Genomic DNA, 72,089 nt, shown 5'->3' on the forward strand with positions numbered 1-72,089 from the left:
GTGAGTTGGACAGGACAGGATTCCGGAATCAGTAGACTCGGCGAGTCAGGGGCTGACTCGACGAGTCAAGTCGCGATTGGAAGGACTTTGAGCATAAGAACTCGGCGAGTCAGTAAGTGGACTCGGCGAGTAGGGTTGACCTGGAAGGTTGACTTTGACCAGGACTTTGACCTAGACCACAATTGGCTTGGTAGTCTTTCGGGGGTCAGTTAGACTCAGTGTTGCATTGTTATTGGTAGCTCGGGGAGCGGGTGGAGCCGAAGTTCAGAGAGTTGTCGGGCAGCGGCTAGTGGGATCATCAGCAAGTTCAGCCAGTGCAGGTGAGTTTCCCTTTGTGTGAATGGGTCTACGGCCACAATGTCGGACCATATAGTTATGAGTAGAAGACCCAAGGGTTAGCCCTAGGCACAGTATGCTAGTATGATATTTGGGACGAGGTCCAATGACAAAGGGCGGGTGCCCAAGGAATGGTTTATGTGATAGTTTATACTTGTTGTCTGTGTGATACTTGTATGTGCCAGATAGGGAGGTGAGTGTGGGCGAGGTCCCGTATCTCACGAATAGCAGAGTGTGGATGGTGTTCCATATCTCAGTAGCAGCAGATCAGGGGCAAGGCCCAAGTTAGGGAAGGACTGAGGGTGGGCTCGGGGAAGAGCTCACTAAGCTTCGTGCTTACGGTTTTCAGTTTTGGTTTCTGGTACTTCCGGTAGTGGAGGGAAGAGCTCGGGGTGATCGCATGGCACAGACCATAGTTTAGACAGCCTGGGAATGTTTACTCTGATAACGATCATGTATATTGAAACTAATACTCTGTTTATGTTTTGAAATGATGAATTTGCTTAAAGTAATGTTTTATTAAAAGAAATTTTTAGTCTTGAATTTTGGGACGTTACAGATCTCCTTCTCCAACTCAAGAAGTCAACATTCCAACTCCACCACCATCACCAAAACAATCCCCTCCTAAACCAGAAGATGTTAAAATTCCAACTCCACCCCCTTCACCAAATAAAACACCACCGAAACAGCCAACTCCAACACCGACACCGAAAGTTCCGGTTTCGGTTGTTCCCACTTCTACAACCGAAACTTCTCTACCACCTCCACCAGTATCTTCTGTTTCTATTTCCACAACATCTTTATCTACTCCAATCATTACCCCATTCACAACCACTACAATACCTGAACCATCAGCAAGGGTCAACGTATCTAATACGGGGGCACCTACTGTATCCGACACTCCTATCATCACTATACCTCCCTCGCCAACCCAATCAACCGATTCTAGTGCTACTCTTGGAGGCGACAATGATGAGTACGACTCCACATACTTTAGTCCCTATCGGTTACAATCTAATGAAGATACTGAAGCTCCAATCAACTACCAACACTTAGACAGTATTCATGAAAAGTTGGATAAATTGCTTGCTGATACTCAAGCCTATGGAGGAGTTGTTCTTAAAGCTTTTGTGGAGACAGCTATAGAGCAATATACACAAGCTATGGATAAATCAACCGATGCCATCAAAGAATCGACTTCAGTTTGCCAGAAAGCTTCTGCTGATGTGACTGAAGTTATTCGCACCACACAGATCTTTTTAGATTCTTTGAAAGGGCATGCGAATAGAAATGCTGCTACACTTCGTGAATAGGTTGCCTCTCTTTCTCAGTCTTTAAAGGAAGCACAAAAGAAGTTTGAAGACGTTCGTTCCTCGATGCAAGCTGATAATGCCTCTCTTAATAGTTCAGTTTCCTCCAAACTGGACTCTTTGCATGCAGATATTGCCAATGAGGGTGCTTTAAAAGAAGAAATTGCAAGAAAAGCCTCTACAATCGCCGTCCAGCACGTGCAACTTGCTCAGGCAGAGAAGGAGATTTCATTGTTGAAAACCGAAAGAGCTGTTTTTCGTAGTTGTGCCAACGATGTTAAGGACATGTTGACCAACATACTTGGTGCTCATGATCCGATTTTGACTCTCACCATTCGCAATCATCTCACAACCAAACTACTTCCCGCCCTTGCTATTCTTCATGAAATGAAAGGTGTTGTGGAGCCTTTTGCTACTCCAAAACAAGGGGGAGAGGAATCTCAGAAAGAAGTCATCACAAAAGAACTGAAGGATAATGTAGCTTCAGGTTCTGGCCTGAAAGAAAAGCTGAAACAGATTGTACATGACAGCGATAGTAATACATATGAGACTATTGTTGAGGCTCTGCAAAGAAAGAAAAGGGATAAAGAGCTGGATGATGACAATTTGAAAAGCACAAAAGCGGCTGAGTAAACAGAGCAACGAAACAAAGAAACCAAAGATATCTTACAATGTAAGAAAGCTCTTTTTCCTGAATGGATTCGGGATGTGTTGATCAGTCAAGCAATTGAATCACCAAGTTTCTACTGGTTAGAACCGATTGCTTCGTTTAACTGCGACAATTCGAAGGACTCACAGTTTGATATGCCGATTACAAGGAAGGCATTTTCTTTTCATTCTTTTGATTCAACTGTTGAAGTTCCCTTTCCAAGTCCAAAGGTTGACCGAGAGCTTATCGAATGGTATTTGAAATATGGTCAACCTTAATATATGACATGGAGTGCACAAAAGATTACAACAGTCAAGGTATTGAAGCTGACTCCAGCTCGCAAGTTTGTAAACGTCCATTTCAAAGTTACACGAGGAACTGCAAACTCTGTTTCGTTGATATCGCTTGCTGACCTTCCCAATCTTAATCCACACAATTGGATTTTGCTTGTCAACATTCTGCTCAATAATTCCAAGGAGTATGAACCGATTATAGAACATCTAAAAAGGATGTTGGGATCCTATATCCATGAAGTTGCAACAATGGATCAGGAGATAGCAAGGGTAATGAGCAAGAAACCGACAATCAAGCCTACCCAAAAGCCCGTTGATGCGAACAAGATGAAGATTGGGCAAATTGACTCAACTCACTTAACTGTGATGTTTACGAAGGGTGATGCTCATAAGTTCTTGTTCGCTTTGGTAGATAAACATCTGTTTTCTACTGACTGCTTGGAGCACATCATCAATTTAATACATCGGTGCAAGCAGAACTCGGATGCTGATAAGAAAAATTTTACTGATATGCTTCAGTGGTATATCACCTTTCGGTACCATTTGTTAGCTATTATACCGAGAGTGTTCAAGACGGTGAAAAAGCCCTCGGTTCCTAAATAGAGTTGAAGTCTCGGACCCAAAGACGCAAAGGGGGAGATTGTTGGGACTTATCGTGTTGCGTCTTAGGGCTTTTTGTATATATCCGGATTGAGCCTGTCCAGCTACCCACTACTTGCTACCCGCTTCCAGCTAACAACTATTTTTTCCAAACGCACCCTATATATGGTGTCAGTTTGTTTTTTATTGTTTAAATCTATGTTTTTGGTCTAGGTAAAATCCATATACTTGACAGAATTTCATCAACCACTGGTTAGTAATTAGTGGTTACAAATTAAATTTATCAAGTTAGGTAATTGGTTGGGTTTGGATTTGAACCCAAGACTTTTAACCTAAAAGGCTTCACATTGACAATTTATATTGAATATTAAATAGAAAAGTAAGATGAGTTACAAAAAAGAAGCCATGTTGGCTTTCTTAACAATAACTAATTTATAAAAGTACGAATTGTTCAACGAACTCAAGTAATAAAAGAATGAAAAATGGAATCATACAAGAGTGATATGGTACGATGAAGATATCGAATATCGAATATAAAATTGAAAGGTAATGTGAACATGGAAAAAAGAAACCATATTTTGGCTTTCCTAAGAATAATTAATTCCTAAAAAAATGGAATCATACAAAAGTGATGTGGTACGATGAAGATATCGAATACAAAATAGAAAAGCAATATGAACATAGATGAAAAAAACCCTATTTTGTCTTTCCGAAAAACAATTCATATATATATATATATATATATATATATATATATATATATATATATATATATATATATATATATATATATATATATATATATATATATATATATATATATATATATATATATATATAGGATTAGGTTCATGTGAGACGACCTAATTTTGTGAGACCATGAGAAACATTTTTTTATTTTTTTTATTTATTTTTTACTTTTTAGTTAATTCAAGTTCCGAAAATAATATTTAAAAAAGAATTTTTGGATTGTTATATTTATTTTGCATTTTAAAATTATTTTTTAAAATATGTACAGTGTAATATTCTACTAAAATATTTCACGTATTTAAAAAAAAAAGGAATTTTTATTTTTTATTTTTTATTTACTTTTTTTTAGTTAATTCAAATTCCGAAAATAATATTTAAAAAAAGAATTTTTAGATTTTTCCATTTATTTTGCATTTTAAAATTATTTTTTAGAATATGTACATTGTAATATTTTATTAGAATATTTCACGTATTAAAAAAAATGGGATTTTTTTATTTTTATTTTTTTTAGTTAATTCAAGTTCCGAAAATAATATTTAAAATAAGAATTTTTGGATTTTTCCATTTATTTTGCATTTTAAAATTATTTTAAATTTGGTCTCACTGTCTCACAAAATTAGAATGGTCTCAAATGAAAGTGAACACACACACACACACACACACACACACACACACACATATATATATATATATATATATATATATATATATATATATATATATATATATATATATAGGTTCAGGTTCATTTGAAACCATTCTAATTTTGTGAGACCGTGATACCAAAACTAAAAATAATTTTAAAATGCAAAATAAATGGAAAAATCCAAAAATTCTTATTTTAAATATTATTTTCGGAACTTGAATTAACTAAAAAAATAAAAAATAAAAAATCTTGTTTTTCTTTTGAAAAATACGTGAAATATTCTAATAAAATATTACACTGTACATATTCTAAAAAATAATTTTAAAATGCAAAATAAATGAAAAAATCTAAAAATTCTTTTTTTAAATATTATTTTCGGAACATGAATTAACTAAAAATAATAAAAAAATCCCATTTTTTTTGAAAAATACATGAAATATTCTAATAGAATATTACACTGTACATATTCTAAAAAATAATTTTAAAATGCAAAATAAATGGACAAATCCAAAAATTCTTTTTTTAAATATTATTTTCGGGACTTGAATTAACTAAAAAAAATATAAATAAATAAATAAATGCGTCTCACGGTCTCACAAAATTCGACCATCTCATATGAACCTAACCCTATATATATATATATATATATATATATATATATATATATATATATATATATATATATATATATATATATATATATAAGTTCAATAGAAAACCATTATTATTCAAGGAACCAATCCAAAACATCAGAATTTAAAGCGATTAACGGCAAAAGGAAGGTTTGTAAATTTTTATAACGGACGCACATGTACCGGATTATAACGAAACTCACTTCCTTTTTTCATTTAAAATTTTTTTTAGGCCAAGTTCAATAGAAAACCATTATTACAATATGAATCTGAACAAGTTCACAATGCAAATCTAAACTGAAATATGGTTTTTTTTTTAAATATGAACATGAATCTATGTTTAAAAAGTACAAAAAATATGAATTTTGATATATGTATTAATTTTTTTCTATAAAAAATAGACCTTAACTTTTTTCATTAAAGAAAATGAAGTGGGTTTTTTTCAAAAAAAAAATTGTTTTTTATATATAATCGTGAATCTCTTTGGAAAGAGGACGAAAAATCGTGAACAACGGTATATTCGGTTGTTTTTTTTTTTATAAAAAACATGACCTAAAAAAAATTTTAAATGAAAAAAAAGTGGTGGGTTCTTTTGTAAAGGGTGAATTTTTTGGTATAATCCGATGTGTGTGCGTCTAATGTAAAAGTGTTTATCTATTTTCTTGGCTGATGATCGTTATGATTTCCGATGCTCACGATTGGTTCCTTGATTCCTTGGTTAATTATGGTTTTCTATTGAACCTCACCCTATATATATATATATATATATATATATATATATATATATATATATATATATATATATATATATATATATATATATATATATGGGTTTTATGGAAAACAAAAACCCTAAAAATTAAAAAAATACATAAAAAAAATACTTAGAGATCACAAAACCTTTTTTTGATTTTTTTTTATTTTTATCTTTTAGATTTAGAGTCAAAGAAAGACAAACATTCGGATGGATTCAATTGTCATAAACTTGAATAAAGAACCGTCTACACACACACACACACATATATATATATATATATATATATATATATATATATATATATATATATATATATATATATATATATATATATATATATATATATATATATATATATATATAAGATACATGTGTATAAAAACAATCTGACTAACTTATATATATATATATATATATATATATATATATATATATGTATATATATGTTTTATAAAAAACAAAAAAACCCTAAAAATTAAAAAAACGCATAAAAAAATACTTAGAGGTCACAAAACATTTTTTTGAATTTTTTTATTGTTATCTTTTAGATTGAGAGACAAAGAAAGACAAACATTCAGATGAATTCAGTTGTCATAAACTTGAATAAAGAACCGTTTACACACACACACACACACACACACATATATATATATATATATATATATATATATATATATATATATATATATATATATACAAGACACATGTGTATAAAAACAATCTAACTGACTAACTTATGTACATAATGACCATACTCCCATTTATTGTTAAATTACCGAGAATACCCTTCAGGTAAGTTGACACCCCCCCCCCCCTCCTCAAGTTGGAGGATACAGAAGTAAACCAAGCTTGGAAACTACATTGCGATGTTGAGACCCATTTAAAGCTTTGGTACATACATCCGCTAGTTGATCATGAGTGTTGACATGAGACAAAGAAATGAGTCCAGAATGAAGTTTCTCTCGTACAAAATGACAATCTAGCTCGATGTGTTTAGTTATCTCGTGGAAATCTAGATTGGTAGCTATGTATATCACAACTTGATTATCACATTTTACAAGTATAGGAATAATGTTCGGTTCATAAAATTCGGTAAACAAATGACTTATCCATGCTAATTCGGAACAAATGCGTCTCATTGACCTGTATTCGGCTTCTGCTGATGATAAGGATACGGTTATCTGCTTCTTAGACTTCCAAGAGATTGGAGAACCACCAAACATTACATAATACCCACTGACTGAATGACGGGTTACAGGGCATGCAGCCCAATCTGAATCACAATATGCTTCAAGATATTTTAAGACATGAAGGGTTGCATCATAATGAGTTTGGCAAGGAGTTTGGTTGAATTGACTAAGGTATTGTACAGAGAAAGAAATATCGAGTCCAGTATGTAATAAAAACTTCATTTTACCAAGTAACTGTCTATAAACCATGAGATCAGGCAAAGGATTATCAATAGAAGAAGTTAATGGTAACTTTGGTGGAAGATGAGTGGAAACACAATCGGAATCATTGAGAGAATATGTATTCATTAAGTCTTTAAGATATTTGTGTTGATGTACCACTATTCCACCATCAACTTTGTTAAATTCTAATCCAAGAAAGTAGTTGATGTGTCCCAAATGTTTAATCTCGAATTGTTCATGTAATTCAATCTTTAAACTTGAAACTGCAACATCATCATTTCCGGTTACAAGAATATCATCAACATAAATTGCCACAATGACAATTGACTGTTGAGTTTTTTTGATGAAAAGTGAGTAATCATTTAATGATCGATAATATCCTTTAGTGTGTAAAGTGGCTGATAACTCGGTGTACCATTGTCTAGAAGCCTATTTCAGCCCATATAAGGATTTTTTGAGCTTGCAAACATGGGATGGTGAAGAAAGATGAACACCTGGTGGAATGCACATGTAAACTTCTTCATGAAAATCTCCATGAAGAAAGGCATTCTTCACGTCGAACTGATTTATATTCCAATGATTTTTGACAGCTAAAGAAACAAGAAAACGAACAATGGTGAACTTGAAAACAGGTGAGAAAGTTTCATGATAATCCACCCCTTCTTTTTGGGTAAAACCTTTGGCCACAAGACGAGCTTTCTGCCTTTCAATTGTCCCATCAACACGATATTTTACTTTATATACCCATTGACAAGCTATTGGCTTCCTTGCTTTTGGTAGTTTGATGATATCCCACGTATGATTTTTATTTAAAGCATCAAGTTCCTTTTTCATCACTTCATCCCAAACTGGAATGTCTTTAGCTTCATGATAAAATGCAGGTTCGTGCGACAAGCTTTGAACATTGAAAAGCAAAAGTAGGAGTGTCAACAATGGACTGTTGTATTATAGAATTAGGGACACCAATACAAAAATTGGTAACAATATGATGACACATGAAATTAGAATATGTGTAAAGAGTACTATTGCAAACATAGTCATTTAAATGAGAAGGAGGATTTCGAATGCGTGTGGTTCTTCTTAACGAAGAATCGGAGGAAGATCCATTAGGTATAGAGGATTGTGAAGAGATTGGATTAATCGGATTTGGCAAATCGGAAGAAAAATGTTCCATATTTTGGGAAGAATTTGGATTTGTGGGAAGATACGATTTATGAGGTGAGGCATTTGAAGGTATTGTCACTGAATGCAATGGAAAGAGATCTTCAAAGAACTTCACATCTCGTGATATAAAAATATTGTTTGTGACCAAATCCAACACTTTGTATGCTTTCTGACCAAAAGGATATCCAATGAATATACAAGGGTGAGATCTAGGCGTAAACTTGTCTCTTCTGATTGTAGATTTTGATGCAAAACAAAGACGGCCAAAAGCTTTCAAATATTGTAACAATGACTTTTCTTTGTAGAGAAGCTCAAATAGGGTACAACCATGAGACATTTTAGAAGGCATGCAATTGATTAAGTGAACTGCAGTTTTCACACACTCTCCCCAATAAGAAACACCTATTTCCGATTGAAAATAAAGAGTTCTTGCAACCACCAAGATATGTATGTGTGTACACTCCACTATCCTATTCTGTTGGGGCGTATATGGAGTTGATTTATGGTGAATAATTCCATGATTTTTGAAAAAATTGATGCCATCTTTGCTAGATTCCAGTTCCAAAGCATTGTTTGTTCTAATAACTTTGATTGTAGTTTGAAATTGCGTGTTAATGAGAGACACAAAAGATTTAATCAAAGTTAATGCATAACTTTTGTTATTCAACAGATGAACCCATGTATGTCTGGTATAATCATCAACAATTGTGATAAAATACTTAAAACCATCATAAGTCGGATGTTTATAAGGGCCCCACACATCAATATGAACTAAATCAAAAGCTGCTTTAGATTGAGAAGTGTGTGTAAGAAAGGGTAATCTATGATGCTTTGCTTTAGAACATACAACACAATATTCAACAAAAATGTCACAATTACCAGAAATTAATGAATGATTTTGAAGTTTAGACATTGGTACATGACCTAGACGCTTGTGCCATAAAAGTGAATCAGACTTTAGATTACAAGAGAACACTTAAAAAAACAACATGAAGAGGAATTAAAAACTAGAAGATTGCAAAACAAATTGGTTTTGACATGATTGTGATCAGTCACATAGAGATTGTTAACTCTTTTGCCTAGATTTCCATGTGCAAAGTTACTCTTCAGTGAAGGGTCCTGCAACAGACAAGCTTCATTAGTGAAGATAACGAAGGTTTTGAGATGAGAGGTTAACTTGGGAATTGAAATGAGGCTGTATTTGAAATTTGGGACGTACAAGATACCATGTAATGTAATGGAGGTATGTAACTGTACATCACCAATATAAGAAACACATGTGTGATTGCCATTAGGCAGACCAATGAAATGAGGTTGATTGAGCTTGATCAATGAAGATAAAAAGTCTTTGTTAGAACATATGTGGTCACTAGCACCAGAATCTAAGATCCAATAATTGTGTTTATGAAGATAAACAGAGGATTGATAGACATTGGCTGCAAAGTGCTGAAAAGAATAGAAATTACAATTTGGATCCGTTGCATCATCAGAAATAGAAGCATTGATTTGACTTGTAGAGGATGATGGTTAAAAGGTAGTATAGTTAAACAGTTGAAGTAATTTTTGATATTGTTCTGGAGTGATGCTTAGAGAAGAAAGTGAAGTCACTTGTTGAGAACTTGATTTGGATTCTTCTTTCTTATTCTTTGTAAACTTGAAGTTGGAAAGAAATCCATTTAAACGATAACATTGGGATTTAATATATACGAATTTCTTGCAATGACTGGATGTCAAGGATTTCTTCTGATTAGTGGAAACATGCATAGCAATTGCATCACTTGAGAGGGATAAAGGAATGTTAATATTGCCTTGGCGTTCCTCCTGGATAATCAATGAATAAGTAGTGGACAAACTAGGAAGAGGTTTCATCATTAGAATTTGCCCGTGAATGATTTTGTATGAATCATTTATTCCTATAATGTGACAATAGTCAATTTCGGATCAAGTCAAAGTCAAAAAAAGTCAACAAGTCAAACCGGACGACTCAATTAACCCTTGTATATTAGGATTTACGTTATGTAACTTCTAAACAACTCACTATTTTAATGAGAAAACATCAATTGGAAAATTCGTGTGTTTAATTTTCCTTAGCCGTTATAGTGCTAAACAATGCACCCAAAGCGATAAAACATTATTACACACTCATCGGGAGTGTGTAGGACACTAAAACATGGCTTAATGGGGTTTACAGACCTTGCATTGCAAAGCCGGACACTTAAAATGTCACAAACAAAACCTCTCTTAATCATATTCACTCTATCTCTCTCTATTTTAAATCTCTCTCAAAAGTTCCTGTAACTTTTATAATCACTCGGGTCATCCCGACCCTTAACTGGGTCAAAAACCACTTAAAACGGAGTAAAAATGAGTAAAACAGCCTTAAGGAGCCGAAACTCCTCTTAGGAACCGAACCTCTTAGGAGCCGAAACCCCAAGGACCGAAACCTCCCTTTTGGAATCAAGAAGCAGCCGAAACCAAAACCTTTGAGGATCGAAACTCGCTGAGGACCGAGACTCCCTGGAGAACCGAAACCCGCCTGAGACCGAACCTCGCTTTTGGCTCTCTCCGTCCCACTTTCGATCCGAGAGGCGACCCACGCAGCCGAGACTATACTCTCAGTTCCTCTTCTACTCTCGGTCCCCATGTACAACCGAGCCTCATCTTCGGTTCTAAGCTCCTAAGGAGCCGAACCTTCGCATCATCGTCCAAAATTTCGGAATTTGACAATTTTTGCCCGGTTTTAAATATTTTTAGCATTTTAAGCCCGTTTTTCATCATTTTAAAGCAGGATTTTCACCCAAAACTTTATTTTAACATATTAAGACCCATATGTCTTAATTAATCACGTTTTAATGCAAATCTTATCCAAGATTTAGTGGTTGGAGTAATAAAGGTGGAGTGTTCACTTTCCTTTAGCTTATGACACAAGCAACCACTCACACCCAATCCTTGACCAACCACACTCCTTCTACCATGCCTAGGTCATGTCAATGAACTTTTTTCATCATTTCCAACCATTTCCCCCGTTTTTAGGGCTGGAACATCCCTCCTCACTCCTCACTTCACTCATTTTCTCTCATTTCACCAAAGATCAAACACAACTTTCCTCTCACTTTCTCTCTCTAAAAATTCGAGATTTCAAGGCTGATCATTAAGCTTTCTTACACTCTTGGTAAGTATAATTCATCCTCCTTGTGATTATTACACTCCATTCTACTCAAATCATGGGTTGCTCAGACAAATTTCATCCCTTTGGTGTTAGATTCTTGCAATCTTCAAGGCTACTTCAAGTGTTCTTTAGTTGAACACTTCCCTTTTCCTACATCCATCCACCAAAATCACACAAGGTGAGTTCAAACCCCTACATTTTCATATTTTCTTAAGTTTTAAGGGGGGGGGGGGGGGGGGGGAATACAAGTTAAATCACCAAGAACACAACTAAATGCTTCTAACAGCTTTCATCAGAAAAGTTGGACTCCATTCACGGACTGTTTTGGTCAACTAAAACATTTTTGTTTTCAAAACTGTACAGGGTGCAAGTAGTTCAAGATATTAGATTTAAAATGGCTACTTGCACATTTCCGTACGATGTTTTTGTACAATTTATGGTGATTTTTACTAAACAAACTATCATTTCAAGAACCAATTCGGACCAGTCTGTGTTAATGGACTTTTTCACCTAACTTGGAGGTCACTAAAAATCATGGGAAAATTTATGATCAAAATAGACTCATTTTCCAAACTCCTAGAATTTACGGATTCTGATTTGGACCTGTTATGAACTTTCTATAAATTTTCTAAGAACACTAATAGAAAATGTTAATAACAGAAAAATGCTAACAATTTCGTTTCACCTTGTAACATGTTGAGCAAGGTGTATATCTTTATATGAATATATGTTATTGCAAATAAATGACATTTTGTCTTTGTATATAGACATGCATCAGTTAATAAATGGATTATGATATATATATATATATATATATATATATATATATATATATATATATATATAAGATAACAAATTGTTATAATCAAAGTACATCCATTTCATACAAACATTTCAATAAACTATGTTAAATATAGTTTACATACATTACCACTACTACCCTTGTTTTGATAAACTATAATAGTTATAGTTTATGATACAATACATAACACACTCATACAAAAAGGAGTACATTTATACAAAATGGGATTTTCATTACATTACACAAAAATTCGTTAATGACTTTGTGAGACATTCGCTTCGCATTTACCAATAAGTCTTGTATTGTAACCAGAGTCTCCTGGATGGAGAGCGTGATAGTTGTATATAAATCTATATTGGGTTTGACAAACCCACACCTTAACTGCATGCAACAGTTAGACCGGTAGGTCTGGGGTGACAAATGTCATAACATTTCCGACGCCTGAAGAACGTCGTTTCAGGCCAACTATGTCATAGCATGGTTATAATAACTCATAGAAAGTATTAACAAACATAGGAATTTACGGGAATTTCATTGAAATTAAAAGAGTTTATGCCGATTTAAACTTGCATTGTTTACTATAAGTAAGAAAGGTTACTTATACATTTTGGTCTCTGGATATAAGACTACATTACACATTTTAAGGAAAATATCGGATTTTTCTGGAACAAACATTACAATTACAAGAGAAAGGCTTTTATCAAGTTAAAACAAAAGCTTGTGAACTCACCAACCTTTGTATTGACACTTTTTCAAACAACTTGTATTCTCAGGAAATCACTAAACAGGAAATCAAGTGCATTTTGAGGATGGGACGTTAAGGCGCAAACATTTCACATTTTGTCAACATATTGTAATTGATTTGGAAACATGTAATTCATACAATGATGTAACTCTTTGAATTATATATATGTTGGTTGTGTTTGCTTAACTTACTATTGCAATTGTGGTTATGATACTATACATGAAGTCCTCCACCCCTGGACGTTTCCGCCATCTTTGGTTTGTGGGTGTGATAGATTGGTATCAGAGCACAGTTTATAGTGAATTAAGTATATCAAATCACATAAGATATACAAACTATAAACACAATTAGGACTAAAAATCTCTGATTTGAAACATTTTTTTCAATTGGTTTTACTTTTAGAAAATAAATAGTTTTTCTTGTTTAAAGTATACATACATGCTTGCATAGTGTCATAACTAGGGAGCACATAAAGTAAAAGAAGAGGAGTTGAATGCTACGAGTATGCATGGGTAGGAGTAATCAGTTCTGGGAAGGATATAGCCTGATCAACTATATATGTCCGAGAAGTGACTTACACATACCGGGGGATAGTCGTAGTGGGAAAAAAATCTAATAACCTAACTTCACTCTACAAAGTATGCTCTAAGAACCAAATCTAAACATTTAAAATACTATAAGAGTATTTGTATGTTGCTATAGCACAATGTTATTATTATTATTATTAACCGTTACGTGCTTCTTACACCCCTATTCTCGCGCAGACGACATGGCAGGATTCCACTTACTAGGAGACCCATACTTTCCCAATCAGGGAAATGCCGGCTGGATCGAAGAAGAGCCCGAAGAACTAATCGAAGAGGATCTCGAAAAGGATCCTGAGGAGGACCCGGAGGAGATTGACGAAGAGGAAATGGAGGATGAAGAAGAAGAATCGGAAGAGGAAGTAGAAGAAGAGGAACCAGAGGAGGAAGTCTTCAACCCTCCTTACATCGCTAGGGTGCTTGCGAACCGCTTCGGCCGAAACGGGCATGAGCCTCGTTGGGCAACAATGATCGAGAGGCGGAGCCGACAACAACGCCAACGGTCACCATATGGAGACAAACGTGCTTACTACGACCTCATCCACGGGGGACCGGATGACAAAGCCCTCCCCGTCATGGTCCAGGATATCACGAATTTGGGGAACCAGAGTAGGGAAATGGCAAATCAGGTTCGAAATCTCAGTGTTGTTACGGCAGCCACCGATGCACGCACCAGGGATTTGGAAAAGGGACTTCTATCCAATGGACCAACTTATTGAGGACCTTACCATTGCTCAAGCGGAGGTAAGGGAGTACCAGGACAGGCACGCAGCTCTCGAGGAGAGAGTGATCGCGGCCGAACACCAGATTGCGGAGCTTCAGGGAGCCTCAACCACATCTTAGGGCCACCTGGGACCATATGCCACCCGCCATGAGTAATGTTCTCACAGCTCATGTTTTGTTATAAAACGAGGATTTCGAGTATACGTTGGTGCTACTCTTTCTTGCGAATAGGTTGACCCCGCAATTAATTGATTACACTAGTGAAAGGGATTTTGTGCTGTCAAAGATTATCTTTTATTTTGATGTAATGTGGACCCCTATGAGTTCAAACTTTCCTCAAAACAATATGTACTAAAAATTTATCAATGAATTTGGCCTGCATTTTACTTCATTTGATGTTGACATGAGATTTGACTATGTAGTATTACAAACAAGTTTACAATGATAACTCTAAGATTTTTAAGTGTGCCTCATTGTTATGTGTAATTAAAGAAGTAATCGACCTAGAAATGATGAGTCCGCCTAGGACCTATTCCTTGTTTGGTTGTCGACTTAGGGCAGACTCATTAGTATCAACAACTTATTAAAATTTTAATTACACATAACTGGGGCACATCGATCGAATCTTAGGAGTGGGTCAGACACGGAACTAAACACATGACTCCGTTTGAGTCACCGCTATTTAATTCATAGGTTTAATTGCATAAACTTTTTCCACGAATTACTTGCTAATGCACTAAAGTCGGGATATAATACAATGAGATAAAACAAGTAACACTTAACTCGTTATTACTATTGAAGTCTTACCGACTTCTCATTTTAAAACTTATGACAGAGCTATGCCACCAAGGAAAAGACCAAGACCTTCCGGCAGCACAGCACCACCTCCTCCGCCGCCGCCTCCACAATTTGATCCGACAATGTTCCAAGCTGCAGTAGCAACAGTTATGGCCGCAACTATGTCATAAATCGGCACTAATGGCAATGGTGGATCCGAATCTGGTGCTACACCCTCTAACCAGGGAGACAGTTCGGGGTGCACAAAGGAATGCACCTACAAGGATTTCCAAAATGGAAAACCCGATACCTTCGATGGGAGCGGGGGCGTCATCACACTAATGCAATGGTTCGAAAGAACCGAAGCAGTCTTCGAAATTTGTTCTTGTCCCGAAACGAGCAAGGTTAAGTATGAAGCGTTCACTTTCACCGGTAGGGCTCTCACTTGGTGGAATGGTCGAGTTAAATCACTTACTCCTGCAGTGGCTAACTCCATAAGCTGGGAAGATTTGAAAGCGTTGATGCTAAAGGAGTATTGCTCGAGGGGAAAGATACAAAAACTCGAAGAAGAACTCTGGAACCTCAGAATGTCGGGCACAGATCTTGAAACTTACACTGCCCGGTTCAATGACCTAGCACTCCTCTGTTCAACAACGATCACTCCAGAGGGGAAAAAGGTGGAACGATACCTCTGGGGACTATCATCCCAGATTCAAGAGACTGTACTGGCCTTGAAACCCGCTACCTTTGAAAGTGCCAAGGAATTGGCACAACAACTTATCGATCACAGGGCCAGCCGTGGTGTCGTGATCGCCACCACCGACTAAGCAAAAGGAGGGAACAACAAGAGGAAGTTATCAAACAATAGAAAGAAGCAACCGGCACAGGACCCCGCCAAAAAGCAACAAAATGTGGCTGTCCGTGCTGCCACTACTGCTACCACTCTAGCACCACCGAAGCAATATGATGGAAACCTCCCTAAGTGCAACAAGTGCAACTTCCACCACACTGGTGCTTGTCGGGAAATGCACTGCAAAAATTGTGATAGGAAGGGCATACCGCTCGTTTCTGTAAAGTGCAAGCACGACCGATCAACCAAGTCCCCAATGCAGGGGCAAGCCAAACCTGTTATGGATGTGGTGAAGCAGGGCACTTTAGGAGGAACTGCCCCAAGCCCCTAGTGCTGGAGGTGTCGGGAGAGTCCTGGCGATAGGACATGGGTAAGAAGTCAAGGATCCTACAGTGGTTACCGGTACGTTTCTCCTCAATAACTCTTATGCATACGTACTATTTGATAGTGGAGCGGAGTGGAGTTTCGTGAGCAACCAATTCAAACAATTACTTAAACAAAACCCCCAGTCATTAAAAGATTCATACGTCATAGAAATGGAAAACGGAAAGGTTGAGCGCACTAATGATATATACATAGGGTGTACCCTCACTCTAGATAACCATTCGTTCAAAATCGATCTAATGTCGGTCACCATAAAAAGTTTCGATATCATCAACGGTATGGATTGGTTAAGTTCTCATCATGTCGACGTTCTATGTTACGAAAGGGTCGTTCGCCTTAATCTGCCAAACGGCGAAACCCTTCTCATTTATGGCAATAAACCCAGTGCAAATTTGCAAATCATCTCTTGCGTCAAAGCCCAAAAGTATCTCCAAAAGGAATACCACTCATTCTTAGCCCACGTCGTAGATAAGAAATAGGAGGTAAAGGATATCAAAGACATTCCAGAAGTGTGCAACTTCCCTGACGTATTCCCAGAAGATCTGCCAGGTGTACCACTTGCACGACAAGTCGAATTTCGAATCGAATTGGTTCCCGGTGCTACCCCCGTAGCCAAAGCTCCTTACCGCCTAGCACCAGCTGAAATACGAGAATTGTCCAGCCAGTTGAATTAACTGTTAAGCAAAGGCTTCATCAGACCGAGCTTTTCACCTTGGGGAGCACCAATCCTTTTTGTAAAGAAGAAGGACAGATCCTTTCGCATGTGCATCGACTATCGAGAATTGAACAAACCTACCATCAAGAATCGATATCCCCTACCCCGAATCGACGACCTCTTCGACCAACTTCAGGGAGCAAGCTACTTTTCAAAAATCGACTTGAGGTCGAGTTATCATCAGCTGCGAGTTCAAGAAGAAGATATCCCCAAGACGGCATTCAGAACTCGCTATGGACACTACGAGTTTGTAGTAATGCCATTCGGATTAACAAACGCGCCCGCGATGTTCATGGATCTGATGAACCGAGTATGTCGACCCTTCCTAGATAAATTCTTGATCGTGTTCATCTACGATATCTTGGTCTATTCCAGAAGCGAAGAAGAGCACAACCAACACTTGGGACTGGTACTGGAGACTCTAAGAGCCGAAAAGCTTTATGCTAAATTTTCAAAGTGCGAATTTTGGCTCCGGGAAGTGGGATTCCTAGGCCACGTGGTTAGAAAGAAAGGGCTACACGTGGATCCCTCAAAAATCAAGGCAATCAAAAACTGGTCAGAACCTACAACACCAACAGAAATCCGACAATTTTTAGGACTCGCAGGCTACTACTGAAGGTTCATACAGAGCTTCTCCATGATTGCTAAACCCCTTACCACTTTGACTCAGAAAGGTGTGATGTTCAAGTGGGAAGATAAACAAGAATCCGCCTTCCAAATGTTAAAACAAGCCCTATGCAGTGCGCCGATCTTGTCTCTTCTAGAAGGAACTGATGACTTCGTGGTGTATTGCGATGCTTCAAATCAAGGCCTCGGATGCATGCCCATCGCTTACGCATCAAGGCAACTTAAGACCCATGAAGTTAATTATACAACCCACGACCTTGAATTGGGAACAGTAGTATTCGCCTTAAAGATCTGGAGACACTACCTCTAGGGCACAAAGTGCGCCATCTTCGCCGATCACAAAAGTCTTCAGCATATCCTTAATCAAAAAGAGCTCAACATGAGACAAAGAAGATGGGTAGAGCTGCTGAATGATTACGAGTGCGAAATTCACTATCATCCGGGCAAGGCCAATGTGGTAGCCGATTCCCTAAGCAAAAAAGAATATTCTGTTGGATAAGGTGTCTAAGTCCATAACTTATTTGGTATATACTTGACCCGACCGGCATGGTCCATTTGGGTTGCATCTCATCCAAACTATTTATGGATAATTTTATGAGAGTTATACACATATGTTTATTAATGTATTATAAGTTATAATATATTAATATGAGGTTATGTTATTTAATTAGTCTTAGTCTTAAATTAATTATGAATTAATTTAAAGATTAAAAGGAAGACTAATTAGATTATGGGCTATTGATTTTATATGGTGTGGGCTAACACTCATTTGTTAATGGGCTAGGCTTTGATGGAAGTCCATGGATGATCCATGGAGCTTTTAACACATGGATCCTTGGAAAGGAAAAGTCATGGGTTATTAGGGTTTCACCCTAACCATGTACACTATATAAGCATGCTTATGGTGCATGAAATGGCAACTAGTGAACTAGTGTGTGTGTGTGTGTGTGCTTGTGTGTGGCCGAAATATACAAGTGTGTATACTCTCTCAAAGTTTTCCAAGAGTTTGTGGTGTTTTGTGATTCCATTTGAGGCATTCACACTATTGGTGCTTGGCCCTCAAACTCCTCAAGAACCAAACTCATCAAAAAGCTATGTAATCTCTTCTAAATTTTTATGTTGAAATGTTCCCCATGCCATGTTAGATAGGTTATAAACCTTGGAAAATTATTATTTTGCATGTATTTAGAAAAACATAGATCCAAGGTTTATTAGGGTTGCATGCACACTTAGGAAGTGTTAGATTGCTCAAAACCCAACAGTGGTATCAGAGCCTAGGCTTGCTTGTTTGATACTTGATGCAAAATAGTTGAAAAAGTCGAAAAACTTGCTGTCTGACTGATGAACTCGCCGAGTCCATGGGGGGACTCACCGAGTCCATGTGTATCTTCAACCTACTCGCCGAGTAGGTTCATGCATTGCAGATTTTCGACTTTTGCTGCTGGAAATGGACTAGAAACATTACCCTAAACTGTTTTAGTGTTTTAAAACTTGTTTTAGTTGGTGTAATGGTTGTTCTAATCCATTTACAATAGCATATATCAAAATTCCATGATTTTTATGTGTTCATATAATTCTTGAAATTTTGATGATCATGTTCATGTTCTTATGAATTTAGAAGATGATAGGAATTACTTGCTGAATTGTTTAGAATTAATTCTTGATCATTTATGTGTTTTAATGGAGTCCATAATTTGTCCTCAAGTTATGGATATCCAAAGGTCACTTTCTTTAACACACACATTTAAACACATAAGTTACATGAAAGTGAAGAGTCTTCATTTTTATGAACCTTTAATTCATAAGTTATGAAATGAAAAGTTTTGGATAGTTACAAAACTTGTCCTCAAGTTTTGGAATTTGTAAAGTTTCACACACTTTAATAAACTTTAATTCCAACCCTTAGAGTTTTAATAGTTAAAATTCAATCCTTATACTATTTATAACATTAATGGTTAATTATTATATATATGTATAAGAATAAGTCGTTCTATCGTTAGTAGGCCTCATTCATGAAGCCGGTCTATAAGGTGGGTATAAGGTTGTTGCCTATAAAATGGTGACTTAATGGGTGTCCACTCTCACCCACCGCTCGCTTGACTGGTGGAGGGTCGTTAGCCGAACGGGTAGGACAATGACTTTAAATCCTCATTAAAAGTATAATGATTATTATAAAGTAACTAAACCTTTTTAATTCCCAATCTTAGTTATTTTAGGAAAAATGTGAACATGGTGCTAGTCCATGGAATTCACACTTTGTACCTTACCAAGTCGTTGGTGGAGCGTGTATGGTTAACCGGCACACTAACTTGGACTAGTAAGGATCACGAAGGGTGACTTAATGTTTGTCATGGATCAATGGAGTGTGTGTGGTTTACCGGCACATTGATTAGGTGATAATATTAAGGGTACCAAGTGAATTAGCATGGTTATTCACACCTTGTTTTGTGATCCTCGGCATCCCAGTCACAAAACTTGAAGGGCACAATCGAGATTGAAACATGCCATTGAAAAGTTCAATGAATCTCAAAAGAATCTAGGAATTTCAAATCCAATTAAAACCTAATAATTCATTTTGTTTTTCATGGTGGAAATTGGTGAATCGTCATTCACCTACCTTTCAAATATATTATTACTTAGATTAGGGCATCCCTCTTCTAAGTATAATATATTGTGATTGGGTCCTAGCCTTAATATTACATTTGGGTGTCTTATTAAGGATCCTATATATCTAATCTAAACTTGCCTTCTTTCTTCAGATGTCTTCCAACACTAATGCTTCAGGCTCTAACCCAACTGGTTCTTTCTCTCTCATGAATCTTTGTGGGAGGGTCATCTTTGATGGTTCCAACTTCATGGATTGGATTAGGAACATCAGGATGGTTACTCGTTATGAGGACAAGGAATATGTCCTCGATAAGGAGTTAAAAGAGCTTGATGAGTCTACTGCTACTCCTGAGGAGATCGCTGAATTCAGGACACATGAGAGAGATGCTACTAAGGTGGCATGTATCATGATCGCCACGATGACAGCCGAGCTCCAAAAGTCATATGAAGATTACTACCCTTTTGAGATGCACCAAGACCTGATGGAAAGGTACCATCAGAGTGCTCGTCAGGAGCGGTATGAAATAATCTCCTCCCTAATAACTACTTGCATGAAGGACGGTGATTCCGTCACGGCTCACATGCAAAAGATGCAAAGGTATGTGGACCGTTTGCTAAAGCTGAATGTGAACATCCTTGAGGAGTTCGTAATTGACATAATTTTGCACTCCTTACCTTCTTGTTATGACCATTTTCGTATGACATATCATATGAACAAGGAGGAAGTTACCCTCAGCAAGCTTCAAGGACTCTTGAAGACCACGGAAACCGGTCTTAAGGGCAAGGCGGTTGTTACCTCTCCTACTCCTACTCCAACATCTACCCCTGTTTTAGCTATTGGGCAAGGCAAAAGGAAAAAGAGGAAGCACCCTTCGAAGGGTACCAAGGGAAAGTCTCTTGAAGGCTCCTCATCGGAGACGAAGAGCGGTTCTGTCACTCCTTCTGCCATTCCCAAGGATGTTGAATGTTTCTATTGCCATGAACAGGCACACTGGAAGCAAAACTGCCCTAAGTACTTGCAGGATCTAAAGGATGGGAAAGTGAAACCCACCCATGCAGGTATTTACACAATATTGTCTAATTACTCATCATATTCTAACTCTTGGGTGCTTGATACAGGATGTGGTATTCACGTATGTTCTGATATGCAGGGCCTAAGAAGAAGTGAGGATGTGGAGCACGGGAAGATAAACTTGATTATGGGGAATAGGAAGGCTTCACCTGTTTCCAAGATTGGAGTTTATACTTTGTTGCTTAATAATGGGATAAAATTAGATTTGAATAAATGTTTGTACTCGTCTGAAATGGCGAGAAATATTATTTCTTTTCATGCTTTGTACAAACAAGGTTTTACCTTTTCGTTTGATAATGAATGTGGTGGTATTAATGCTTTCTATAAAAATGTGTTTTATTTTAAAGCGTTACCTTGTGATGGTGTGTATGAAACTGTGTCGATTGTAGACAACTTAGGAAATAATGTGTTGTATATTGATTCTTCTACTACCCTAGATAAAGCATCATTGTGGCATTGTCGTCTTTGACATGTAAACAAGAAACGCATAGGCCAACTCCAAAAGAGTGGAGTTTTGGAATCATTCGACCTTAAATCGGATGATAGTTGTGAATCTTGTCTACTTGGAAAGATGACAAAATCACCCTTCACTGGAACTTGTGAAAGGGGTGAGGGTTTGCTGGACCTAATACATACTGCGGTACTTTCCTATATTTAGTTTCTGATTTGGGTGTAAAAACCTTTTACTTTGTGTTTATGATTGAATGAAGCTTTGATTATTAGACTAATTGCTCTATTGAATTGTTTGTTGATGTTTAATTTATCTTGCCAAGCTTGTTAAAAATCCCTTATGTGTTAATGATGATTATTTTCTGTTAATAGTTAAGTGAATTAAGTTGCATGAACATCTGCTTGATTTGCTTGTCTCTTATGATTTCTGATGACCATCGAGATTATAAGACTAGAAATAACGAATGTGAAACTAGGATTAACTTGAGAATAAGAAAGTTAATGTGTGAGCCTTGTTTGATGACCATCAACAAGAGGTTAAATTGAATGAGTAATTCGATTAACTATATTTACAAGTCTTGCTTGATACGAACTGAACACTAGGAAGCATGTTAGTTTAATCAATTGATCACTGTTTAAATTGACTTGTTTGCTAAAGGATTAGTTATAGTGAACGTGAATCTAATCATTTTAGGAATCGGTGAACATGAATAAATGAATTTGTGTATGCAATTGTCTATGTTTTTAAGGTGTAATTTGTCTAAACCAAAATACCTGAAGAGATTTGCTTTCCTGTTAGTTTATTGAGAGTTGTTAATTGCTAGTTTGAAATTTATTAAACCATTTTCTTTATTATTTTCATGTGACCTGTAACCTATAATCAAATATATTAAATTAATCCACCGTTCCCTGTGATCAACACCCGACTTACCTAAGCTATACTGTAATCTGACTGGATACACTGCTTATAAGTGCATAGATAGTCTAAGTTTGTTAGGTTATAAATATTAAAATTAGTGGGTATTTTGTGCACATTAAGTTTTTGGCGCCGTTGCCGGGGAACGGCTTGTCATTAATTTAGGTTATTTGATTATTCGTTATTTGTTCTTAGTTACTTTTTATTTTTACTTTGATTTTCGTTGATATCATTTCACTTATCGGGAAGGTTCTTGTTTTTATTTGCAGGAATTTGGGATTGTACACATTGCTTGACTTAACTTTTTGCATGGGTTTCGAGAATGAAAGCGATTAGGGAATTCTTGACCTGCTTAGCCTACTACTTTGTTGAATTGTCCAACTCAATCCATAAGGCGTAGTATAGCAAGGCGTATTGTGGTGGTTAAGTGGAAGACCGAGCTCTTGCTGTTCTTGACTAGTTAGGTCACTTCTTGTTCCGCTTTTAGTTAAAGGTGAAAGGAAAACAAAGGAAATATTCTAACGGGTCCCGAAAGTGGGTATTTTCACAAACCAATTCTTGCATGCAAAGGTTTTTAATCAACCATTGTCGTTTGATCTTGACAAAGATAAGTGATTGTGACGTTTTTTTTATTTTTTTGATCACTCATCGTGAAGTCATTAGTTGCTGAATTGACTAAGAAATTAAAAAGAAAAAATATATATATATATATAATAACCTTTTAAAGTCCCTAGATTAAATAATTAAAAAGAAAAGGGAGTTAAATTAAAGAAAAAGGAAAGTTTCATTTAACTTACGCCCTGCGTAAGTTATATTACGCCAAGCGTAATTCAACATCTGATCGCGTATGAATTTTCAAGGGGATAGAGTTACGCCCCGCGTAACTTCGCGTTACGCCCTGCGTAAAGCGACGACCAGGTATATCTCTTGACCCGTTGACTTCTTCTTTATTCTTTTCACAACTCCTCTCTCGCACACGAACTGTGACGGCAACTCCCTTCCAATAATCTCGATTTTGCTTCTTTTCTTGTCAAATTCAACACACAAGTAAGTTTTTCGGTTACTCAATGTTATGTATTTGTGTTTCAATCGATGGAATAAGTTGCATTTAGCCTTTGTTCGAAATCTAGGTTTTATGGGGTTCTTGAATTAGGGCTGATTTCGCAAATGTATGTGTTGATTAGGGCTTGAATAGACCGATTTCGGTTAATAAACTAAACCCTAGGACCTAATTTCATCTTAATCCCGTCCCAAACCCATCGATTTGACCTCAGGGACGAACGCCAAGCGTAACCTGTTGACTTCGAGTTCTTGACTGCTACACATGATTCCCTGTTGAGTATTGTCACTAGACACGAGATTATGGGGATTGATTTTTAAGGGTGGTCCCGATTTTTTTTCCTACTGCCTTGGGACCACGCAATGTTTAAAAATTAATTGTGTTGTTGCCCCTGCTGTGTTTATTTGGATATGGATTATGACCTTAGAACAAGAAAAGGGACTAGAACACAGATTCGTGCACTTGGACGTACGCCCAGCGTACAGACCCTACCCAACTCCAATTTTTTTTGGTTTAAAAAGTTGTTAATTCTGTGGAATGGTGTTTGGTTTTGTGTTTGTGTTTGTTTGTGCAGATTATGGCTCGAAGGACGCAAAGGACCAACCCACCCGATGATGTGACCGATCATCGTTTTTTACAATTTCCGCAAACGCTGAACGATGCTACCCGGGCGCGTTATGTTACCAACTTGAGTTTGCTTCTCACAAAGGAGATTGATATTGCACCCTCATTTGATTGGGAATTGGCTACCAGGACTGGACTTGTTGCATTGATCCAGGAATTTTTGCAATACACACACTCGGACGCGAGTGGTGTGGAATTGTTTGTGTGTCAGGGATGGGCGCGGTTGTTCAGGATCCAGGAGCCTGTATATCGTGAGTTTTTGCTAGAGTTCTATGCTACAGTTTCCTATGATCCTAGGAAGGCACTCGATAACAGGACAACCTTTGCTTTCAGACTGGGAGGAGTGAGCCGGGAATGCAGCGTGATAGAGCTTGCGACTCGGGTTGGTATTTACACAGTCGATGAGACGAGGAGTGTCCACTTCCCGGCATTCCTTGCTGATTTTCTCATGGACCAGCCGGAAGACTATAACGAGAACACTTTTTGGGCCGAGATTACGGGAGGAGTTTATACACCATCTACCGCACGAGGGGGGATGATTCGGTCTACTACATACCGAATGTTGCACCGGTTGATTTCTATGTCTCTCACGCATCACAAGAATAGTGAGAGAGTGCCTTCGACGGACTTATATTTCTTATGGGCACTAGTTACTCCAGGGAGGCACCTGAACCTTCCAGTTGCGTTAGCTGCATATTTGGGACGGAGGGCCAGGGGACTTCGCGGGGATAGCCTAATATGCGGAGGGCATTTTGTCACGCGGTTAGCCCGATCATATCAGTTGCTGACGCGTGAGATCACGAGATCGATGGTGTTTCACGACATGAGGCCGATGAGTCTTCAGCTGTTAGAGTCGATGCACGTATTAGAGCGGGGTGGAGATGGTGTCTTGAGGGTTCGGGCAGATGATGTGGCAGATGAGGAGGGTGCCGCCGAGCCACAACCAAGACGGGTCCAGCGGCGTAGACCTGTTCCTCGGGGAGCGCAGCAGGGACCTGAGCAGGAGATTGATATGTGCTACCTGGCTCAGCGTATTGACCGTCTTGACATGAGGGTCCAGAACCTTAGCGAGTATGTTGCACATGTGGACAGGCAACAAAGGTGGTATGGGGATGCGTTGAACGCATTCTTTGCCCACCAGGGGTTTCAGTATTCGGTTCCCTACCCACCACCATTCCAGTCACGATTTGATGGGGCCGGTACTTCTGGGACACAGCCACATGATGATGGAGATGATGAGTGATCCTTTTATTTTTATTTTTATTTTGTGTTTCGTTTAGTTTTTTATTTGTTATGTAGTTAAACGTTAATTTAGTTTGTTTTACTTTTGTTTTCCATGTTGATGCTCTTTGGTTGTTTAGATTTCTGTAGAATTTTCGCCCTTAGAAAGTTGGCAGTAAGTTCAGCAGCTAGGTCTGACTGTTGCTAGAGAGAGCTGTGTGTGAGTTGAAGATTATAGTCAAGACCCACAATTTGTCATAAGTGTGGGGTGCATATTTATTTCGTGAGTGATCGTTTTGAAGATTGGCATTTTTACGATGTTCTGAATCGTATGATATGGATGAGTAGTTCCCACACCATAGAGTTTTATTTTGACGCGAGGAAGACGTATCATCCCGGCTGCCATGACATGGTTGACACTTTCCTATGTTGTGGGGGAGATTTTCATTGCGAGAAGAGGATGTCATTCTTGACGAGACGACGTGGTCGACACTTTCCCACATCATGGCTATTACACATTGCATTTGTTTGCAATCTTTTGCGCCACATTTTTGAAGATGGCGGTCTTCATTTTATTTTTCAGCAAATTCAGAAGCAGCAGTTCCGGTTTTCAGTCTTTCAGTAATATTTGGAGCAACTTGTAGCAGCCCCATTCGATCTCGCCACAACTACCCAGGGGAGTCTGTTCCTTTTTCTCCCTTTTTATGTTCTTAATTTGTTTTAGCATACAATGAGGGCATTGTATGAAATAAGTGTGGGGTAGGGGGTCGGTAAAAGTAAATTAAATTTAAAAATTTGAAAATTTGAAAACTTGAAATAATAGTTTAATTTAGAAAAATCTAGTGATAATTTAAAATTTTGCTAATATTGTATGAAATAATCCGATGAGAACTCAAATGTTTAGTTTAGCCAATATACGTTATAGTGCATTTGTGGCTTCCCTTATTTTAGTGAAATCATGGAACAAAAACACAACCCCGCTTGGTTTGAGGGATGCAATATGTTTAGCAGCCTAAACCTGAAATGTATCCAGGAAAATTATTATCATTAACCAATAAAGGTTGAGGTTGAGCGCCTCTACTTAAGCATGTAGGTTTTAAGTGAAAAAAAAGTGAGTTACATGTGAAAAAAAAGAGAGAATTACGAGTAAAGTTTGAAGAATTTTGGAGCAAATAAAGTAAAGATCAAAAGATCAAAATTCTGAAGAAATCCAAAAAGTTGAAGATACCAGAAATCAATTCAAATAAGGTGGTGAATTCAAAGAAATCAAATATCAAATTATCAAGGAAGTGAAGAATTCCAAAAGAAGCTCCATAGTGGTATCGGAAAAAAAAAAGTTGTAATTCTAGATTATGTATGCTTAGGTTGCTCAACTAAAAATACCTTGAGGTTAGGAGGTTTTCTGAGGATGGATTCGGAGGGTTGCATAAAATGAGCATTGTTCGGAAAAAGTGGGCGAGTGTTTATGAAGATTGTGAGTATTTAAAATATGGGGGGGTACTTTAGGAAAATTTTAGACACAAATGTATGCGTTGAGGTCTTGGCATAATGGATGAGTTTTAAATGGATTGTTTAGTGCGATATTGGTAAAATAAAAGTAAATTTGCTTGGGGGCAAGCAAAGGCTAAGTGTGGGGTATTTTGATATGTGTATTTATATATATATTTTTATGCACTTTATCTTAATATTTTCGCCTTATTTATTCTTTTTTAGAACTAAAAAGTACTCATAATGCTTTGAATTATGTTTTGCAGCTATTTGTTGTCGATAAAGCACAAAAGAAAAGACTGAAGCGGAAACCGGACGTAGAAGCTAAAACAAATTTAAAATGCTGAAGGAGTGAGTACGCCCCGCGTCCATAGCTATTACGCGCCGCGTAGCGACCAAAGTGAAGTACGCCCCACGTACCTTAAGGTTACGCCCCGCGTACAGACTTGCATCGGATAAACTTGATCGCGTAATTATCCTTAGTACGCCCTGCGTAATCCTACATACGCCCAGCGTACGTAAGTCGGTTACAAAGGCTATAAAATTCGATTTTCAGCTAACCAGGAGGGGGATTCGACTTCCTACTTAGTCTAATCGATATTTAACTTCTGTTAAGCCGTTTTGAGGGTTTAGAAGGCGGCCGGAAGGCCATTAAGCTAACGGGAGCGGAGATTGGAAGGATCGGAGAGCGGACACATGTCGGTAATCATATGGATTGTTAACGTGACCATGTTTAGCATTTCATTGTGGTACTTTCCTGTATTTAGTTTCTGATTTGGGTGTAAAAACCTTTTACTTTGTGTTTATGATTGAATGAAGCTTTGATTATTAGACTAATTGCTATATTGAATTGTTTGTTTATGTTTAATTAATCTTGCCAAGTTTGTTAAAAAACCCTTATGTGTTAATGATGATTATTTTCTGTTAATAGTTAAGTGAATTAAGTTGCATGAACATCTGCTTGATTTGCTTGTCTCTTATGATTTCTGATGACCATCGAGATTATAAGACTAAAAATAACGAATGTGAAACTAGGATTAACTTGAGAATAAGAAAGTTAATGTGTGAGCCTTGTTTGATGACCATCAACAAGAGGTTAAATTGAATGAGTAATTCGATTAACTATATTTACAAGTCTTGCTTGATACGAACTGAACACTAGGAAACATGTTAGTTTAATCAATTGATCATTGTTTAAATTGACTTGTTTGCTAAAGGATTAGTTATAGTGAACGTGAATCTAATCATTTTAGGAATCGGTGAACATGAATAAATGAATTTGTGTATGCAATTGTCTATGTTTTTAAGGTGTAATTTGTATAAACCAAAGTACCTGAAGAGATTTGCATTCTTGTTAGTTTATCGAGAGTTGTCAATTGCTAGTTTGAAATTTATTAAACCATTTTCTTTATTATTTTCGTGTGACCTGTAACCTATAATCAAATATATTAAATTAATCCACCGTTCCCTGTGATCGACACCCGACTTACCTAAGCTATACTGTAATCTGACTGGGTACACTGCCTATAAGTGCATAGATAGTCTAAGTTTGTTAGGTTATAAATATTAAAATTAGTGGATACTTTTGTGCACATTAAGTTTTTGGCGCCGTTGCCGGGGAACGACTTGTCATTAATTTAGGTTATTTGATTATTCGTTATTTGTTCTTAGTTAGTTTTTATTTTTAGTTTGATTTACGTTGATATCATTTCACTTGTCGGGAAGGTTCTTGTTTTTATTTGCAGGAATTTGGGATTGTACACATTGCTTGACTTAACTTTTTGCATGGGTTTCGAGAATGAAAGCGATTAGGGAATTCTTGACCTGCTTAGCCTACTACTTTGTTGAATTGTCCAACTCAATCCATAAGGCGTAGTATAGCAAGGCGTATTGTGGTGGTTAAGTGGAAGACCGAGCTCTTGCTGTTCTTGACTAGTTAGGTCACTTCTTGTTCCGCTTTTAGTTAAAGGTGCAAGGAAAACAAAGGAAATATTCTAACGGGTCCCAAAAGTGGGTATTTTCACAAACCAATTCTTGCATGCAAAGGTTTTTAATCAACCATTGTCGTTTGATCATGACAAAGATAAGTGATTGTGACGTTTTTTTATTTTTTTGATCACTCATCGTGAAGTCATTAGTTGCTGAATTGACTAAGAAATTAAAAAGAAAAAAAATATAATAAGGTTTTAAAGTCCCTAGATTAAATAATTAAAAAGAAAAGGGAGTTAAATTAAAGAAAAAGGAAAGTTTCATTTAACTTACGCCCTGCGTAAGTTATATTACACCAAGCGTAATTCAACATCTGATCGCGTATGAATTTTCAAGGGGATAGAGTTACGCCCTGCGTAAAGCGACGGCCAGGTATATCTCTTGACCCGTTGACTTCTTCTTTATTCTTTTCACAACTCCTCTCTCGCACACGAACTGTGACGGCAACTCCCTTCCAATAATCTCGATTTTGGCCTAGGAACTGAACACTAGGAAGCATGTTAGTTTAATCAATTGATCACTGTTTAAATTGACTTGTTTGCTAAAGGATTAGTTATAATGAACGTGAATCTAATCATTTTAGGAATCGGTGAACATGAATAAATGAATTTGTGTATGCAATTGTCTATGTTTTTAAGGTGTAATTTGTCTAAACCAAAGTACCTGAAGAGATTTGCTTTCCTGTTAGTTTATCGAGAGTTGTTAATTGCTAGTTTGAAATTTATTAAACCATCTTCTTTATTATTTTCGTGTGACATGTAACCTATAATCAAATATATTAAATTAATCCATCGTTCCCTGTGATCGACACCCGACTTACCTAAGCTATATTGTAATATGACTAGGTACACTGCCTATAAGTGCATAGATAGTCTAAGTTTGTTAGGTTATAAATATTAAAATTAGTGGGTACTTTTATGCACATTAAGTTTTTGGCCAAAATCGAGATTATTGGAAGGGAGTTGCCGTCACAGTTCGTGTGTGAGAGAGGAGTTGTGAAAAGAGTAAAGAAGAAGTCAACAGGTCAAGAGATATACCTGGTCGTCGCTTTACGCGGGGCGTAACTCTATCCCCTTGAAAATTCATACGCGATCAGATGTTGAATTACGCTTGACGTAATATAACTTACGCAGGGCGTAAGTTAAATGAAACTTTCCTTTTTCTTTAATTTAACTCCCTTTTCTTTTTAATTATTTAATCTAGGGACTTTAAAACCTTATTATATATATTTTTTTTCTTTTTAATTTCTTAGTCAATTCAGCAACTAATGACTTCACGATGAGTGATCAAAAAAATAAAAAAAACGTCACAATCACTTATCTTTGTCAAGATCAAACGACAATGGTTGATTAAAAACCTTTGCATGCAAGAATTGGTTTGCGAAAATACCCACTTTCGGGACCCGTTAGAATATTTCCTTTGTTTTCCTTGCACCTTTAACTAAAAGCGGAACAAGAAGTGACCTAACTAGTCAAGAACAGCAAGAGCTCGGTCTTCCACTTAACCACCACAATACGCCTTGCTATACTACGCCTTATGGATTGAGTTGGACAATTCAACAAAGTAGTAGGCTAAGCAGGTCAAGAATTCCCTAATCGCTTTCATTCTCGAAACCCATGCAAAAAGTTAAGTCAAGCAATGTGTACAATCCCAAATTCCTGCAAATAAAAACAAGAACCTTCCCGACAAGTAAAATGATATCAACGAAAATCAAACTAAAAATAAAAACTAACTAAGAACAAATAACGAATAATCAAATAAACTAAATTAATGACAAGCCGTTCCCTGGCAACGGCGCCAAAAACTTAATGTGCACAAAAGTACCCACTAATTTTAATATTTATAACCTAACAAACTTAGACTACCTATGCACTTATAGGCAGTGTACCTAGTCAGATTACAATATAGCTTAGGTAAGTCGGGTGTCGATCACAGGGAACGGTGGATTAATTTAATATATTTGATTATAGGTTACAGGTCACACAAAAATAATAAAGAAAATGGTTTAATAAATTTCAAACTAGCAATTAACAACTCTCGATAAACTAACAGGAAAGCAAATCTCTTCAGGTACTTTGGTTTAGACAAATTACACCTTAAAAACATAGACAATTGCATACACAAATTCATTTATTCATGTTCACCGATTCCTAAAATGATTAGATTCACGTTCACTATAACTAATCCTTTAGGAAACAAGTCAATTTAAACAGTGATCAATTGATTAAACTAAAATGCTTCCTAGTGTTCAGTTCGTATCAAGCAAGACTTGTAAATATAGTTAATCGAATTACTCATTCAATTTAACCTCTTGTTGATGGTCATCAAACAAGGCTCACACATTAACTTTCTTATTCTCAAGTTAATCGTAGTTTCACATTCATTATTTCTAGTCTTATAATCTCGATGGTCATCAAAAATCATAAGAGACAAGCAAATCAAGCAGATGTTCATGCAACTTAATTCACTTAACTATTAACAGAAAATAATCATCATTAACACATAAGGGTTTTTTAACAAGCTTGGCAAGATAAATTAAACATAAACAAACAATTCAATATAGCAATTAGTCTAATAATCAAAGCTTCATTCAATCATAAACACAAAATAAAAGGTTTTTACACCCAAATCAGAAACTAAATACATGAAAGTACCACAATGAAATGCTAAACATGGTCACGTTAACAATCCATATGATTACCGACATGTATCCGCTCTCCGATCCTTCCGATCTCCGCTCCCGTTAGCTTAACGGCCTTCCGTCCGCCTTCTAAACCCTCAAAACGGCTTAACAGAAGTTAAATATCGACTAGACTAAGTTGGAAGTCGAATCCCCCTCCTGGTTAGCTGAAAATCGACTTTTATAGCCTTTGTAACCGACTTACGTACGCTGGGCGTATGTAGGATTACGCAGGGCGTACTAAGGATAATTACGCGATCAAGTTTATCCGATGCAAGTCTGTACGCGGGGCGTAACCTTAAGGTACGTGGGGCGTACTTCACTTTGGTCGCTACGCGGCGCGTAATAGCTATGGACGCGGGGCGTACTCACTCCTTCAGCATTTTAAATTTGTTTTAGCTTCTACGTCCGGTTTCCGCTTTAGTCTTTTCTTTTGTGCTTTATCGACAACAAATAGCTGCAAAACATAATTCAAAGCATTATGAGTACTTTTTAGTTCTAAAAGAGAATAAATAAGGCCAAAATATTAAGATAAAGTGCATAAAAATATATATGTAAATACACATATCATCCAGCGTTATGTATGGCCAGCATACATTAGCGATGCAGGGTTGGTGGAAGTTTCATGGATGGGTGGATTGTGTGAGGCCGGGAGGCCAGTTATGAGATATTTAGCATTCCTTTAGGAGAGAGGATTGAGCGCTCGATATGTTATGTATATTGCTAGGGTGTTGTGGTGACCCTTCAGACAAATATGGGTAGGTATGGAAGGTAGTATAGGCCCGTACTATTGAAAGCACATGACCCATACGCGTAGCAAGGAAGTCATAACCCCTAGGGCTAATTAGGGGTTGGCTCCTAGTCCTTCGTATGGATTATCTGATACGTGGTGTTATCTTTCAACTTCCCTAAAGAGTTGGCAATTGACATCATTTTTCACTCCTTACCTTCTTGTTATGACCAATTTTGTATGACATATCATATTAACAAGAAGGAAGTTACTCTTAGCAAACCTCAAGGACTCTTGAAGACCGCTGAAACCGGTCTTAAGGGCAAGTCGGTTGTCACCTCTACTACCCCTACTCTAACATCTACCCTTTTTTTGGCTATCGGGCAAGGCAAAGGGAAAAAGAGGAAGTCCCCTTCGAAGGGTACCAAGGGAAAGTCTCTTGAAGGCTCCTCATCAAGGAGCAAGAGCGGTTCTGTCACTCCTTCTGCCATTTCCAAGGATGTTGATTGCTACTATTGCCAGGACAAGGGGCACTGGAAGCAAAACTGCCCTAAGTACTTGCAAGATTTGAAGGATGAGAAAGTGAAACCCACCCACGTAGGTATTTACACAATATTGTCTAATAACTCACCATATTCTAACTCTTGGTTGATTGATACAGGATGTGGTATTCACATATGTTCTGATTTGCAGGGCCTAAGAAGAAGTGAGGATGTGGAGCACGGGAAGATAAACTTGATTATGGGGAATAGGAAGGCTTCACCTGTTTCCAAGATTGGAGTTTATACTTTGTTGCTAAATAATGGGTTAAAATTAGATTTGAATAAATGTGTGTACTCATCTGAAATGGCGAGAAATATTATTTCTTTTCATGGCTTGTACAAACAAGGTTTTACCTTTTCATTTGAAAATGAATGTGGTGGTATTAATGCTTTCTTTAATAACGTATTTTATTTTAAAGCATTACCTTGTGATGGTGTGTATGAAACTATATCGGTTGTAGACAACTTAGGAAATAATGTATTGTATATTGATTCTTCTATTAGCCTAGATAAAGCATCATTGTGGCATTGTCGTCTTGGACATGTAAACAAGAAACGCATAGGCGAACTCCAAAAGGATGGAGTCTTGGAATCATTTGACCTTGAATCGGATGATAGTTGTGAATCTTGTCTACTTGGAAAGATGACAAAAACACCCTTCATTGGTACTTGTGAAAGGGGTGGGGGTTTGTTAGATCTAATACATACTGATGTATGTGGACCATTCAAAACCGCCACAAGGGATGCTAATCGGTATTATGTGACTTTTATTGATGATTTTAGTAGATATGGTTATGTCTACTTAATCAAACATACGTCAGAAACCTTTGAAAGGTTTAAACAATTTAAACAGGAAGTAGAAAATCAATTGGGCAGGAACATTAAGATGCTTCGATCCGAACGAGGTGGTGAGTATCTTAGTACCGAGTTCCTTAACTATCTTAAGGAGTGTGGGATTGTCTCACAGTTGACTCCTCCTAGGACACCACAGCTAAATGGTGTAGCTGAGAGGCATAATCGAACCTTGTTAGACATGGTTCGCTCTATGATGAGTCAAGCTTCGCTACCAATCTCTTTTTGGGGGTATGCCTTAGAGACTGCCACTCATTCCTTAATTTAGTCCCTACAAAGAAGGTTACCAAACACCTCATGAGATGTGGACTGGGAAGGTTCCCAATTTGGACCACATCAAGATTTGGCATTGCGAGGCTTTCGTGAGGCGTGAGACTCATGATAAGCTCGAACCCCGAAGTGAAAGGTATATTTTCATTGGCTACCCATAGAAATCCTTCGGTTACCTCTTCTACAGACCCAGTGAGAATGTGGTCTTTGTAGCAAGAAGAGGGTTCTTTCGTGAGAGAGAGTATATGAGCCAAGGAGACAGTGGGAGGCAAATTGATCTTGAAGAAATTCAAGAATCGATTGGTGAAGGAACCTCAGGAGGTTATAGGAAATGACATCCCAACCTTGCAGGAGGTTAAGTCCTGGCTTGGGAAGTGCTTTGCTATGAAGGACCTAGGGGAAGCTGCCTATATCCTAGGGATAAGGATATTAAGAGAAAGGAGTAAAAGACTAATTGGGCTTAGTCAGAGTACCTACTTGGATAAGGTGTTGGAAAGGTTCAACATGCAGAATTCCAAGAAAGGAGATTTACCGATCCAAAGCAATGCCAAACTGAGTAAGACTCAGAGTCCGAGTACAGAGGCCGAGATAGCAGAGATGAGTCGATTACTGTATGCTTCCGATGTGGGCTCAATCATGTATGCTATGACTTGTACCCGCCGTGATGTTGCCTTTGCTTTAAGCATGGTCAGCAGATATCAGGGGAACCCTGGCAAGGCTCATTGGACCGCGGTAAAGAACATTCTCAAGTACCTGCGAAGGACTAAGGATTGGATCCTTACCCTTGGTGGGAGTGATGACTTGAGAGTGTTAGGGTATAGTGATGCTAGTTTTCAGACTGATAGGGATAACTTCCGCTCTCAGTCGGGTTGGGTCTTTACCCTAAATGGAGGGGAAATCTCTTGGAAGAGTTCCAAGCAGGAGACGGTGGTTGATTCGACTTGTGAATCAGAGTATATAGCAGCGATTGAAGCAGCGAAGGAGGCGATATGGCTGAAGAACTTCATCGGAGACCTTGGAGTTGTACCAGCTATTAAGGAGCCTATGGAGATTTTCTGCGATAGCAAGTGCGGTTGCCTTAGCCAAGGAACCAAGAGATGATGGCAGATCCCGACACATTGACAGAAAATATCACTTCATAAGACACAAGATAGAAGAAGGACTCCTCGTGGAAAAGAGGGTATCGTCAGATGAGAACCCTGCAGATCCCCTTACGAAGGGATTGACGAGGGTTAAGCATTTGCAGCATGCGAGGTGCATTGGGCTGAGGGACGATATTAGTTTTACAGATTAGATAGCCTTTTCTGAAACTTGTAAAATGTAATCGACGTTTGATGATGAATAAAATTTGTGATTTATTTATGAGTAAAGTGTTGCTATCATTGTCAATTATTTACTATTGTTTCAGTTTTTCATGTTTTGACTTCCAGAATAATTAATTTATTCAAACCTCCACAATCGGTCATACGTCGGAAGTAGGAGTGAATCAAGATTGTCATGAATTGGGTTTGTAGATGGCTAAAGGTGTTTAGACATAGCAATGGTTGCTACAACTTTCATGAGTGCTCTTAAGTTATGAGTATTGAAATAAACCCACACTCACTTGTATCACTTCATGGAATTTATCTCGAGTGATCGTGAGACAATAATATCATATAAGTCTTCAAACCTAGAGATATGAGTTGTTACCTATGAGTTGGTTGTGCATTGATTACACATAAACGCATCAGTAACTTGTTGTTATAAAACATGCCTTTGTGTACAATTCAACAAGTAGTAGAACAAGCATATGAGTCGAAGTTTATATGTTCCTTCTAGAAATAGAAGCGATATCTTGGCCCCTCGATGATTTTGTGTTGACCCATGTACCGGGCCCGGTCAGAACTAAATTGATGTGTTCAGTTCAGTTCTTTGTCAAAGAAATCGGAAATCAAGAAACAACGGCTAGACAATAAGTAAGACATTGTTCCATGTATTTTTCCGGCTGATATCACGAGAACAGAGGACTATTTGATCACTTATCTAAAATGGCGCTTCATAGTACAACAGAGTTTTCGAGAGCTACAATTGTCGGTTGGTTCCTGAAGTAATATAGGAAAATACAGTTATTAGACTTATCCAAGTGGGAGTCTGTTGGATAAGCTGCCTAAGTCCATAACTTGTTTAATATATACTTGACCCGACCCGACATGGTCCATTTGGGTTGCACTTCACCCAAACTATTTATGGATAATTTTATGAGAATTGTGTACTTACGATTTATTAATATATTATAAGTTATAATATATTAATATAAAGTCATGTTATTTAATTAGTTTTAACCTTGAACTAGTTATGAATTAATTTAGTGATTAAAAGGAAGACTAATTAAATCATGGGCTATTATATTTATATGGTGTGGGCTAATACTCATTTGTTAATGGGCTAAGCTTATATGGAAGTCCATGGATGATCCATGGAGCTTTTAACCCATGGATCCTTGGAAAGGAAAAGACATGGGTTATTAGGGTTTCACCCTAACCATGCACACTATATAAACAAGCTTATGTTGCATGAAATAGCACCCCTAGAGTGTGTGTGTGTGTAAGGTGTGGCCGATTTCTAAGAGTGTGTATACTCTCTCATAAAGTTTTCCAAGTTTGTGGTGATTTGTGATTTCCATTTGAGGCATTCACATTATTGGTATTTGGCTCTCAAAATCCAAGGAATCAACACTCATCAAAAGGTATGTAATTCATCTAGTTCCTTTTATGTTTAAAAGTTCCCCATGGCATGCTAGATAAGTTATAAACCTTAGAAAACAAATTTTGCATGTATTTAGAAAAACATAGATCCAAGGTTTATTAGGGTTGCATGTACACTTAGGAAGTGTTAGAATGCTCAAAACCCAACAATAACAACCTTTGAAGACTTTGGTCCTCATGGGAGGTTGGAAGTTGATGAAGATGGCATTAAGCTCTAAATTAAGAGCTCTCTAGAAGTATCCACCAAGCAAGAGTATAACTATCAGCACATGATAGTATACACTTTTATTAGTTGTTCATAATCCTTAGAAATATATACCAAATATATGTTCTAAGGTGAAGAAACTAAGGAACTTTGTCTAACATCAAAATGTAAGAAAGAAAGAAGGAATAAGGACTTGCTAAATTCCGAAATTTGGCAGCCCCATTGAGAGCTTTATTCTCTCAGTTTCCCTCTAAAAAAAGGAGGGGTATATGCTTCAAAGAACTAGTTTCATTTAATTGCAAGACAACTCTTTTATCCTCCATCCAATGTAGACAAAAGATGTTAACATAAAGCAAAAGCATGGAGCATCTTTCTAACAAGTATGAGATGTAGAATAAAGAAAGGAAAAGAAATCTTGCCCCTTTTGAGATCCATACACAAAATTATGCTCAAGGGGACACAAAAGTGATGTGCTCCTTTCTTTATTCCTAACTAGTTAAAGGTATACATATATAAATCTAATTATATAAAAGACTATCATTTATATAATTTAGTTCTAACATATATGTATAAAAGATATAACTGGTTATATATAAAATTATCTCGTTTATATATAAGATCGTCTTTTATATATAAATAAACTCTAGCTAGTTTATTAAGAGATATATATATATATATATATATATATATATATAATACTTGATGATATATTTCATAAGTTGCTATTTCTCCAATAAATATTATTTCCGCAAATAATAAATTCTCAATTAGTAAAATATTATTTCCATGAAATGATAAATTTCCAATTAAATACAAGTGTTGATATATTTATTAATAATCTGATTATATTAATAAATAATCAATTAATGGTAACTTGCTATAAGGTGTGACCCTATAGGATCATATACTATTAGCAATATCATTCTATAATGACTCTTGAGCAAGGTAGGTCTTTCAAATGTGTCATTCGATTCAGGTAGCAGGGTAAGTTGGGCCCCAGGTATATCGGTCCTTTCATGGTTGTAGCCAGGGTAGGCAGGGTAGCCTATTATGGAACAAGGTTGTTGAGTTGGTAAAGTTGCAGTGGCGGCACCACAAGGGTTAAGAATGGACGTGGGAGCCAGAGGATGAGATGAGGGAGCATTACCCAGAGTTATTTCCGACAGCGAACTTCGAGGACGAATTCTGATTCAAGTGGGGGAGAATTGTAGCGTCCGAGTTGACAGGTATGAAATTAATCTCTTATTCAATTTAATTCAATTTAAAAGTGTTGAAAGTTAGTGAGTACATTGGGCGTACATTAGGTATGTACGACATACTCCTTGCATGTGCGTTATCGGGGTGATCCCGGTGTACATTGGGTGTACCCATCCATTCGGTGGGTGTACTCAAGCCTGGGGCAAACACTAATTTTAAGGGTTTGCACCCAATTTAAGATCCTTAATGTTGGATTAGTTTTCTAAGCCCATAACTATTTATGGTATGTACTTGACCCGATTAACATGGTCCATTTGGGTTGCATCTTCATCTCAAATGTTGGATAGACAAAATGAGAAAAAGGACACTTATGATTTGTTTATATACTAAAAGTTCTAATATATAAATAGGAAATAATATTATTTAATTAGTTTTGATCAAGAATTAATTTGGAATTAATTTTGTGATCAAAAAGAGACTAATTAAATATATGGGGTTTGATTTGTAAATCATTCATTCTTATATATAGTAAGCTTATGGTTCAAGATTCACTAGATTGGGCTAGGACCCGTTGGGTGCTCCATGGATGCTCCTTGTAGGTTATAACCCATGGATCATGGGGAAAATGAAAAGCCATGCACATTAGGGTTTACATGGTGTAACCCTACATGTGGCACACTATATAAGAAGCTCCATAGCTAGCAAAATCGACCACTAATGCAAGACAAGGAGGGCTAGCCGATTTTGTGATCAAAGTGTTCTTCTCTCAAGTTATTCCAAGAGTTGTGGTGTTGTGTGAAACATTTGAGGCATCACACTTGAGGTGCTAGGCTCACAAAGTCTTAAGGAATCCAAGCAACTACAAAGGTATGTCATTCTACTAGTTTTTTATATTACAAGTACCCCATGTCATGCTAGTTAGGATGTAAACCATGGAAAATTCTTATTTGCATTAATATTAGAGAAAACATAGATCCAAGGTTTCTAGGGTTTCATGTACACCATAGGAGTGTTAGAATGCTCAAAACCCATCAGTGGTATCTGAGTCTAGGCCTGTTTTCTTTGTATTTGATGCAAATTGCTTGAAAAAAAAATCGATTTTCTGCTCACTGTTTAGTGAACTCGCCGAGTCCATGGGGGGGACTCTTCGAGTCCAAGTGAAAATGCATCCTACTCGTCGAGTTGGTTCTTGCACTCGACGAGTAGGAGCCCCTGTGTGCAGAATTTTTAGTTTTGCTACTGGAAATGGACTAGAAACATTACCCTAAACTGTTTTGAACTTTTAAAACCTGTTTTAATGGTGTAATGTTTATGCTAATCCATTTTCAATGGTTATTATCAAAATTTCAAGTTATATATGCGTTTATATGATTCTTGAAATTGTTCATATGAATGTTTATACTTATGAGTTTTAGATGATCATAGGAATTATTTACAAATTGTTTGTTAGTGGAATTCTTGATCTAAATATCATTGATGGAGTCCATAATTTGTCCTCAAGTTATGGATTACCAAAAGTCACTTCTTTAAATTGTCATTAAAGAGACATAGGTTAGATAAAATGAAGAGTCTTCATATTAATAAACCATTAAACTCATAAGTTATGAATATGAAAGGTTTTGAATAGTTTCAAAACTTGCCCTCAAGTTTTGGAATTTGTAAAGTGACTTTAGAAAACTTTAATTCCATACCCTAGAGTTCTAAAAGTTAAAATTCAACCCTTATACTTTATAATATTATAAGTTAATTATATATATATATATATATATATATATATATATATATATATATATATATATATATATATATATATATAATAGCAAGTCAGTTTTACTATTAGTAGGCCTTATTCACAAAGTCGGTCTATAAGGGGGTATAAGGTTGTTACCTATAAAAAGGCAGTTTAATGGGTGTCCACTCTCACTCACTGCTTCCTTGACTGGTGGAGGGTCGTTAGCCGAACAGATAGGACAAGGACTATAATCCTCATTAAAAGTATAATGAAAAATGTAAAGTAACTAAACATTTTACAAATTCTCAATCTTAGTTACTTAAGAAAATGTGAAATTGGTGCTAACCCATGAAATTACACTTTAAACCTTACCAAATCGTTGCTAAAGCGTGTGTGGGTAACCGGCACACTAACATGGACTAGTAAGAGTGGCAAAGGGTGACTTAATATTTATCATAGATCGATGGAGCGCGTGTGGGTAACCGGTACATTGATTAGGCGATAAACATTAAGGGTACCAAGTAAATTTGCATGGTTATTCACACCTTGTTTGTGATCCTTGGCATCCCATTCACAAACTTGAGAGGGCACAATCGAGATTTAAACAAGCCATTGAAAAGTTCCATGAATCTCAAAAGAATTTAGGAGTTTCAATCCAATTAAAACCTAATAATTCATTTCGTTTTTCATGATGGAAATTGATGAATCGTCATTCTCCTACCTTCAAATATTTTATAGCTTGGATTACGGCATCCCTCTTCCAAGTTATAAAATATTGTGTTGGGTCCTAGCCTTAATATTACATTTGGGTGTCTTATTAAGGATTCTATATCTAATCTAAACTTGTCTTTCTTCTTTTCAGATGTCTTCCAACAATGCTGCTTCTGGCTCAAACCCTACCGGCTCCTTCTCTATCATGAACCTTTGTGGGAGAGTCATCTTTGATGGTTCAAACTTTAATGATTGGATCAGGAACATCAGGATGGTCACTCGTTACGAGGAAAAGGAATATGTCCTCGACAAGGAGCTGAAGGAAATTGATGAGTCTACTGCTACTCCAGAGGAGATCGCTGACATTAGGGCATATGAGAGAGATGCTACCAAGGTGGCATGTATCATGTTGGCCACAATGAAAGCTGAATTCCAGAAGTCCGATGGGGACTTTTACCCTTTTAAGATGCACATGGACTTGATGGACCGCTACCATCAAAGTTCTCGTCAAGAGAGGTATGAAATTATCTCTTCCATGATAACAAACCGAATAAAGGATGGTGAACTCATCACAGGCCACATGCAGAAAAATGTAGAGGTATGTAGACCGTTTACAGAAATTGAATGTGAACTTCCCTGAGGAGTTAGCTATTGATATCATACTACACTCCTTACCTTCTTGTTATGATTAATTCTGAATGCAATATCACATGAACAAGGAGGAGGTCACACTCAGCAAATTTCAAGGGCTTTTGAAGACCGTTGAAACTGGTCTTAAAGGCAAATCGGTTGTTACTACTCCTACTCCTACCGCCGCCCCTATTTCGGCAATCGGGAAAAGTAGAAGGAAGAAAAGGAAGACCCCTTCGAAGGGTACCAAGGGAAATTCTCTTAGTGGCTCATCTTTAAGTGGAAACAAAGGTGGTTCCATCACTCCTTCTTCCAACCTAAAAGAAGCTCAATGCTTCTATTGTAAGGAAAGAGGGCACTGGAAACGAAGCTACCCCAAGTACCTGCAAGATGTTAAAGATGGGAAGGTCAAACCTACACATGCAAGTATCTACACTATATTGTCTAATAACTCATCACATTCTACTTCTTTGGTTCTTCATACAGGTTGTGGTATTCATATATGTTTTGATTTGCAGGGCCTAAGAAGAAATAAGGGTGTGGAGCAAGGAAATATAAACTTGATCATGGGGAATAGGAAAGCTTCACCTGTTACCAAGATTGGAGTTTATTCTTTGTTTCTAGATAGTGGGTTAGTGTTAGATTTGAATAAATGTTGTTACTCATCTGAAATGGCGAGAAATATTATTTCCTTTCATGGTTTGTACAAACAAGGATTTACTTTTTCATTTGATAATGAAGTTAGTGGTATTAATGCTTTTTATAATAATGTTCTTTATTTTAAAGCATTACCTTGTAATGGTGTATATGAAACTATGTCGGTTGTAGACAACTTAGGAAATAATGTATTACATATCGATTCTTCCACTAGTTTTGACAAAGAATCCTTATGGCATTGTCGTATTGGACATGTAAACAAGAAGCACATAGGCCAACTCCAGAAGGCTGGAGTTTTGGAGTCTTTGACTTAAAGTTAGATGATAGTTACGAGTCTTGTTTACTTGGAAAAATGACAAAGTCACCCTTCACTGGTTCTTGTGCTAGGGTTGAAGGTTTATTGCACCTCATACACACTGATGTGTGTGGACCCTTCAGAACCACCACAGGGGATGCTAACCGCTTTTATGTGACTTTTACAGATGATTATAGTAGATATGGTTATGTCTACTTAATCAAGCATAAGTCAGAATCTTTTGAAAAGTTCAAAGAGTTTAAACAGGAAGTGAAGAATCAGCTGGGCAAGAACATTAAGATGCTCTGATCCGATTGAGGAGGAGAGTAACTTAGTACAGAGTTCCTTGACTATCTTAAGGAATGTGGAATTGTTTCATAATTGACACCTCCCATGACACCACAGCTTAATGGCGTGCCTGAGAGACGTAATTGAACCTTGTTGGACATGGTTTGTTGCATGATGAGTCGAGCTTCGTTAACAATCTCATTCTGGGGGTATGCCTTAGAGACTGCCGCCCATATCCTAAATCTAGTCCCCACCAAGAATGTTGTCAAAACACCTCACGAGATGTGGACAGGGAAAGTTCCCAATTTAGGCCACATCAAGATTTGGGGTTGCGAAGCTTTCGTGGGACGTGAGACGCAGGAGAAGCTTGAACCTCAAAGTGAGCGATGTATTTTCATTGGCTACCCACGGAATTCTTTTGGTTACCTCTTCTACAGACCCAGTGAGAATGTGGTCTTTGTGGCATGAAGAGGGGTCGTTTGTAAGACAGAATTCATAAGCCAAGGAAACGGTGAGAGGAAAATTGATCTTGAAGAAATTCAAGAGTCAAGTGGTGAAGGAACCTCAAACCCTACCAATCAACCTAAGGAGGAAACTCCTGTTAATAAGTCTGTACCTCTGAGGCGTTCCACAAGAGTTAGGAATCCGCCAGAGCATTACTATGTTTTTCATATTACTGCGAAAAGTGATGAATTTATTAGTGATAGGACATTGGTAAATCTGGATGAGCCTAACACTTTAAGGAAGCCATGGCAGGCCCTGATTCTGCCAAATGGAAAGAGGCCATGGACAGCGAGATTCAGTCTATGTATGACAATCAATTTTGGAACTTGGTTGACAGTGTACCAGGTCGTAAAACGGTCGGGTGCAAATGGATCTTCAAGAAGAAGACCGATATGGATGGTAATGTACACACTAATAAAGCGCGACTGGTTGCAAAGGGCTTTACTCAAACTCTGGGAGTTGACTATGTTGAGACCTTCTGACCAGCAGCAAAGATTAAGTCTATAGGGTTTTTCTAGCCATAGTTGCGTTTCATGATTATGAAATATGGCAAATGGATGTCAAAACCGCTTTCCTTAATGGAAAAGTGGTTGAGGATGTTTACATGAGTCATCCAGAGGGTTTTTTCGATGCAAAGCACCCTAATAGAGTGTGTAAGCTTGATAAATCCATCTATGGATTGAAACAAGCATCTCGCAGATGAAATCTTTGTTTCGATGAGAAAGTCAAAGAGTTTGGTTTTTCGAGGAGCCAAGATGAGTCTTGTGTATATGTTAAGGATAGTGGGAGCATAGTTAGCTTTTTGGTACTATATGTGGATGACATACTACTCATAGGAAATGACATCCCAACCTTGCAGGAAGTTAAATCCTGGCTTAGGAAGTGTTTTTCTATGAAAGACCTTGGAGAAGCTGCCTATATCCTAGGGATAAGGATACTGAGAGAAAGGAGTAAAAGACTAATTGGACATAGTCAAAGTACCTACTTGGATAAGGTGTTGAAAAGGTTCAGCATGCAGAATTCCAAGAAAGGTGACTTACCGATCCATACTAACGCCAAACTGAGTAAAACTCTGAGCCCGAGTACAGAGGTGACTTACCGTTGTAGGCTCGATCATGTATGCTATGACTTGTACTCGCCCTAATGTGGCCTTTGCTTTGAGCATGGTCAGCTGATATCAAGGGAATCCGGGCAAGGCTCACTAGACTGCGGTGAAAAATATTCTCAAGTACCTAAGAAGGACTATGGACTGTGTCCTTACCCGTGGTGGGAGCGATGACTTGAGAGTAGTGGGGTATAGTGATGTTGGCTTCCAGACTGATAGGGATAATTTCCACTCTTAGTCGGGTTGGGTCTTTACCCTAAATGGAGGAGCAATTACTTGTAAAAGTTCCAAGCAAGAAACAGTGGCTGATTCAACTTGCAAATCAAAGTACATAGCAGCAAGCGAGGCGGAAAAGGAGGTTATATGGCTAAAGAACTTCATTGGAGACCTTGGAGTTGTACCAGCTATTAAGGAGCTTATGGAGATTTTCTATGACAACGAGGGTGTTGTTGCCTTAGCGTAGGAACCAAGGGATCATGGGAGATCCAGGCACATCGACAGAAAATACTATTTCATTAGACATTGGATAGAAGAAGGAATCCTCGTGGTGAAGAGGGTATCATCAGATGAGAACCCAACAGATCCCCTCACGAAGGAACTGTGTAGGCTTAAGCATTTGCAGTATGCGAGGCACATCGGGCTAAAGGATGATATTAGTTTTACAAATTAGATAGCTATCTATGAAACTTTTAAAATATAAATTGACATTTGATGATTAAATAAAAGTTGTTGTTTATTTATAAGTAAGGTGTTGCTATCTTGTGTCAGTTATTTACTATTGTTTCAATTTTGCATGTTTTGACTTCCAGAATAATTTCTTTATTCAAACTCTCCACAGTCAATCGTATGTTCGAAGTAGATATGAATCAAGACTGTCATGAATTGGGTTTGTAGATGTCTAAGGTGTTAGACATAGCAAATGGTTGCTAAAACATTCATGAGTACTCATAAGTTTTGAGTATTGGATTTAACCCATGCTCACTTGTATCACTTCAGAATTTAGCTCGAGTGATCATGAGACGGTAATATCATATAAGTCTTCAAACCTAGAGATATGAGTTGTTGACTATGAGTTGGTTAAACATTGATTGTACAAAAACACATTGGTAACTCGATGTTATAAAACATGCCTTTGTGTATGATTCAACAAGTAGTAGAACAAGCATATGAGTCGAAGTTTATATGTTCCTTTTAGCCCTTGGAGGATTAAAAGCGATATATGGGCCCCTCGATGATTTTGTTTTGACCTATGTACCGGACCCGGTCAGAACCAAATTGATGTGTTCAGTTTAGTTCTATGTCAAACAAATCGGAAATCGGAAAACAAACTGCTAAACAATAAGTACGACATTATTCCATGTATTTGTCCGACTAATATCTAGAACAGAGGATTATATGATCCCATATCTTAAATGGTGCATCATCATCTCAGTTCCGCGAGACTTTGAAAAAGCTACGATTACTGTTCGGTTCCTGAAGTTATACTTGCAGTTATAGTTATTAAACTTATCTAAGTGGGAGACTGTTAGATTAGGTGTCTAAGCCCATAAGTATTTCTGGTATGTACTTGACTCGGTTGGCATGATCCATTTGGGTTACATCTTCATCTCAACTGTTGGATAGACAAAATGAGAAAAGGGACACTTACGATTTGTTAATATATTATAAGTTCTAATATATTAATAAGAAATCATATTATTTAATTAGTGTTGATCAAGAATTAATTTGGAATTAATTTTGTGATCAAAAAGAGACTAATTCAATATATGGGGTTTGATTTGTAAATCATTCATTCTTGTATATAGTGGGCTTATGGTTCATGATTCACTAGATTGGGCTAGGACCCATTGGGTGCTCCATGGATGCTCCATGGAGGTTATAACCCATGGATCATCGGGAAAATGAAAATCCCTGCACATTAGGTTTTACATGGTGTAACCCTACATGTGGCACACTATATAAGAAGCTCCATAGCTAGCAAAATCGGCCACTAATGCAAGACAAGGAGGGCCAGCCGATTTTGTGATCAAAGTGTTTTTCTCTCAAGTTATTCCAAGAGTTGTGGTGTTGTGTGAAACATTTGAGGCATCACACTTGAGGTGCTAGGTGTGACATCCCCATTTTTATGGCCAGAAAAGACCGATTTTTGTTTATGATTTATAAAAAATAGAGTATCTCTTTTAGTATAAAACGTTGCGGAATTTGTTCCCAGTAAAACATGATAAATACGTTATCAAAGCATTTCCGAGAAAAAGGTATTTTTATTCATTTTTAAAACATTTGGGATGTCATCGTCAATACAGAAACATAAGCATAAATAGAACTTACATTCATTATCGCTAGTGATTTACATCTCCTTAATCTCTCAGTGTAATGTGACATCATAACAACACCTATGATATAAATAAACTGAGTGGGTCAGGTTGGGAAACCTAGTGAGTACATAGGTTTTTCAACCCACGATAATATAATTATTATGTTTAAACAATTAAGCAATCAAACCAATTACCCATCCTCATTATCTTCTTTATTCTTAAGGATCTACCCTAAGAATCAATTATTTCTCGTTCACTCATTCCTAAGGATCATCCTATGGAATCGGCACAAAGTCCATCATTGCCACGGTTTACACAACGGGTACTAAGTCTGCATAGTTTCCAGTGTTTAGGAATCAAGTCTGCATGATCACCAAGGTTTAGGTATCAAGTCTGCATGATCACTAGGGTTTAGGCATCAAGTCTGCATGATTACCAGGGTTTAGGCATCAAGTTTGCATGATCACCTAGGTTTAGAGTACACCGGGTGAACACATCGTTCACCACACCTATAGGTTGCGAGCCTGCTAGTGTTCCACTGGACTGTCTAGAATAGTTTGTGGTTGTCATCCATACTCTGCTGAATGACAGGGCCATCATTTGGGAAAAGGCTTCTCACATCGTCCACCTCTCACCCTCACCTCATGGTCTATAACACCTCTCAACTCATCATCCAACTCATATTCCATCTATTACATCTACCCATGTTTTACCCCAACATTATCATAGATATAAAATACATATACAGTTTAAATCATTTAAAACATGTATAAAATCGTTCATCCAGCATAGACAGCAAGTATTCAGATAATATGCATACATAGCACGTAATTTATATAAAATACTTCATATTTATGTGTAAGATGAAAGTAACTATGCACTCACTTGATTAGGTGGTGATTCAGAACTCAGACAACACTTTGTTATCTCAAAACAATTTTCCTCGACAAAACCTAGTATCAATACCACTAGGGTTTAGTTTCTAACGTTAACCGCGACTAATTAATAGTCTAGCTATTATTACTATTATATAAGCGTTAAATAACACTCAATATAACTCATAATATTAACCCAAATAATTATTTTAAGGTCCTAATAATGTTACTATAATTAAATAAAAGCTATATTAAATATAGTATAGGCGTAGCTCACTTACAGCGGGTTTTTATTAAAAACCGGGCTTCGCTTGAGCAGCGTTTCCGAGCCGAAAGCTTTTCTTCTCGGAGCCGTCGGGCGCTCCGGGGTTTCTTCTCATGCTAGGGGGGTTCCCTAGACTTGGGAGGGGTTTGGGGAGGTTAGAGAGAAGTTAGAGAGAGAAAGAAATGCTTATGGTGTGAAGAAATAATGAGGGGTTCACCCTTTATTTATAGGGATTTTATAGTAAAGTAGCCGCTAAGTTTCGTCCGTATCTTCCGCGTATGAGCTCCGTTTTTTTACGTTCTTTATATCCACACGTTGGTATTTACGAGGACTGCAACTTTCATTTAGACCTCGTCAGCTAATTCTCCTTCTATCTCAGATTTACAAAAATTGTATCGTATTTATTGCGCTCGAAGAGTAGCGACTAAGCTTCGTCCATATCTTTCGCATACGAGCTCCGTTTCCGACTTTATTTATATCGACACATTGGTATTTACGAGTAATACAACTTTCATTTAGACCCCGTTGGCTAATTCACATTCTATCTCAGATTTATAAAACTGTATCGAATTTGTCGCGCTCGAAAAGTAGAGACTAAGCTTCGTCCATAATTTTCGCATACGAGCTCCGTTTTTTACTGTCTTTTTATCGTTTAACTCCTATTAACGATATCCTCATTTCTTGTTTAGATTATTTTGGCTGAAAATCGACCGATCTAAAATTCGAATTTTCGAGTTGTGCACTGCTATGCTAAATCTTAGAAAAATCATAACTTCCTCATACGAAGTCAGATTTGGGCGTTCTTTTTATGGACACTCTCGGTTTAACATTTTCTATGACTTTTGTTTAGATCTTTAAGGCTAAAATTCGCTCTATTGTAAATTCACTATTTACACTTCCCGGCGTCGTGCCGGTTCTGTCGCGAAACTTCGACGGGTAATAACTTCTTCGTTATAACTCGGATTTCGGCGCTCTTTATATGTATGGAAACCTTGTAACATATACTACACCTTGGTTAAGATTATTTATTCTAAATAATCTTTTGCCTAAAAGTGGTTTTCGACCCCTATTATCTCTAAATTGACTAGCCCGGATCTACGGGCATTACACTAGGCTCACAAAGTCTTAAGGAATCCAAGCAACTACAAATGTATGTAATTCTACTAGCTTTTTATATTACAAGTACCCCATTCCATGCTAGTTAGGATGTAAACCTTGGAAAATTCTTATTTGCATGAGTATTAGAGAAAACATAGATCCAAGGTTTCTAGGGTTGCATGTACACCTTAAGAGTGTTAGAATTCTCAAAACCCATCACTTAAGTCCTTTAAATGCATCACCTTTTCAGCCTCCATTGCATTTTAGCGCTAATCTCGAAACCCTAGCCATCTTGAATGCATTTTTGAGCTTACATAGAGTTTTTTGGGTGTTCTTTTATGAGTTTGAAGACGGAGGAGGCTTAAGGAGAAGCAAAGGAGACGAAGAATATTGTAGATCGAGATTTTGTACATCATTTCTAGTCCATTGGAGGTATAAAGTCTGAAACTTGCTCATTGTAAGTTTGGATCTAGGTTTAGGAAGATTTTAGCATCATTTGGTCCCATAACTTGGTCTTTTGGAGTATGGGCTACTCCGGGATTATTGAGATGTCCTTTTGGACTCTTGGGAGTGCATGAAGGCATAAAAATCATATCTTGAAGGTTAAGACTCAACCATGCATGAGTTGGTAACCACCTAAGAGAGTTAGAAGGCTTAAGTCATGGTTTGAGTACCAATAAGGCATGCAAGAAAATAAATTTGCAACTTTATGGCTTAAGACACTTTTATGAGCCTGAATCTAAGTTTTGGACGTTAAAGCTTAATGGATTAAGACATAGGAGCAAAAATGGGTTGAATGAGTAGCACAACGGCGTACTGGTCTAATGCCCTGATTCTGGATCATCAACGTACGTCGAGCGTATGAGCCATGTACGCTGCACGTACGCAGTCTGTAGGGTTATGAGATTTTTGGGGTCGAGTTTTTTTTAGCTTTAGGCCCACCTGTTGTGGCAAGAAATTTTTGGGCTTTAGGCCACTTTGGGTGCTCTTGGGCCATATTGGGCCTTAAGGACTTGTAGTTGGGTTTGGAGTGCCTTTTAGGACTAGTTGGATTTGGGTTTTAGTAGGACGGGCCTAATGAGGCAAGGGTTAAGAAAACCTTTCTGCTTTTAAGACAAGAATTAGGGTTTGGGCCCTCGAGTTAGAATATTGTCCTAATTTCTAATTACAGTTTCACACTTGTACCTTAGGGAGAGGATTTCGTGAGTCATCCGCTGAGTATGATCTGATACCTTCAGTTTGAGGTGAGTTTCCTTCAATGTTTCTGGGGGTCAAAGGCACCAATACCGACCCACTAGTTTATGTTGTAGAATGATGGTTGACTTCGTGACAACTGTCAATTATGCTTGTGTTTTCTTAATGACTCTGTGATTCTTTGTTATGATATTAGATGGTAGTAGTAGGGGTGAAACAGATCTAGTATACGGTTGAAATAGACCTTAGGGGATAGCAAGCACCCATATATGTTTGACAATATCCGGTTAAAATAGACCAAAGGGGATTGCAAGCACCCAGATATGCTTGACTGTATCCAGTTGAAACAGACAGAAGGGATTGCAAGCACCCAGATATGCTTGGTTGTATGTTTGTATGGTATGAGGTAATTTGGAGGAATATCACTAAGCTTTGTGCTTACAGATTTCAATTTATGTTTTAGGTACTTCCAGTTCGAAGGGGAAGGGCCCTGCCTGATCGCACTGCATCACCCTATGGTTTCCACATTTTGAGATTTTAGGAATTTGTACTTTAATAACATGTTGCTATGATACACTTTTTACAGTTTTGATATAAGTATCGTATGTTTTGAATGAATTTAAAAACAAAAAATTTTACCTGTATTTTTGGTTTGTTACAGGTGGCGGTGGTTTACGATGGCCAAGACGCACCTCCGGTAAAGTTGTTTCTAGCCGAGAAAATAAGAAAGATAGGGGGAGAGTTTAAGTGGCAATTGATGTGAATTGGTGATGAAAATGAGAGCCCACGCTTCCTTTTTATAGCCCTAAGGGTGCCTCACAAGGCCATGCAAGGCCATACCCTCTTGGAATGTCAAACATCCAACATACCCTTGCCTTGTACTCTTTGATCTTATGTACACTCAATCTAAGTAAGGGGGAAGATGTTTGGATGTGGGGAGGAAGGAAAAGAGGCCAAAGTTGGCTAATTTTGATCATGCAACGCAAGGACGGTGGGTCATGGTGATGTCACTATCCACAAAAAGTCCTTAAAGTGTTTCTAGATTTGCTACCAAAATCCTGACACCTAATATTTTTTTTCAAAAGTGGAAAATGATAGAATCGAGTTCAAGGATTTGAAAAACCTGAACGGATTAATTTTTCGAGTTGTAGAACTCCGGGAAATAATGTTTAAAGATTCGCATCTTATCGACCAAAAATGTCCGATTTTTTGATTTTTGCAAATATTTTTACCAAAAATATTTCGAGTATGAAATTAAATTATAGACCATAACCTGAGTCCAAAAACGTTTTCGGAATTTTCATCTGAAGTGTGAAAGTGTTTGAACCGATCGAAACGGTTTATGTAGTTTAAGAAAAACCGGAATTATACTAGTTTGGTTTCTTATAACGGTCATATCTTTTGAATAAGAACTCCGTTTTGGAAGTTCTTTATATTATTGGAAATAGGTGAACATGTACTACAAGACTAGAATGTTTGCTTTCTTCACAACTGCTTAATATGAAATTTCAGTTTTTCAAACGTATTAACTAAGGTTGCAATTTGTACTGTATGATTCGTTTGAGATTTTCCACATCTAATGATAAGATACCATCTGATATCTTAATTTAATTGTAATGACACTATTTAATTTTCAAAATTTGCATTAATGCTTAATAGGTCAAGTTACAAATAAAATTGTTGTTAATTGATTGTCTATAGTTTTAGACCTAAATTATGGGATGTCATCAACCTAAAATTTTCTAAATCGATATTTGTCTTAAGTGTTGAACGATTGCAACATAAAACCATTTTTTAGCATATGATAATTGTTGAACAAATCTTCCATAAAGTTTTTAAAAAATCACACCCACCCAATGTCAACAAATACTAAAACAATTTAAATCTTCTTAATTCTTTTTCACCAAGTTTCCTTTATTTAGCAATCTATTAAGCTTCCCTACAAGGCTCTTTTCCTCAATACTATAAAGAAAATTTCCCTGACTCAAACAAACAAATGAAAAAAAAAAAACAATGCAATTTAGATGGAGGAAACGTAGATATGTCAGATATTTATTTACCTCATACTCCATTCAAACCATATAAATGATGTCTAATTCTAATGCCTTTATGTACACATATTGCTTTTATATTATGATGTTTCATCTAAACAAAACATACAAATCAACAACCAGTAAACTAAAAACATGAACAAAATCAATAACACATAAATCAGCAACCCATACAATATTAACATCAACAAAATCAATCAGATACATTAAAAATCATATGATGACCACAGTTACCATTATTTCTTGAATATCTTTTCCAAGATATCTTATTTATACATGAAAAACAAATTGATTACAACCCTAGATGGAAGATCAAAGGCTGCCACTAAACATCCAAATACAACCCGTAAGAACAGCCAACCGAAGAGCCACCCCTATCGAATGCCACCTCGGAAACTAATGTGTCTCGGAGGCTGTAATTTCCATATGGAGTTGAATTAGGCATGTCATGTAGTTTATACTTAAACACTCCTTTCAATAAATCGGCAAAAGTTCTCTTAAATTATATGTAAATTATATATGATATAGATAACATGTTTACTTGTAGACAATAGTGACATCAACTTTTAATTTAGACTAGCTTGGATAGTTGCAACTTTATTAATATAAATAACAAAAGTTAAATTACTTAATCATACATCACACAATCACTTGTTTTGTTCACAGACAAGAAAAGCACATACAAACACATTGAAACATAAATAACTTCAAATTTTAAACCAAGAACAACCTCATAAACATCATTTTTTAAACTCAAACTGGAAACATGAATGTTGTAAACTAATCATCCTTCCCAAGTAGCGCAAGAAGGAACCTCTTATAATGACCTGAAGTTTCCTTTGTGATAGCTTGATCAAGTGGCACACTGTTCCTCTTGTGATATTGCTCCATGATAATCTGTAGATCTTTCTCAGCTCGTGTAACGATTACCCGAGTTAGTGCATCCTCGTTAGTCCCACTACTTTTAATTGCATTACGGATCACCTATACAATGGCATACGTCCAATAAGCATATAGATGGTATTCCACAAATGATAATATTGGCAGTTTGTCGTGGTATGGTCGATTTTTGTCTGATTATTTTTAAACTACATTTTTTTTATCAACCATTTTATATTATAAAAATGAATTATTTACATGAATTTAAATATTTTTTGTAATTTATTACTTGTTATTTTATCACTGTATTAAAATTTATAAAATATTAATTACATATTATAACTATGTGTTTTGAAATATGTTTTATATGAAATATTGGCATGTAGCTAGGTGTTTATTTGATTATAAATTTGGTAGTCGGTCTTCAAATATAGAGTCTGAATAGGATTCTTGTGCGTAATTTTCGTTTTTATATATAATTTACAATGTGTTTTAAAAGATGATTGAAAATGGCTGATAGCACTAGTCCATGTGTGTTAATGGATTAGTGCATGGTGTCAAACACGTGAATAAAAAAAAGCTAACCTTTTCAAAGTACTTAATCGGGTCACTCATACATCTAATCGTGGTACGTAGTGTTTTTGTGTACCCATTGTCTCGATCATCCTTCAAGTGCTGTAATGGTTAAGAAAAACATTGAGTTTTCAACATATAGACGATTTTTTTATAATAATAATACATAAAACATCGTATCTTATCAACGAAATTCCTATATACCTTGGTCATACTGCAACCATGTTCATCTTTGTAGTGATTCAAAGTAGCCATGAGTTGCGGCTTGCTCCTTGTGGTGATAATTCGGAGGATTTCTTCATGGTTTAATGTTTTCTCTTCAATGGCATTACGAAGAATGATCGACTCAGACTTTGCCAATTTCAAGTTCACTTCATCACCTTGATACCTATGTATGCTCACCAAACCTACAAGTAACTGTACCAAAGATAAATATCACTTGTTAGATGTGCTATTTTTATATATTTTATTAAAACGGAAATCAAACCAATACAACTCGCCTTTCGGAGATCGTCAGAAGTATGCGAAGCAATGTCTTCTTCCAAAGAACGCTTGTAGCGGCATTGATAGGCTCGCTTGACATCAAAAAGCTCCTCCGGAGAAAGAGTGCACGACAGTTCAATGATCACTCTATAATCGCGGTGCTCCTTACGTAGAGCTACACTTGCTAGCACTGCATTCCGATCTGCAGGGTCCAAATTCCATCGGTACACTGCTCTCTACATACATCGATTAACCCATACACATATTATTCATAAGATTTACACCCACAAAAAAGAAAAATAATAAAAAAATAAAAATTCACAGTAGAATATCATCATGAATACCTCAAAATCACCAGATAACTCATGTTCAAGCCTCTTCACAAGATCCTCGTCATACATATCTTGGTAAGCCTCCCTTATCAGTTTCCTTTGAGTAGCATTTCGATGTGCCAGAATCGCTATTACAGCTTTTTCATCCGTTCCCCATCCTGTTCATATAAAAGCAAATAAATATATAAATGAGCAAATTAATTATATAAATTAAAGGACGAAGAAATATTAGAGAGATAAGATCTAAAACCATGGCAGGCCTTTTTAAGAAGCTCAGCATCGACACCAGGATAAGCATCTTCAACGGTTACGATGGTGGCCATGGCTTTCTTTGTATTAGGGTATTGAGATAAACCGAAGAATTTATAGGGAAACGAAGTCGAAGGTAATGCCCCTTCTTCACTCTTTGCATTGGGTTCTTCCCTTGTCGTTTCCTTCAAAAATATTGAATATTGAAACCCACTATACTAAGCAAAGATTATATATATATATATATATATATATATATATATATATATATATATATATATATATATATATATATATATATATATATATATATATATATATATATATATATATATATATATATAAAGGTTCAAATAAGAACCAAAAAAGAATAATAACCATAAGAACCATTACCTGATGCGTCTAAGATCTATTAACTTCAAATTCTTCCCTTTTAATATTTAGAGCAAAAACCTTCATTTATATCCTTAACCACCAATCTGATGAACACCATCACTGTCATCGGCTATTGCACCACCGCCACCACCAGTGACGATGACTTCACCACCACCACCAGTGACGATGTCTCCACCACCACTAGTATCTCCGATAGGGTGTATTTTCTCATATTCTGATTAGAATATCTTCCTCCTACCTTCTATGTCACATCATTACCACCCCCTTCATGTCTGAACATCCATCGCCACTGCTTCCACACACTCTTTTCTACAGATCTACGAGATCCGGCTCCAGATCTATGATTTTTGACGCTAGATCTACAATTTCCTATTTCAGATCTACAAGTTTTTCAGCTAGATCTCGTGATATTGAAGGAGTTCCGATGGGATCTCGAGACATGGAAGGATTTCCAAGGAAATCTAATGTTCAGACAAAGGAGTTCCGATGGAATCCAAGCTGACACCGGTGCTGCCATCTAAATATGTGATTTCTGCTCTAGATCTATGAGATCCACCACCATTCAACCACTATAGAACCACCAGTAGTGTCTTCCTCCTCCAAATTTGTAAGTTCTGCCACTAATCACCACCAGCAATGATGACTATAATGTCACTGACAATTGATGAGGCCAGCTACAGGAGCATCAACATCCGACGAGACAAGGTCTATTAGATCTTGCGAGTGGCAAAGCTAGATCGATAAGATTTGGTGGTGTTGTTACAGCTGATGTGTCACTCGGCATCTTCTTCACAACAGGTACATTATGATGAGGTTCACATGAGTGTTTTTTTAACCTTTGTACAATTATTTTCATGTTTATTTATTGTGTTTTATATCTTACTCCATCTTTGCTACCTATTACGTGTTAAAGGCTTAGAAAAAATCAGAATCAAGAATCATTTCATGATGCATACAACGTGTTTGATGATTTGCCTGAATGAAAATTTGAAACTGTAAATAGTGTTTTTATACATTAAGTTGTGAATAAGTGTATAAACTTATGTATTAATATTTGAATAACCTAAATGCTACTGTGATTATTTTTTTTGTATTTATCACTAATATGAGTTGTATAAGTATTGTGAATGGTTTTTTTGATGCATACAAGGCGTTTGATGATTTGTGTGAGTGAAAATTATAAAATTTGAAAAGTGTCTTTAAGTTGTGAACACTGTAAATGAGTGTCATAAACGACTTTATTAAACTGTGAATTAAATTCTTAAAATGTGAGTTTTAATTTGAGAATATAGTAATGAATGTATAATTTTGTGTATTAAACATCAAATTTATTATACTAAGTTGTGAATTTGAGTATTAAATTGTGATTTTACTCTATTAAGCTGTGAATTTTGTATATTAAACTGTGAATTAACTATATTGAGAATTTTAACTTGATAATATGGATGTGAATTTATACTTTTGTGTATTAAATTATGAACTTATTGTAATAAGTTGTGATTTTATGTATTAAGTTATGATTTTTATGTTTAAACTGTGAATTAACTGTATTATCTGTGAATTTTTTTGTTTAAACTTTATTAACTATATTAAGTTGTGAATTCTTTGTATTAAATTGTTATTTTTGTGTTTAAAAATGTGAATTAATTGCATTAAGCTGTGAATTTTCTGTTTAAACTGTTAATTGATTGTATTAAGCTGTGAATTTTTAATGAATTTGGTGTTAAAATATGAATACTTTATGTAAGTATGTTTACATTGATTTTCTTATAAATATATTTACTTTTTGTGTTGTATAAATATATAAAAATGTATTAGTTTTTATTATTATTTTGCATTAATGTAGCACCTGGTTCCTGGTACGTAAAATTTATCCTAGTAATTGTCATTTTAGCCTTGGACTCGGCGAGTTGTAGGTCCGACTCGCCGAGTAGGGACGCTGTAACGTCCCAAAATTCAAGACTAAAAATTTCTTTTAATAAAACATTACTTTAAGCAAATTCATCATTTTAAAACATAAACAAAGTATTAGTTTCCAAAATACATGTTCGTTATCAGAGTAAACATTCTCAGGCTGTCTTAAACTATGGTGTGTGCCATGCGATCACCCCGAGCTCTTCCCTCCGCTACCGAAAGTACCTGAAACCAAAACTGAAAACCGTAAGCACGAAGCTTAGTGAGTTCCCCACCCTACCACATACCATGCATAACCACATACTGCACATACTGGGCTACGCCCGCTATCCTGGGCCTCGCCCCCTACCTCGGCCCTCGCCCGCTACAACGGCCCCGCCGCTCCAGGCCCCGCCTAGCTTCGAGCCCTGCTCGGATACAGATCTGTTTCACTTAGGCCTCACCTATCACAGCGCCTCGCCCACTAACATATAATAGCACGTAAGCATATCACATCACATCACATAATCTAAACACATACTAACAGATCATGTCCTAAGGCCTCGCCTATCTCTGGGCCCCGCCCTTGTCCTGCTCCTGATGAGTCATGGAACCCCGTCCATACTCCTGCTGATAGTGAGGTACGGGCCCAGCCCACCCTCACTCCTTCCCTAACTTGGGCCTCGCCCCTGCTCTGCTGCTACTGAGATGTGGAACACCATCCACACCTTCTATTTGTGAGATACGGGACCTCGCCCACACTTACCTCCCTACCAGGCACATACAAGTATCACACAGACAACAAGTATAAACTATCACATAAACCATTCCTTGGGCACCCGCCCTCTATCATTGGACCTCGTGCCGAATAACATACTAGCATACTGTGCCTAGGGCTAACCCCCGTGTCTTCTACTCATAACTACATGGGCCGGCATTGTGGCGGTAGACCCATTTATACAAAGGGAAACTCACCTGCACTGGTTGAACTGGCTGATGAACCCACTAGCTGCTGCCCGGCAACTCTCTGAACTCTTGCTCCACTCGCTCCCCGAGCTACCAATGTCAAAGCAACACTGAGTCTAACTGACCCCCGAAAGACAACCAAGTCAACTCTGGTCAAAGTCAAGGTCCTGGTCCAAGTCAACCTTCCAGGTCAACCCTACTCGCCGAGTCACCCTACTGACTCGCCGAGTTCATATGTTCAGAGTCCTTCCATTCGCGACTCGACTCGCCGAGTCAGTCCATGACTTGCCGAGTCTACCGATTTCCGAGTCCTGACCTGTCCAACTCACCGAGTCTCCATTCGACTCACTGATTCGAGTCTCAACTTGAAGGGTTTGGGGTTTCGCAACCTGACTCGCCGAGTCCAAGAACAAACTCGCCGAGTCCAGGATAACCTTCAACAGACTCGCCGAGTTGTTCATCCAACTCACCGAGTTCCTACCCAACTTCGTCTGACTCGACGAGCTGTTCATCCCACTCGTCGAGTTCCTCCAATTCATCATGCTACTCGCCGAGTCCACTCAAAGGACTCGCCGAGTCCATTCAGATCTCCATACATGCAGAGGACTTTTGAGTCATGCATGGACTCCAAACTGTAGATCTACCCTTCCCAAACCCATTCCTCACGTAAAGTTGCAAACTTTACGTGTAGAGAAGGAGATCTAGGCAAAATACACCACAAACTAGGGTTTAAGGCAAGGAGGCTCCATAATCAACTCAAGGGCTGCTACTTTATGCTTCTCAAGACCATAATATGCTTAGATCTGAATAGCAACTTCAGATTTGGCTTTTAAGTCAAAATAATAACACTATGGCTAAAAAGCCCCAACAACCACACATAGATCTAGGTGCAAAAAGGGTCCACGAACTAGTTTATTACCTCCAAATGCTCAGAATGAACTCACAATCCCAGATGTATAGTCCCTTCTTGCTACTCCAAGTTCCTTTTTCCTTCTCCAAGCTTTAATGCACCTTCCAAGGCAACAAATGGCTCAAATAGAGGATATGGCGGCTAGGGTTTAATGTTCTGGGTGAAAGAAGCAGTAAAGGAACCCTAGGGGAGAGAATGAGGCGCTTAAATAGGCTCCAAGTCCCGAATTTAGGGTTTTCCTTGCACAGACCAGACTCGCCGAGTTGGTCACTTACACCTCGACCCGGATCCCGCTCGGACTCGCCGAGTCCCTCCTTGGACTCGTCGAGTCGACCCCTAAACTTAGGGTTTTCTTTCCTTTCTTGGTCTTCAAAACTTTGGGTGTTACAGACGCGGTCCGGGGGCACGTTTAAGTTGGCAACTCGGCGAGTCACCGCTGTCTGTTGAAACCCTAAATTTCAAGGGTTTGCACCCTATTTAAACACTCATTTCCGCCCCAACCTCTCCCCCATTCACCCTCAGAGCTCCCAACATCATCTTTGCCCTTTTCCTTGTGAGATTGAAGTGTTTTGGGTGTGTTCTTGAAGTTTTTGGAGGAGAAAGAGGAGTAGATCAAGAACAGGAGAATGAGGCCAAGCATTTTTGTGTCATCTCAATGTTTTCCTTAAGGTATAGCTCGTTTCCCCTCTGTTTCAAGCTTGTAGTCCCTAATAGCTTCATGAAAGTCCTTTTTGAGCCATTCTTCAAGCTTTTTTGTGCTTGGTGGGTTGTAATTAGTTGTTAGCCTTTAGATCTAGGCATGATTTAGTCCCTGGAGCTTGGATCTACTGCCTTTATGGAGTCATACTGCATGAAAGTTTTAGATTTACCCCTTTTGGTACACTTTGAGCCCTAAAACCTTCATTGGTGATTATCTACAAGTAAAGTTGGAAACTTTACATTTAAACCAGGCCCTAGGAACCTAGATCTATAAATGGCATGGACTGGATTCAAGCCAAATCGCGTGTATAGTTTTTGCATGAGGCAGACTCGGCGAGTCGTTCATCTGACTCGGCGAGTCGGGTCGCGAGTCCCCGGGTTGTTCCCCTTTTGTGTTGCGAGTTGGAGTGGTGAGTCATAGGGTATGACTCAGTGGGTTGGAAGCCAGACTCACTCATGAAGTCACTCGGCGAGTCATTGCAATGACTCGGCGAGTTCACGCCAATCTCCTTGTCTCAAGAGCAACTCGGCGAGTCACAGCTTAGAGTGTTCTTCGGATGAAGATGAACTCGGCGAGTTGTTCATACAACTCAGCGAGTAGGATGAAGGACTATTGGCCTTGGGTATAGAAGGAAGACTCGTCGAGTCTACGCTTAACGCGACGAGTAGAGACGGACTTATGGTCAGACTAAAGGAAAGGGACTCAACGAGTTGGCTAGCCAACTCAGTGAGTCTGGTCAACTAGCAGTTGACTCTGACTTGACATATGACTTGTTAAGGGTAAATGGACAATTTACCCTGAGGGCGGTTAGCAGTAATTGATTAAGTGTTTGGTGGGAATTACAGTCGGAGGATTTCCGAAGCAGCAGCAGCAGCAGATAGACCTTTCCCACACAGATCAGCAGCTACTTCGAGGTGAGTTACCTTCCAGTAGCGGTGGGTCTACGGCCACAATGTCGGCCCACCGGTAGGGTTCGTATGTTAGATGATTGTCTTTGTGATATCATCTAGGTTTGCTACTACCTGATATGTTATATGCTAGCATGATATGTTGCATGTGATACTAATAGAGTTCGGTTGTTAGGACCGAAGGGTGGTCAGACACCCCAGATACGCCTGACAATATATGATGATATGTTTGCATGCTGGCTTTTTATGTTATATGCAATAGAGGTAGTAGGAGGGGACTAGTCCCCGAGTTCGGTTGTTAGGACCGAAGGGTAGTTCAGGCACCCCAGATATGTCTGATAATATGTTATGTTATGATATATGTGATAGTAGCAGTAGGGGGTGAAATAGTCCCCGAGGTTCGGTCGTTAGGACCGAAGGGTAGTCAGCACCCCAGAACGGCGTGACATGGGTAGTCAGCACCCCAGAATGGCTTGACACGGGTAGGTCGGCACCCCAGAATGGTCGTACCGGGTAGGTCGGGCACCCCATAAATGACCGACAATATGTGCGATATGTGATTGTATGATATGCGGTACGATGGGGGGACTCACTAAGCTTCGTGCTTATAGTTTTCAGTTTTGGTTTCAGGTACCTCTTCTTTAGTTTTGGTTTCAGGTACCTCTGTGTATATGCATTAGGATCGTTCCATGTGAACGATATTCTGGTTCAGGTGTTGTTCGACTCGGGTGCCACCCGATCATTTGTTTCCCTTGCGCTTAGCAAGAGGTTTACTGAGTCCTAGGGCATGTTGGATTGCCCTTCAGAGGTAGAGATTGCCGATGATCGATCGGTGCGAGCATCAGCAGTGTTCAGGGATTGTGTTTCGAGGTTATTTGAGGAGCGTTATTTGGTGGATTTGGTTCCCATACCGTTGCGGGGCAACAAGGTGATTATAGGCACGGATTGGTTGAGCCCTAATGGGGCGGTGATAGATTGCGCACAACAGCTAGTGCGGGTCAGGACCCCAAGCGGGGGAGAGTTGGTGACCTACGGCGAGAGGCCACAGCGTGGACCTATAGTATGTTCAGCAGCGAGAGCTAGGCGCTACCTGCAGCAGGGATGCATGGGGTATGTCGCGTACGTTATGGATAGCCGGGAGACAGGTAAGGCGAAGGTGAGCGAGGTTCCAGTGGTACGAGACTACGCTGATGTGTTCCCGGAGGAGCTTCCTGGAATACCTCCGGAGCACCAGGTAGAGTTCAAGATCGACCTAGTTCCTGGTGCGGCTCCGATAGCCAAGGCACCCTATCGGTTGGCTCCTCCCGAGATGCAGGAGTTGTTTACGCAGCTGCAGGAGCTGCTGGACAAGGGATTTATTCGTCCGAGCAGTTCACCCTGGGGAGCCCCGATCCTGTTTGTGAAGAAGAAGGATGTGTCGGATCGGATGTGTATAGATTATCGGGAGCTGAATAAGGTAACGGTGAAGAACCGTTACCCACTCCCGAGGATTGATGATCTCTTTGATCAGTTGCAGGGAGCATCTTGGTTCTCCAAGATCGATTTGCGTTCAGGCTATCATCAGATGAGGGTTATAGAGGAGGATATACGGAAGACCGCGTTTCGGACGCGTTATGGCCATTATGAGTTCGTGGTGATGCCATTTGGGCTCACCAATGCTCCTGCCGCGTTCATAGACCTCATGAACCGCATGTGCAGGCCGATGTTGGATCGGTCTGTGATAGTTTTCATTGATGACATCTTGGTTTATTCTAAGACTCAGGAGGAGCATGAGGAGCATCTGAGAGAGGTATTGGAGACCCTGAGGAGGGAGATCTTGTACGCCAAGTTCTCCAAATGTGAGTTTTGGTTGCGCGAGGTGCAGTTTCTTGGGCACCTCGTCAATCAGAACGGGATTTCAGTAGACCCGGCCAAGGTGGAGGCCGTGATGAGGTGGGAGGTTCCGAAATCTCCATCTGAGATTCGGAGTTTCCTAGGATTAGCAGGCTACTACCGGAGGTTCATTCAGGATTTCTCCAAGATAGTCGTACCCCTGACACGGTTGACTAGGAAAGTCGTGGTCTTTCGGTGGGGGCCTGAGCAGCAGGCAGCGTTCGAGACTCTGAGGCAGAGATTGTGCGAGGCGCCGATCATAGCCCTGCCCGAGGGCGTGGAGGATTTTGTGGTATATTGCAAAGCGTCGATCTCAGGTTTAGGTGCAGTGTTGATGCAGAGAGGGCATGTCATTGCTTATGCCTCGAGGTAGCTGAAGCCTCACGAGGCGAACTACCCGACGCACGATTTAGAGTTTGGGGCAGTGGTCTTCGCCCTCAAGATTTGGCGGCATTACCTTTATGGGGTTCGTTGTACCATTTACACGGACCACAACAGTTTGAGGTACCTCATGGATCAGCCGAATCTGAACATGAGGCAGCGTCGGTGGTTGGACGTGGTGAAGGATTATGATTGCGAGATCCTTTACCACCCGGGGAAAGCCAATGTGGTGGTCGATGCGCTTAGCCGCAAGGCGGCGGCGACCAGGGATGTTTGCATGAGGATGACTATGGTGACTCCTCTGTTGGAGCAGATTCGGGAGGCTCAACAGGAGGCTATAAAGGAGGAGCATCGGAAGAGTGAGCGAATAGTGGGTCAAGTCACCTCCTTTGATTATGATAGCCGGGGGTTGTTGACACTACACCGTAGGGTATGGGTGACGTATCATGGAGGCGTGTGCCAGATCTTGATGGAGGAGGCGCATAAATCCCGATTCTCTATTCATCCAGGGGCAACGAAGATGTATTGGGATCTTCGCCTGGACTATTGGTGGCCCTGCATGAAGCAGGATGTGGCGTGGTACGTCGAGCGGTGTTTGACCTGCAGGAAGGTCAAGGCCGAGCATCAGAGACCGCACGACAAGATGCAGCCGTCAGATATCCCGTTGTGGAAATGGGAGGATATTACGATGGATTTTATCACGAAGCTTCCACGAACGGCGCGAGGAGTAGATTCGATTTAGGTCATCGTGGATCGGTTGACCAAGAGAGCTCATTTTATTCCAATTCCGGAGAGTATCTCGGCCGAAAAGTTGGCCGATATCTATATCAGCGAGATAGTGGCGCGGCACGGGGTGCCAGTGTCAGTGATATCAGATCGAGATGTGCAGTTCACTTCCAGGTTTTGGAAGAGGTTTCATGATGAGTTGGGCACTCGTCTGCATTTTAGCACCGCTTTTCACCCACAGACGGATGGTCAGAGTGAGCGGACCATCCAGACTTTGGAGGATATGTTGCGGGCGTGCGTGTTAGATTTCGGTGGTAGCTGGGATACCTATCTTCCTTTGGCTGAGTACTCGTACAACAATACCTATCACGCGAGTATTGATCGTCCCCCATTCGAGATGTTGTACGGTCGGAGGTGCAGGACTCCGATATGCTGGGGTGAAGTTGGCCAAAGGGTCATGGGGAGCACTGAACACGATGTTCCATGTTTTCTTCGATGCATTAATGTTAGCAAGACAATCAAAGACAATTTCATTGCCACTATTATGTGTCATTCCACCTTCAGCAATAACAAAATATAATTGTATTTATGATTCAGAAATACATTGCTATAAGGGCATAATGGTCAAATCAATTTGAAGAACAATTGAAAGTAGGATGTTATCTTGTCAAATGTCATCAGGGTTTAAAATGGTCCTTTTAAAATGTTATATAACAATTACAAAAATTCTCCATGTAAACTGAATTGTTTAAAAATGGTAACTGAAATTTTTAGAAAATGGTTATGTAAACTGAAATTTTAAAAAAATGGTCCTTAGTTATGTTAATAGCATTGTAATCATAATAATGACATAAATGATCACGGCAAAACAGAAAATAAAAATGTATAAATTCAAAATATTACAGATTAAAGTGAAAGTATATTGCTATTAACTAAGTCTGTTAAAAACAAAATAGTAACTACAATCCACTTTGTATCCACTCAACACAGTTATAAAAACTCAAAAAAAATTGAAACATATAAGAGCATATTGGTCAAATCAATTTGAAGGACAATTGAAAGATGTTTTTATAATTAATAGGAATTAATAACATCATATTAAAGAATGAACATGGATGATGAATGTGATGATGCAAAGGGTGATGTTGTTCGAACGTGATGTTGAAAATGGTCTGAATAAACATAATGGACAAACAACATATGATTTACAAAAACACTTTCAACAATGATTATGGAAAGGATATTAAATTTTGAATTTTTTGATTCTTTAAATTTCAGCGATGATGTCCCTTAATCTTGTACATACGTCTCATATAATAGATATGAATTATTAAAAGAATATAAGAAATGTGAGTGCTAAGAATGTGCTTTTAATAAGGAATGAATGAAATTTATTTCAAAAATTATTATGAGGTTTAAATGAGTTGAATATATTCTTTTTATAAATGAAGTTAACATTAAATCAGTTAAACAAACTTTTAAATTTAATGAATATTTATTTTATTTTATTATATATTAACAGAAAAACGAAAAAAAAGGATGATTTTCCAAGTATAATAAAAGTAAATATGAAAAAAATACAGTTTTACCCTTTTCTAGACTATATTTATTTAAAAAATCCATCCATTTAATATATAATAAAAGATAAATAAAAAAGTAGGATGCTAACATGGTCCCTTTGAAAAATCAAATTCAAGAAATGGTCCATGTTTTTACAAACAGTACCTGAAATAAACATAGAGTCGATAGACTTCTTTTGACTCCTAAAAAACATTTTAATATGCATTAATGGAAATATAAAATCATTCACATGACACGAAGGTTATATTATTCTAAAAGATGATTGCCGAAATGGTTTTGAGTGAACATTATAGAAAGAAATCAAATATGATTATGATATGAGTCATAAAATACAAAAAGAAGTTATACATGAGACATTCATGTTGACTATTAAATAATCATATCAAGCATAAACATTTTTTAGTTATAATTTAACATAATGATACAAATGTAACAATGTATGATTCATAATGCAACATAAGTAAAATACAAAACCAGAATTTAAGATTTTTTTTAGTCAAATTTGTAACTTTTATTGAAAATTACAAAATACTAAAAAAGTAAAATACAATATATCACGATAAACTTCAGTTGTAATACCTGCCTTGCTACTTCTGTAGAGATTCTTGATCCAACAAAATGGTTATAAGTTGAGTTTTTTAGACCACCATCTGCCTCTTCCTTGTTCTTCTTGACAACAACTCATTTTATTATCTGCCTTTTCCTTGTTCTTCTTGACAACAACTCATTTTACTGGCAAATAATAATAATAATAAACAATAAACAATAAACAACAACTCATTTTACACAATACAAAATCTATAAAAAAAATAATAATAAACAATAAACTATAAACAATTACATATTTTGAGGTTATAAAGTGATACAAATATCAAGATTAAGCTGTTGTGAATCACAAATGCACATAGTCCTCACACCACTATCATGAAGATATTTTGTAGTTAGTGATTTATTTTCTACTAGTAATTGTTCCAAGTGTGCAACATGTTGTGACGTAATATATTTTGAGGAAAAAATGTCAAATTGGTATGATATTATTGAGAATAAAAATGTTTATTTAATGAAAATGAAGGATAAATTACTAACCAAAGCATCATATGCTTTGCAATCTAATACTATGGACATATCTACCTGACAATTCACAGAATGAATTATATTAGCAAGTGAATTAATGCTTTGAATCTATTTTTCTAGTTCTTGTAGAGCATCTAAAGAAACCATATCAACCTTGTTAAGAACTACAACATACTACAAGAAATGATAATTAAAAAATAATCATATTAAATTATTAAAGTAATAATAATAATAATAATAATAATAATATCACTTACTGCAAATACTATTTATAAGAAGGCTTTAGGAAATGTGGAAGAATCTTGATGCTTTTTGAGCTGAAAACAGATATTTTTGGCATCTACAACATGTCCATGAATAAAGTTTAGTAATTTAAAGATTTTAGTTTCATTATTCGATATAAAAACTATCCTCTTTCCATGTTGTCCATTCAATATATAATTAACCAGTTGATTGTTAATAAGAATGGATATATAGTGATTGTTAATCTGTCTAGCGTTTCATTAATCTCTACAGCAAGTGGTGGATCTTCGTCTTCTTCCTCCATTTTCATGTTTGTCTTGCGATTATTCCTCACAATGGAAAACCCCTTTCTTAGCCTATCTCACCAAAAATATCAAAGAAACTAAGGTTAAAATTGATATAGCCAATGCATCAAGCACAACGAATACAATCTAGTTCAAGCAACACAAATTGATTTAGGGCTAAAGATCGAAACCCAAATAAAAAATCAAAATTGGTTTTAAAAACATCAGTTTAGGGCATTACTCATGTCTATATACATTAAAAGAATCAATAGATATAATTGCTACCAGATAAATCCATTGAAGACCACCATTGGTAGTTGTTGATTAGTTGTTGATCAGGAAAGATGCTATTGTTCACAATTTATTACATTTTGAATGGAAATCCATATATCGGTACTATTGATTTCGAGGGATGGTGATGATCGCAATTGATTTTGATATGAGGAAGCGTTTGATTATAAGCATATCGAGAGACCAGGAGGTTGAGGTGCCGCTAGAAGGGGCTTAATGGAATCTATTTAACTCTTGAAATTGTGGGATCATATGTAATCCGAGTTTGGAAACTATAGAGAGATTACAGAGGCGCATATGTATTATTCAAAAGAAACAACATTTGAATTTTCATGATGTGAGTATTTTGATCTAAGGGTGGAAACGTTAGAAGTGAAACACAATCAATGGCCTTGGTTGTTGAAGGTGATGTCATAAGGTTTCTAATATATATATATATATATATATATATATATATATATATATATATATATATATATATATATATATATATATAGAGAGAGAGAGAGAGAGAGATTTAACCGATGTCTCCTTATACATGATATGAATAGATTTACATGTTGATTGTCTTTGTGATAATTTTCTGGTATGTCACTATTTTATGTGTTAGTATGTTATGATATTATGTGATAGTTGTAGGAGGGGTAGGATTGGCCCTAGTACCGGTCGAAAGGACCGAAGTGGTATGCCAGCACCTTGGTAAGCTAGGTAGTATATGAATTATGTGTTTATGAGCTAGGATGTTATATTATAGAAGTAAGGGCTGAAATAGTCCTCGATATCGGTCGAAAGGACCGAAGGGGTAGGCGAGCACCCTGATATGCTAGGCGAGGTACCGGTCATAAGGACCGAATGGGTAGGCTAGCGCCCTGATATGCTAGGCGAGGTACCAGTCGAAAGGACCAAAGAGGTAGTCCAGCACCCTAATATGCAATGCGAGTTACCGGTTGAAAGAGACCGAAGGGGTAGTTCAGTACCCGGACATGCTACGCAGTTACTAGTAGAAAGAGACCGAAGGGGTAGTCTAGTACCCGGACATGTTAGACAGTATGATTATTGTATGGTATGTGGTATGATGGGGGAACTCACTAAGATTTGTGCTTACAGTTTTCAGTTTTTGTTTCAGTTCCTTCTTCTTCGAAGGGAAAGGAGTCGGCACAATAGCAACGCATCGCACACATGATTTTTTGCACATGAGATTCTTGGGATTTGTACTCTGACATTAATTTCCTATGATATGTTTTTGAGATGGTTGACTTATGGTTTTCATGATATGAGATAACATTGATGGTATTTTTAGTAATCTATTTTATGAATCTTTAAATCAAAAATGAAATTTTTGGTTTTGAAATTTGGGGATGTAACAATTGAGTTATTGTATACTATGGGAGAATGAATATTCATCATGAGTTGAAATTTTCTCCTATTTGTGGAACAAATCTATATTGATCTAATGTAGTTAAAACTTAGGAATATTGAAGACTTGCACAAATCTGAGTTCGTGTATACTAAGTGACCAACAGGGCCTTACGGTTTTATGTGTTCTAACTAAGGTAATAATTAATGTTTCCTATTTTTGAAGGTTAATATCAGGTTTGGAACAAGGGTGTATGATCTAATTGTAGAAAATGGTGATGTTGTTGGTGTTAATGTATCTGAGTTGACTTCAATATTACAATTCAGTAGTAAGAAGTTGGGCTTTGATACAGAGTGGGTTGCTTCCATTTGTATTATGATTGATTTTGCTATATAGTTTTTCTTTATCTTTTCCGATCTGACAAAAATGAGTGGAAATTAGACTTTGGTGTTTTATTTTTATACAGAAAGGACAACTACAAATGGAGACTACATACTTCCATTTTTTTCTTGATTGAGAAAGTGAAACTTCATACATTGAGTTGTTCATTGGGATAACAGGATGATATATCTGGCTAGTGTAGATATATGTATGCAGAGGCGCAAAAAACAATAAATAAGGATTTCTAGTTATCATCTTCAACTAAGCTACATTCTAGCCTTTATTTTAATATATGTTCATCAATTGTTGCATAAGTAACTTGTGAAGTAATTAATTGGCTAATGGAAATAATCAATTACAAATAATATGTGATTTGTGTGAATTAGCATAATATTTTAGTAATTAGTTGGAAGCAAGACTATAAGTGTGTAATGATTCATATTTATCACAATTGAATCACATATGAATTACAAGTGATTCATGTAAATCATATGTAATTCACATATAAATTACAAGTGAATCATATGTGAATTTCATGTGATTCACAAGTAACACATCTGATTCACATGTAATTCACGTATAAATCACATATGAATTACATGTGAATCAAATGTAAATTACAAGTGAATCACATATAAATTATGATTATATGCACACATCATTCGGTATGAGTGTTTTTCGTTAATTATTTTTTTTAATTTTCTTATGAATATCACATTTGAAAAAGATACAATCACATTTGAATATCACATCATATAATCACATGTGAATCTTACATTATATATACATATGCATTTTTGTGAGTGTTCTTGCATTAATCAATTTTTTTTAATTTGCTAGTACATTTGGAAGAATTCGTGGAAAATATTGAAGATGTGAAAAGTGATAAATTGAAGAAAATATGGAAATCTTTACACGAAGACATGAAAACGCTTTGAAATTTTGTAGCATTTTTTTTTTATATTTGATTTTGTATCAAATAAAATACTTGTACTATTGTATTTATAGATTAGTAAATAACTATGAGTTTTTCTAAGATTTACTTACACGAATATTAAAATATATATATATATATATATATATATATATATATATATATATATATATATATATATATATATATATATATATATATATATATATATATTAAATATTCAAGTTTTTTTTTCTAATTTACTGTTTTAAAAAAATGCAGTTTTTTATAAAAAAAAAATCATTTTTTTTTTAAATTAATGTTTTCTAAAAAAAATTAAAAAATTTATAATTTTTAAAAAATTGAAAGTTATTATTTTTATAAAAAAATTAAAAAATTTATTTTATTATGCTAATTTTTAGACCTTTTTATTAATATATCCAATAACATAAAGAATTAAACATTAAATGAAATTAGTAAGATAATGATCATGTCTTAATGAGTTAATTTGATCTAATGTTCCACTTTTAGTTCTCAGGTACTCGGGAAACTATAAGTTCTCAATATATCTCACCCCTATATATATATATATATATATATATATATATATATATATATATATATATATATATATATATATATATATATATATATATATAGAGAGAGAGAGAGAGAGAGAGAGAGAGAAGTAAGTTCAAATAAAAATAGGAAATAGTGTGAGAACGTAAAAACACTATGTTTATGTTATTATTCTATAATGAATGTTGTATATGTGTTTTGTTGAAGTAAGTCTAATATAAATATTAACGTTTGATTATTCATATATTCATTAGAATGTTATAGTTCTATTATAAATTTATGTATGTGCATTTTTATACTAAATACTAATTTTAGTTTTAACATATGACTATTTATTAATTCATTGTTGAATAATGACATAAAGTTGTGGATACAGAATTCATTTCAGAATAATAACCTAAAAATAATGTTTTTACGTTCTCACACTATTTGATGTTTTTATTTGAACTATCCCCTATATATATATATATATATATATATATATATATATATAGAGAGAGAGAGAGAGAGAGAGAGAGTGAGTGAGAGCCAATTTCTTTTGAGGACCAAAAGTTTTGTGAGAACTTGCAAACTTATAATCAGCTCATCATTTTTCAATATAAAAAACACCAATCTTCTCCAAATGGTGTGTGTAAGCCATATCTAGGCTAAAAAGAGATTTGACGGTATTTTTTTTAGTTTTTTAATATGACTGGTTATGAGAACAATCGAGAGTCATATAGACTACTGATTGCTCATCAACAATCCATATGGCTGTGATTGTGCACATCCACATTAAATATGACTGGTGATTGTGCTCATCAGCAGTCTATATGACTACTGATTGTGTATATATGTGTCACACCCCCAGCCAGCGGTGGAAACACCGGGCGGTGTAATGTCATTCCTTGTATCATAGTTATATCACATATATTGAACTGTACAAAAGAGTTTTATAAACTACATACCTCCATTGATAATAGAAAGTTAAATTATTCCAGCTTATCATGTTCCTAAAAACACATGCATTTTTGAAAATATGTCAACATAAAGTTGGTGAGTCCACAGGTGTTGACTCTGAGAAAATAGTATTTTTTCAAGTTTGAAAAGTATAAAACTTTATTTTAAAATGTCTTTCAAACTCATACTTATTTCTAACATAGAGTATATATCCTATGTATAATAGTTTACTTACCAAATAAGTGATACCTACAATTTCCATATACTATGAGTAATCCTAAACCAAGGAAAGTTACTACATATAAATATTATTTCAATTCTATACGAGTATATATACTAGGTATAATTATCTACTTAATGAGCAAGTAGTATACCTACAAGTTCCTTATACCCAAAGTATAAGTGTTTGGGAAACTTATACTTAACATTCATACTTGTATATCGACAAAGTATAATGCTTCTAAAATTTTGCTACCATGAGTCTGTAATCGCTGCTATGACATAAAGACCTCTAATTAAAAGATCCCACCAATGGTTCCTTCATTGGTGCCATGAAGGATTCTACCTAGGTAAATACTTCCCTCGTGTGCTTCATCGACGCCAGGTCTAAAACAAAACAATCATTAGGACAGTTCATCACCCGCAAACCAATGGGTTGTAGCTAACAACCACGGGTGGGTTGTCAACCTGCATAGATCTATAGTCCACTGTAAAACTGTTTGGGCAGTAGCCAACAACCATGGGAGGGGTGTTAACCCATATAGATCCATACATAACTTCCTCGCTCACACGGGATTAGCGGTTACATGTCAGAGGATTTCCACTAAGATTTCCAATCTTAGTTGATGAATAATATGTTGGGTATAATCTTGATGTTGAAGATTGAG

The 72,089-nt window shown here is 37.1% G+C and overlaps 2 protein-coding genes across 2 annotated transcripts; one reads left to right on the forward strand and one right to left on the reverse strand.

The window, feature by feature from the left end:
* The first annotated feature begins 41,725 nt into the window (after window positions 1-41,725).
* On the forward strand, window positions 41,726-51,004 carry LOC128128367 (uncharacterized). The gene is made up of 2 exons (XM_052767144.1): window positions 41,726-42,052; window positions 50,903-51,004. The coding sequence occupies exons 1-2, from the start codon at window positions 41,726-41,728 to the stop codon at window positions 51,002-51,004; spliced, it is 429 nt and encodes a 142-aa protein (XP_052623104.1).
* A 1,874-nt stretch (window positions 51,005-52,878) lies between these two features.
* Window positions 52,879-54,938, reverse strand: LOC111878956 (annexin-like protein RJ4). The gene is made up of 6 exons (XM_052768042.1): window positions 54,810-54,938; window positions 54,572-54,717; window positions 54,245-54,463; window positions 53,949-54,161; window positions 53,757-53,846; window positions 52,879-53,276 (listed from the first exon to the last, which is right to left on the reverse strand). The coding sequence occupies exons 1-6, from the start codon at window positions 54,880-54,882 to the stop codon at window positions 53,073-53,075; spliced, it is 945 nt and encodes a 314-aa protein (XP_052624002.1). The 5' UTR covers window positions 54,883-54,938; the 3' UTR covers window positions 52,879-53,072.
* Window positions 54,939-72,089: the final 17,151 nt, after the last annotated feature.

The sequence above is a fragment of the Lactuca sativa genome, chromosome 1, assembly GCF_002870075.4.
Source record: "Lactuca sativa cultivar Salinas chromosome 1, Lsat_Salinas_v11, whole genome shotgun sequence".
Taxonomy (NCBI): Eukaryota; Viridiplantae; Streptophyta; class Magnoliopsida; order Asterales; family Asteraceae; genus Lactuca; species Lactuca sativa.

Bases quoted from the DNA above. Each gene is read 5' to 3' on its own strand.
- LOC128128367 (XM_052767144.1), top strand. From the start codon at position 41,726: ATGAACAAGGAGGAGGTCACACTCAGCAAATTTCAAGGGCTTTTGAAG. The intron at 42,053-50,902 runs GTCAAACCTACA...GGTTTGTTACAG, and splicing joins AAGATGTTAAAGATGGGAAG to GTGGCGGTGGTTTACGATGG.
- LOC111878956 (XM_052768042.1), bottom strand. From the start codon at position 54,882: ATGGCCACCATCGTAACCGTTGAAGATGCTTATCCTGGTGTCGATGCT. The intron at 54,162-54,244 runs GCGAGTTGTATT...TCTTTGGTACAG, and splicing joins CTTCTGACGATCTCCGAAAG to TTACTTGTAGGTTTGGTGAG. The intron at 53,277-53,756 runs GTTAGCTTTTTT...GCCATTGTATAG, and splicing joins CGATTAAGTACTTTGAAAAG to GTGATCCGTAATGCAATTAA.